The following is a 62,869-nucleotide window of genomic DNA, read 5'->3' on the forward strand; positions in this document are numbered from 1 at the left end:
AATGACGCCAGTAGCCTAGTACGGGAACCAGAACTGCAGCTTAGTAATTTTCACGCTCGCGGTTTTATTTTTGAATTATAGAATACTAGCTTTTGCCCGCGACTTCGTCCGCGTGGAATAGTAACTTTGGGAAGTATTTAATTTACTTAGGATACCTATTCTGCCAATAATAGCACATAGAAACTTCTACGGTTTACTGAAAATAACCATTTCAATACATTTCTATGAATATAAAGTATTTTTTTTTGTTCTTCCATCCATCCATGTTCTTTAAAACATAAATATTTTGCGGGAAGCCACATTTTAGCAAAACGACGTGTATTCTACCCTGCCAACACAAAAGGACTAATTCTTCATAGTGAACTCTTGACACCTTACGTCCTTTATTGTAAGTTAGGATGGTAGGATTATAATTAAAACGGCATTTTTGCTACACATAGTTCCGATATATACTTATAGTAAATTTGTTTGGAATTCCGTAAGAACTTTCATCCCCATATTTTCCAGTAAATAAATAGGTCGTTATTTGAAAAGCGCCGGAACAAATGTTATTTAGACCTCACATTGCGTAATTTTTTTTTATGAGCTTAGAAGGCTCTGCTAACACTGCATCATCCCTTCCGCTAACATCTCGCAGGTAAAGTTTTCAAATGAAGACAATTTTTATAAACTTTTTTTTTGTTATTCATCATTATCAATCATCATCACCACAATCACCATCATCATCACCAATCATCATAATCAGCACCACTATCATCACAATCACCATCAATCAGCTCCACAGCCTCCGCTCCGCTCCGCTCTACTGCCTCCGCTCCACTGCTCCCTCTCCTCAGCCTCCGCTCCGCCAGCCTCCGCTCCGCCAGCCTCCGCTCCACTGCCCCCTCTCCTCAGCCTCCGCTCCGCCAGCCTCCGCTCCGCCAGCCTCCGCTCCGCCAGCCTCCGCTCCGCTCAGCAGCGTCAGCTCCGCTCCGCTGCCTCCGCTCTACTTGACTTCCTCCGCTGCAGCCTGCATTGTCTCCGCTCCATCCGTTGCCTCCGCTTCACTCCGTTGCCTCCCTGCCTTCGCTCCGATGCCTCCGCTCCGTTGTCTCCGCTCCGTTCCACTGCCTCCGCTCTGCTCCGCCAGCCTCCGCTCCGCTAGCCTCCGCACCGCTCAGTAGTGTCAGCTCCACTCCACTGCCTCTGATCTACTTCTCTGCCTCCGCTGTAACCTGCATTGTCTCCGCTCCATGCGTTGCCTCCGCTCCACTCCGTTGCCTCCCTGCCTCCGCCCCGATTCGATCTGAACAAATATCTATGTATCTCTTATCACGTGCCCAAATGCCAAGTTTCATAAAGAACCATCGATTTATCTTCGACAATGACGATCTTCCATATAAACTTTTTATCCCTTATTTCACCTCCTCACAGGAAGAAATTTGAAAAACGCGCGAAAAAATATCTATGTATCCCTTATCGTTCAACCCCTTTAAGCCTCTTTTTCGCAATAAAAGATAGCCTATGTTCTTTCCCAAGGTCTACTCTATCTCTGTACCAAATTTCATCAAAATCGGTTCAGCGGTTTAGGCGTGAAAGCGTAACAGACAGGCAGACAGGCAGAGTTACTTTCGCATTTATAATATTATATATATAGTATGGATAATGTAAATAAACTATTTTTTGTTTCCTTATATATAACATTCATGATAATGATAGACACGACTGGGTAGATTAATTTTTTTTTTTTTAATAATATCGCTATTTAACTTCAAACATTTTAACATTAGGGAGTAAATCCAGTCCCTAATCCCTGTGAAATTTGACTTGCTTGTAGTTCAGTAAGTTAAATAAAATTAGGCAACATCGGATCTACACAAAACAAGTCCAGATGAAAGTAGGTCAAATTAATTATTGTGACGCAATTTTGTTTGCTCAATACATCGCGTCTGCAAGCGGTTTCAGTTGCGGTTTACTTTCTTGATACATTTTTGAATCGTGTTACAGATACATTTTGACCTTGTGTCAGTGTTAAAAAGCCAAACGTCAAAAACAGGTTAACTTAAAATTGCATAAGGGTTCAACTTTCTGTAGAACAACAATGTTGCGTGGCGGCACTCACCGACGTATGTGAAAATGCTCTGGTCTCCGGCAAGGTCGTAAACGCGGATCCATACACAGAGCGTAAACTCTCTCATAGGTGGAGTCTCGACGTCGTATTGTATAAACTACAATCAAACCAGTCACCATACATAAATTCAGACAAATTAAAATCAAGTAAATACAGGACCATCTTTCGCGGATCCTATCTTGTCTTTAGTGTAGGTACCTACTTATTTATGTCGACGAGTGAAAGGAAAAAGTTCTTGGCGACATGTAACCGTGGAAAGGAAAATTGTATTTTATGTACATTTAGTCGCACCTTCATAAACGGTGAAAAAACTCGCACGGACAGAGGAAAATTGTGCCAACAAAAAACACATTTTACATAAAAGTTTACATTTGGGCAGACGAACCGCGTCCATTCCATGTAAAACATAGGTACGAGTATAATTTGTTTATAAAGACTTGATTATTTCGGATACAAACGATAACACGTATCCGATATCACCTTTCGAATGCGACTAATTTCAAGTATGATATGCAAAAATGAAGTTTGTAACGCAACAATTTAACCATTTACCTGGGCATATCCTTTTTGATGGAGTACTATCTTGAGCACAGGTCGATTAATTGCATAGCTCGTTGCCAATAAACACAAAAACGTCAACGGAATCCATAACATTGTTTAAAGCAGTGTCTTATCTGGAAATTAAAAAGCAGTATCATATTTTGATAATTATGTAATTATGAATAGAATAACTCCCATTAGTAAACCAAATAAAATACCGTGTACAAAACTGTCTAAAATGTGTTACGACATTTAAGTAAATTTATATTTTGCTGCTGGCAGAAACTTAGGATCAAAAATAGGGCAAGGGGATGCTGACATCGATCAGATAGGTAGGTTACCTCAAAAACATTCTATGTATAGCAAAGAGAAATCGCGAATAAAATTGTTTTGTATTTAGTAGAGACTTACAAGCAATTGACATGTAGCGATGAAACTTTTGTTGTACGGCTGAAGCACGGAGTATTCCAATTTTATTCTATTTATATTTCTTTCGTAGTCGATAATCTTATCCTGAGGTTACTAAGTACGATAAATGTGCTTTCTTCAGAAACTCAAGACGGCAACTGGTGACTCTCCATCATTGCTTCAATAATTGTTATTGCTTTGGTTTGTGTTTATGTTTACAAACCGCAAAACAATCTCTAACAATACATTGTTGTCTTCTGACTGTTCGCAAATACAAGAAATTAACAGTTCATCGTTATGACTTCTCTCCGCATGCCGAGCTAAGCAGCTAACACAAAGTAGTTTATTTATGTGTAAAGATTTACTTATTTACTTTTTGAACAAACAAATGAAATGTCTATTAAATTAAGTGAGATCTTTTTTAATAATGTGTGATCAACTCTTATCACTTATCAGTATTTTTTCCAAATAGGTACATAATATGCAAACTTTGAATGTATGTATGTGAAATTCCTGATTGATTATTCGGAAGTTGTCTGATTTATGCAAGTTCATATGTTTGTTCACAGTATATATATTATTACCTGTGCCTTATAATAAACTACTAGACAAACTTTAATTTAATTTTACTTTTTGTTAAATAGTTGTACCTCGTTTGCAATATTTCTATCAGTTACTCACTAGTCAAATTATAATATGTACAGTAGGTACCTTGATGGTTTTATTTATAAACTTTTGTTCCAGGTGAAGGCTCCAGCCTACTACATGGGCACTCCCGCGCCGAGCACGCTGCCGCGCGGCGGGTCTTTGCTGCGCGCGTTCTCGCCGGCCGCGCCCGCGCCGCCCACGGCCGGCGACCGCACCAGCACGCTCCCGGCCGCCGGTACGTACCACACCTCTAATATTACATTTGCACTTTATCTTCGTACCTCGCCTCGTGCATCATCTCGTGTCGCGCATGGAAGCCGGTGGGAAATGAGTTTTCGTTTACAGCCATGTGGTGGAATCGCGTTCATCATTAAGCCTAATTAACTCGAGTCCGAAAAAAAAGGCAAGACGCGAGGCAAGACACGAGAAGTGTGCACGAAAGAACATCTTGTCAGTCGCTCGCGGGTATAAAGAGCTGGGCTATAATCATATGGAGTAGACAGACCAACTCGATACTGGCTAGCGTCAACAACCATAACCAACAGGAATGACATAATTAGAAGGTTTAAAATGTTAATGTTGGCGGAGCTGGAGCTAGCTCATTCATAAGCCAGGTATAGATGGCGTGTGTGCATAGGTCTGGGCACGCCCGCCAAGCCCGTGCGCACGTACTTGGCGGGCAGCGGGCCGGAGCGCGGCTGCGCGCGCGCCGCGGCCTCGCGGGGAGCCGAACAGCTCTACACCATCCCGGGTACGACGACACAGCCATGTCGATGCCATATTTTCGCTTCAATTACTTAATTTGCTTGGCGCTTATTGTCTGTATTATACATATTCGAATACTATATTCAATGTTTCAGGCATAAACAATACCTATTAATAGTTAGTAGGTAATCGGAGCTATTTTAATCATTATGGTTATGATACCTTATAAATTATAATATTAACTTAAAGCGCTTGAATAACATAATTGTTTTCAATATAATTTATGTATAATATACTAATATTATATTCTACAAGAAAAGAAACATTTTAATACAAAATCAAATTGCGATAGGTAGGCAGAGTCGAGAAAACTGATCAGGGTGTCGTATCAGCGTAGAGCCTTTTCACAATAAATTTCTTTATGATTTCTTTGGCAGATAATAACAATATATGGAATGTGAACATGATATTTGCAGAAAACAGGTTCCACTCAGATACGTAACTTTGCTTCTTTGACTGTGTAGGTACATCTGCTGCGTTCGGAATCATGCATTCTGTATACATCGTGGGCTCTAATAACCCAAACCAACGATTCTAGAGCCTAATTAGAGTAAAGTGGTATAGCATGTAGTCCAATAGCGCATAATTTTCGAGATATTCATTTATTAATAAAAAACTCAAGTTGTAAATCTCAAGTCTAACACACCCTAAGGTTGTGTGTGACGTATAGTTGGGCGATAATCTGCTTTACCGATTGAGTATGACAAATTACGTGAATCTGACAACCTGCTAAACATAAACTTATATAAAGGTGACCATAGCAACTCTACCATTTCGACCAATAGCGGACTAAGTAGATTGATGCCGATTGGCCGTGACAGCTCCATAGTGACTGTAGTTTAAACGTCGCTATAGCACCAAATTTTGTTTAATGGTGCCCATAGCAACCCTACTATTACGACCAATAGCGAACTAAATAGATCGATGTTGATTGGCCGTGATATCTCCATAGAGACTGCTGTTTTAACCAAATCCATCGCCGCACTCGCCGTACATCGTATTATGTGTCGGAGCAACTCGTGAAGTATCGTTTGCTTACTCTATTTCTCGACTTGGGATTGGATTATCTTTCTCACTCTTTTAACTAAAGATTTATTCACAAGGAAGTACAAAACTTAATTATTTATTTTGTTCAAAAATAATATTTTGTTAAGGTACATAATTTGGTCTATGTTGATATAACTTTATTTACTTGCATTATCGTCAGGAATACGCTGTTAAAATCTTTCGGGTTATTAGAGTCCACGGTGTATACTTACTATAGCAGGAGGTATCCATCGGTAGGTACAGTCGAGTAGTCACTTTGCTATTTTAAACGCAGCATTGAAGATTAGACATATTTTTCTTAATAGACTGACATGTGCTTTCTGGTTTTATGTAATCGCGAGCTTAGCAACGAAAGATGTTGCCCATTTATTTCTGTCCTCTTTCCACTATGAGGTTGACTTCTACTACGTGGAAGTTTTCATCACTGCGACTCTTGTGTTAAGCAGAAATTTGTTTTTATCCAAATATTTTAAAAACACGACATTAGACAAATTCGGCTTTAAGGTTATAGTTTTAAATAATATTGTATTGTAGCCCCCTATTCTGAGAGGAGGCCTGTGCCCAGCAGTGGGACGTATATAGGCCGGGATGATGATAATGATGATGAATATTGTATTCTCTATTCATGGTAATACCTAACAACGCTGAATAACCTACAAACCGTTTAAATATTGTACCGTTTGTTTTAATTGTTATAAGGCTATTGGCCGCTGTAATGACAATTACGAGACGTAATAACGGTGAACCGTGTGCGTGTGCATGCGCAGGGCATGCGGGTGAAGGCTACATGTCGTCGCCGGAGCGGGGGTCTGTGCGCGCCCCCTACGAAGACCCCTACTACACGCAGTTCCTGGGGCCCGCGGCAGGCCGACCCAACATCACTCCCGTCATCGACGAAGAATCCAGGTACCTATATTTAGAACAGTCATTATGCTACGCAGTTATTCTTACCATATCAATTGTATAAACTAAACCGTGTTTGTTTAAAGCGAGGGCGTCATAATAGACGAGGCGTACCAAATGTACAGCGTGGCGCCCATCGGCGGCGCGCCGCGACCCATGCCGCGCCCGCCCTACGACGCCAGGTAACGCGCGCTGTGTACACTTACCGTTGATTTGTATAAGTTTTGAAATTGTGATCTGTGTACTCTGACTTAAAATGAAGATTTTTTAATTAATCTTACTACAACCACGATATTCAGAACACAATCCATCTTACTACTATGCTGTGCGATATTGTGGCCACAATACCTAAAGTTATTTCCTTATTAAGCATAGCGATTTATAGCTGCAGCGAATTCAATTTGAATTTCGAGATTGTAAATAGAAGATATTATGCTCAAATCGTGGCTTTCCAGACTTAACCCCCAAGTGGAAGATATCCAACGACTTAGAGTTGAAAAAATGGAGCGCCAGCTGGCAAACTTAACCGGGCTAGTGCAGAAGGCACTGCAGGTGCCGGGGGCGGCGGGCGCGGGGCCCGCGTCACCCGCGCCCGCTCCCGCCGCCGCACCGCGCCAGCAGTTCCACACCTACCAGGCCAGGACTGCCACTCAAGGTATATTTTGTCATACTCTATGACTACATCAGCTTGACAACTCCTCGTCAGTGTGTCGTGCCACACAAATACAACTTCTCGATGTATAAATCGTGTTACCTGCAAAAATAGTAATTGAAAGACCAACTCTAAAGAAAAAAGCTAAAACATATTGCTACACAATAAAAAAATTCGGAGCTTAGTTGGTTAATGTGGCTTGCGTTTTCCTGCACTCAGATGCCGCGCGATTTCCCAGCAACGACAGACCTCCCAAATTAGGGAGGGACAAATTTCGTAAGTGTGACCTGTCGCGGCCCCGATCAATAAACAGAACGCTAATGTGTTGCTAATGTCAACGTTTACATTATTCTCTTTATTTTCGTGCTCTTAGTTGTATCCAGTTATTTAACAACATATTGAATAAAATTTGTATAAGATTACAACGATACACACTTCTATTTTTTTCATCTTACCTACATTGTTTTTGACGCTAATCACAATTATCGGTCCATCTCGTTTTGTAACGTAATTATTTCTCGGCGATGTAAGATGTAATAATGGTGACCACAAAGTTGTGGTTGCACATTCTATTTCCTAGCGAATGAGTAAGTTAATGAAAAACTGTCAGTGATGAGCTTCCGCGCAACGGTTCATTCGACCGGGAAGTGGCGCTTTCTCAGCTAGGTAGGAAACAAGTTAAAATATAAGAAGGGAGCAACTGTACCCATAAAAATAAATAGTATAACACAAAGTTGTGTTTAAAAGTAAAATAACACAATACACAAATTAGCCGTAGTACCACTCAAAACAACAACAACTGGCAATGTGTGACATTAGCAATTCATTTTGCATTGCAGTTTCCATTCATTATCACGCCGAACGCTTGCTTGCTCAGTCGTGTGTTTTTTCTTATTTTCAACTTACTTTCGATAAACTATTGTATTGGGTTTTTATTCATCCCTTTTTTCGATGATTGCGCACTTACATATGGTTGATATTCATCATTTTACACTCACCGAATACAATCGTTTCGTCATTATTAATAAATTATCAATTATCGTTGCGGTAAGTTCAAAAGCTTGTTTGAGCTACGTTGACGATGCCCTACCGCACAGGTCAGGGAAGCTTTCAGTAGTTAGTAATGAGATTTTCCTGGCAATCAAAATACTGTTAATACTTAAAGCTGGCTTTGGTGTCAAGACGTTTGTTTAACTTCTTGAAACTAATGCCATCGAAGAACAGACAATCAGAAAAGTCTCATTGCTGAGTCACGTCGAATATTTAAGTAGCATCTTGCAGTAACACGTTGTTAGTCGACTTGATGTTCAATTTAGTTTAATAAATTAACTGCTCTTTGGTGCTATAATGTACTTGTAGATTACCTGTAAAGACATATGGAAATACTATATAAATATTGCGTTCGTTGCTATGTCTGAAGTAAAATTTTAGCAACAAATTATTATCACAACGTACCTATACTATCAATTTTCTGCAGAGAGCGTCAAAGTTACAATGTTTTACAGTCGGCAATTATAACATGAGTAAATGTACTTATCTCAGTGACATAATAACGGCTACGGAGAAAATTAAGTGTATTTTTCTTTCATGAATACCAGGAGGATTAGGAATGCGTTGGAATTGTATGGAAAATAATTTTAAAAACTAGAATTTCAATGCCATACGTAAATATATTAAATTCAAATGACTTTTATTGTGATCCTTTTCCCTTTGATCGACAACTGTGCATAAATTATCAAAATTATACATGACCTTAGCACTAACCTCTAACAATCATATGAATTATTTTTTTTTTCTTTGAAGAAAACTCACTTAATTATTTATCATGGCACATATCTCTTTATAGCTCCAATTAATTCAACAACACTAGATGCATACGAAATAGACTTGAACATTTTGAACTACACCCAACAATTTATTTGTTTCTAAGTATGAAATATGCATAACGTCCCTGTGGCTTATTGCTCATTGATTCAAGTTTAGAAAGCGTATCGAAAAATCGCAAGTATTGAACTATATTTTATTTCTCATACTATTGAGAAATAACTGAAAAGAAAATAATTTGTGATTTCAGAAAAATCAGTGTCATTTGAGAAATCGGTATCCTTTAGCGATGACCCACCAGATATGAACTCACCCATTCAACACTCGCCCCAACATTCAGGTATGCATATAAATTATATTTTTAATGATTTGTTACCCAAGTAGTACTTATTGGGTTAATATATTTGGGTTATTTGTAGTGTTGAACATTATTGTTGAAGAATTACATAATAAAATCAGTTATACGGTGGTGGCGGTTCTAAAATCTAGCTGGAACCCTGTTATATTTGATTAGCATGCGGCAAGTGTAGACCTGTACTATATGTCGGACGTTGTAACAAATAGCTATACCTATAATAACTATTCCTAGACTAATAGCTATAACTAAACTCGAGGTATGCAGGCTACTATACGCTGTTTTACCTCTACCTTCGCAGAATTGAACGATGATTGGGGCTCTAATAAATACTTACTTCTGTGGTAAACCGCGGTTCTGTACATTATTCTCATCCTTTTTTTTATGCTGAACTAAATACCCACCATACCTACTATAAAGGTACACTTTGTTACCGTCATCGTCAGCAGCCATAATTAATATGAACTGAATTGTGTAGTTTTACGAGCCAAACTTTCTGACAAACTAATACAATCTCTTAAGAACAACCCAAAGCGATATTACTTAAATAAATTACATTAAATTATCATTGTTTCAAATTCCCCTATTGTATCATGAGTCATTGTCATATGTGTATTTCTTTTGGTATCTAGTTGTTATGTTTAGTTACCATGAAGTTATTTTTGTAATGATTATCCTGAGTAAAGTGACTTGAATACTTATAATCAGTAATCACCGTGTATAACATTTATCCACTTTACTTTTGGTTAAGGACCGAACTCCTGTGCTGTAATTCTGTCTCTCTCGTCACTCATAGATAAGATCATAACCATGTTCATAATTCTTGTATTTGATTTCTTTCCGCTTACTTCTTTGCAATAACAAGCTGATACAAAGCCAACAAAACCGGCAATCAAGTCGTCGACATTGCCGAGGACCTCGTCACAAGGTAATTTTATGAAATATGTTTTATTTACGAGAAATTATAAGCGGTTTATTATTTATTTTTTAATTAAAAGTATTTCAACTAATGATTGAGTAGGTCTGCTGAACAAATAATAAAAAATAACTGATCAGCTTTTGTTTTGTATTAAGTTTCGTATAAACTACTTTGAATAAAAGAGACGAAAAGTATTTACTATAAATTTTATTCACACGTTACTATTCGAGTAAGGTCAGTCTAGGTAAGTTTCACGACTGGGTAGGTGATATTGAAGTCATCTCAAATTACTTAAAAATGTACTTACTTAGCACTATTGTCCGTGACAATAATTATTCATATATTGAACAATATTTAGGTTGATATCAATTTTGAACGCTAGCTACGATTCGTGACAAAAATTTTAATTATTTACTTATAACTCTGTTTAGTTACCGAGAATAACTGCTCGTTTGAAGTAACTCAACCTTTAATTCGGCTTCGGCTCAAACCCTGACTGGCCTTACTGTTTGATTCGCCTAAAATGTTATATTAACATAGTGAAATGCTGTATTTTGGATTGGGTTATTAATAATATACCTATTAGTTTCTATGAACATAAGTTAATTTTAACGTTTTTTATTGTATTAAAACTTTACAGAACGCGATCGCCTCAAGCCTGCGCCGCCGCCGAAGCCGGCCGGGCTGGTCGGCCAGCAACTGACGCTGGTTAACCAGAAGATATATACAATCAACGTCACGCCCGACTTCTTCAACGACATGCGCGTCCTCCAGAAACAAAGTCGTGACTTACGAATTGAGGTCAGTCAAATATACTTTTCAAATTTTGCAAATACACATGCGTTACGATTGCTTTCTGTCCATTAAAAAACTGCTCGAGCGAACAACAAACATCATAAACTAGAATTAACTACCTATATTTTATTTTACTGTTACAATGCAACCACCTTTAGTGACCATTGCATTAGCGGCTACATATTTAATTTTCAGACGCGGAATTTGCGTCGTTCTACGCTGTCTCACGCCATCCAGATGCGGCAACTTATGGCCGACACAATCGTAAAGATTGGCGCACTTGCTGCAAGCTTTTACGAGCGAGATCCTGAATCGGTACAGAGTGCAGCTTCGTTGTGTTGCTATAAGCTTTAGGGTTTTGAATCACTTCATCGAAGCGTAGTTAGAAATATTTTAAATCAGAGTAATAAGTACAGAAAAACAAGTATTAAGTAGTTACCAATACCTACCAACCCATCCGATTATTTTCAAACTGATGCACATTTTCAGCAACTCACTCGCGAAGAAGAAATCTATCGACAAGACATGTTACTGCTGGAAAACGATTTGTATGAGCTGGAGGCTACTGTAGAGCGCCTGCGCGGTCAAGCTGCTAACAGGTAAGTGCGCGTTGACAAGTCGAATTCATTAGACTAGGCAACCTTGAGAAGAAGGGGTTACAATCTGCCATCATGTTCAGCCTGGGTGTGGATGTAAAAACTCAAGGCTGTACCTAATTCAGAAAAAAATGCTCCTCAAAAGTTGTGATGTTTTTGCAGGGAAACTCGCGTGAATATGGCTGATATTGAGCGGATCGCCATGGTGCTGTCCAAGAGCAGCAAGACTGTCGCCGACTGGAAACTAAAATTCCCGATCTTGCAGGACACCATGAAAGTTAAATTAGCCTCAGAAATGGAAAAGGTACCTATATTAGAATTCTAATGTTATCTAAAAATTGTCAGAGAGATAGGTGTATGTCCAATGACTTTAACCATCTCTCTCAATAATAGCGAAAGAAAAATCAAACTTGATAAAATTACAGGTCGTGCGAAAAGAAAAAATGCTGGAGGAAGAACCAGAACGACTTGAACTCGCTCTAAGACGTTGCAAAAAACTCACAGGCACATTAGTGACGTTAAAAAGGTACTTAACTTCCAGGTTGAATAAATATTTTGAACTGAACCTTTTCGGATGTAATGAGTCTGTGGTTATAAATGTGTATTATAACGATCTAAAAGCTAGGCTGTAAATGTTTCAGGCTGGCGTGCGTGCAGGAGCAGCGGTTGCCGGCGACAGACGGGCGCGCGTCGCCGGGCTCCTCGCAGAGCTCGTGCGCCGCCGCCTCCTCCGAGGAGGGCGCTTCCGAGGCCTGCATTACCGCACCGTCCTCCAACAAGGTATCCGCCGCAGAGCCATTCCTTACTCATATACCAACTAAACACTTTTCCATCCATGGCAAAAATAACTTTCACTCGCCATAAGCTTAAGGCAGACGTAGCGAAATGATAGGAACTTATTTCATGCCATACCTTAAGACATTAGAATAGGAACGCAATAATACTTAAGTATCATGATAATAATTATATACGATCTTGTTTACAGGCTGTTTGAGAGGGCTCCTTTATTTTAAAAATATTCATACTTTCAACCGCTATTTCGTATAGTAAAAGTACGCTTAACAATTGCAGGTTTGCCAAAAGTTAAAATTTGCATTTTTTTCCAGTGTTTAAGATTATTTGTTGAGTGTAGTTATGTTTTATTTGCTCCCCATAACACCTGTAACCACTTCTTGGGTAATATCTATCTATATGTAAGTAGAATCCGCTTTGTGATCGTAAGTTTAGTTAGTAGGTACGCATGCGCCCCTTACCTAATGCCCAAGCACACTAATCGTTGCGGCGCGCCGCGGCGTACGCGCCGGCGCAGGCGCAGTAGCCGCAAATACCTATACTAAGTACACCGCCACGTTTCTGCCTGCCTTGGCTTTATATTCATAATCTATCATTTTTAATGAAGATGAAACGCACTACGTCGCCTATGAATTCCGAAAATATATTACATACATATATATTATACGTTACTACATAATCGCGTTTTTTCAGAAGTTTATTATTAAACTATATATTTTGATGTAAATTAAAAATACTTTATAAAATCTTGTGTGTTAATTAGTACTTGGGCAAAAGCATGTTCGTATTATAATAAAAAAAAAAACAATGTGTCCAAAGTTTTACCAGGTAAAGTCAAGTGCAAAGATATTAGCAACACGGCCAAAGTTATAAAAATATGTATACACGACTTTATGCACTTAACGTTAAGAACGTGTATATTTTTGTACTTGACTGTACCTATCCATACTAATATTATAAATGCGAAAGTGTGTTTGTGTGTTTGTCCGTCTTTCACGCCGTAACGGAGCGACGGATCGACGTGATTTTTTTTTATCCAGAAAAAATGCACAATTCCCGAGGGAACAGCGCGCGATAACCGAATACCAGGCGGGCGGAGCCGCAGGCAAAAGCTAGTATTTAATAAGAATGGAAATATTCACCAAACAATATTGAATAAAGCTACGCCCCACGTGAATTCAGCGGACGAATATCACCTAGAAATGACAAATGTCTGAATGAAGGTTGAAATAGAGTTTAACATCCGATAGCTATAGAGTTTGACATCGGCTATTACGCTGCCCGACCGCCGCGCGCTGCGCCGGAGCGTGCCCACGCACGCGCTTATCTTATGCCTCTTCACAAAATGCATGTATTTTTGTCATTGTAAGTAGCTTTAATCTCTTTTCAAAGGGAACGCTTTGTGATAAAGGCACTAAGAAACAGTTGGTTTTTCAAAGATTTTATTCAAGTGATTATTATCTAAGTACCTAACTAGCAATAATGTTGATCCACAGAACAGTGGATGACTATATACGTTTGTGATATGACCATTTGTAAGATTGTTTTATTGTATGTATTCTGGGTATTATCGTGACGATTGATTATTCAAAATTTTTAGACGTATTTACGCAGTTCAATGATTTAAATGCAAATACGAGTATTAATTAAAAAAAATAATTGGCATAGCAAAATTACCTCTACCCATTGTCGTTAGAAATAAATTCACTTTACGTAACGCTCTGTCCTCAGAAGGTTTGTATTATTTAATTTTCCATTTATAGTTATTAATAGAAAGCAAATATTTAGAATAAACCAAATCATCACATCACATCAAAAGGATTAACTTTTTCGGGTACTTAATAAGGTACGAGTATTTTTTTCTGCTTATTTTTTATTATTCATACATATACATAAATGATTTTTAATCGAAGATCAAGAGTTTAAAAACATGAATCAGCCGAACTTTAATTCAATTGGTGAGATCTCGCGCAATGACCTCACTGTTTAATTTATTACAATTAACGATATTTTTAAAACCAATAACCGCTGCACCTAAGTACGTTATATTCCTACGTTCGTTATTGAAGTGAAGTAGATACCTATATGGGAAATCCCCCGTAAGTCATAGATCTTACGTCAATGTTCACAACTTTTTATGCATTTGACAGGCAAATTATAACTCAAAAGTCAAGCTTTTGAAATAGGTTGCAAGTTCATAGAGTATACTGAACTATTAGTACGATGACGATGACAATAATATCGTTATGAAAGGTATTTTCGAAATGAAAATTATCAAAGTTTCCTTTCGTCTACATTATCTGCGATTTTCACTTTACCGCTATAATGAATGAATTTGAAAAATTGGATTAAAAATCATCGTGCACAGCCTGCTATGTTTCATTCTTCTCTAAGAAACCTGGTTCTAAGATCCAAATCTCCATCTTTAGCTATTGCATGCGAAACATACCTACCTATTTTAATTAACCCAACTTGATAAAATGATAGGTCACTTAATTCATCAACAACTAAATCTATCTGCAAATGAACTATGAAACAGTATGTATAATTAAATAAAAGCAGACAATACCTACCAAAAGGACCATAAGTGGCATAGTAACTATATGGAATTTCCTTCAGGGACAGAGTGTGACGAAAACTTAAACAACAGAATACAGTTCAATTTGAGCAATTACTTTGCACTTATCCTGCAACCAATGCACATTCCGTAAACGTTACGTTCTTTGATTCTCGCTTCAGGAAAACAATGCCAATTTTAATACTATAAAACATTAGCTATATTATATAACAAACATAGCAGTAAGTAGTTGGACCTGCCACTTAATATCACTATCGCATCTAAATTTGTTTGCTACCCTATTTATTTAAAAACAAACTTCGTGGATGATTTAAGTTTCAAGTATGGCTAGTTTCATGAATAAATGCTTGACTGTAAATGTAAAATGTACTTAAAATAAAGCATTAATCTAACAATTAAACATGTCTATCTTGAAACTTTCATTTCAAACAGTGTACAGGATGCTACAGCATGCATCGACGTAGCTGCCGTCTATTGCACTACAATAATGGACCATTTTACCCAATAACATTACAAACCTGGCAGCAATGCATTAAATTATGAATAAATATTATTGATTAACTCGACACAGTCAACCTTACTCATCTCTGTGTACAAAAACAAGGTCCTTTACAATTACATTAAACCTTTCCTTAATATTCAAAGTATGGTATTATTTACTGGAAATGGAAATTGTATTTAAAAAAAAAAGGATTTATAAGTAGCTTGCAGAACTAGGTTATTATCCATCCATCTCCATCCAAACATATCATGGAATTTCGTCAATATAAGTACTACCAACCAATTTTGTACATAATTCTTATAAACTAAATACATAATACCAGTTTACTTACATTACAGTGCAATCAATATATTTAAATGTAGGTAGCTACTATAATTATACGGCATTTTAAGACATGTACTTAAGTAGATAAGTTTGCCACCTATATTGCTGTTAATTAATCAGAAACCCCCTGTCCTTACTGTAAACGTAAGCTATTAAAGTTCAATTGCCTTTATCAGCATCTGACGCTCCACCAACTAGGTACTATGACAACTTACAGCTGTTGTAATGTGATGTTATTTCGTAGTTAAACATTATATATATATATATATATATTATATGGATAACAAGATAAATTACTTGCATCACAAATGACGAAATACAACTTTTTTTACTTCATCTGTCTATTTTAATCATTGTACTATTTCTGAATACGTCTGGTTTTTGAATTTAATTATCTAATTTAAATGATTACGTGTCAATTTATCGAGTTGTTTTAACATTGGATTTCGTGGTCTTTTTTCTGTGATGGTACTCGTCAGTTCGCGTGGAAAGACAGCCGATACTTCAGAGAAGCGATAGTTATTAACGAGTAATGATTATCTTCGTAATAATTATATCCATTACTATTATTAATTTACTTACTACATTACATTTTTAATTCTTTATTTTATTCCACGTTATTATTTTCAATTTTTCATATATCTTGATTATGTAACTTATCGCTGATTTTGCTATTGTGATGTAGGCATGTTGGTGCACCTAATAACAACACTGCGCTTTAGCTAAATTTGACTTAAAATCGCTTCTCGTAAAGGAAACTGAATCTTACTTAATATTTCGCATCTTTTTACAGTTCAAAACGTTTTGAATGAAGCGGTATGCATGAAAATTTAGTAATTTGCATTAAATACATTTGTTTAACTCTAAATAATATACTTAATTAATCAAATGTCTGTTTGAAAACGATGCTATTAAAAGAAAGATTCCATTCTAGCCTCTACCGGCTTTATTCAGATCGCCAAAGTACTATAATAAGAGCACGTTTTCTTAGAGTCATTACCGGGCGCTCATTATGAAGACTTCAGCGTCACTGTCGCGCAATGGGCAGCTCATTGATTTTATATTGCTATGGTATAACATGTAGAAATGGATGATTCAATGGTGTACCTATATTAAGATAAAGCACTTTTATACGTTGTACAACGATGCATAAGTCTGTACCCTTGACTTAAAAAAATACGATAATTGTTTAATATTAATAAATTTTACAATCAAATACACAATAAATACTTCGACTTTGTCTTTGAAATACTTATATAGTGTAATTAATTGATCCTCCATCGCTGCATTTCGCATGAATATATATCTCTGGGGGAGATTTCTATGGAATAATATATTATCACTTACAATATTTTCAAGAACTTCTATGCTGAGCCCCTTTTAGCCCCAGGCGGACACAAACCGCAAAATGTTGGCGTAGACACCTATCATTTACATGTCATTATGAACTGTTTCCTTGTACATCCACGCGGAAGCCCGCTTAAGACTAAAAGATACCTTTAAAGATAGTTATGCACATCACACGATTAGCCAGTGAATTGAGATATAAAATTATTTTCAGTAAGAAGCAATAAAATTATTTTCAGTAGGTAAGAAGCAAGTTACAATGTTTTTTTTAATGTTCATGTTCATACAGTTCGTTCTATATCGTATCTAGTGCATAAATTAAAATCTATCTAGTCTGAAAAAAGGCCTCGGACGCCAACGGTCACAAACAAAAATATATTTGTATGAGCCGCGTTTTACATTACTAAATTAATAAAACTTGGCAATTTTACATTACAAATATAGCAATGTACACAAAATAAACCTCATTCATTAAGTGATCATTTGTTTCCAATCCTGCTATTTAATTTATTTGCGATCAAAGTGAAGAGGAGAGTGTATGAGTCCGTCACAAAACTTACCTACTATAGTATTTTACCCGCAACTTAACTGTCAACCATTTACTGTAACTCGGGAGGTAGTCCAACCAACGAGACTTTTGCAACCCGAATAATTCTCCCTTCTATGAAACTTGGCACATGATGAAAATAGGAATTACAGATTATTAATATACAATAATCCAACAACTTTTCTTACGAGATGTTAGGTATTTTTACCTAAACATGAAATCGTTTATAGCTCTTTGAGAAAAATTCCTCAGACTGAAATTCTTTCTGTATACATACGTACCTATTGTAGCAATCACGCTACACACTTTTGTCTACGAATGTTGACAAGGCCTTCTAGGTTGTTATTTGTAATCTGGCTGTACAATAATCTGGCTAGTTTGCGAATGTCATGTTTAAAAATCAAACTTTTAGATTCGTTCGCGAAGAAGTAGTTCTTGACAGATTATGTAATTGCTTTGTTATGACAAGAACTCGGAGTCAAAAGAGCTAATTTGCTTGAAAATAATAACGTATTTTTAAACTCAAAGACCAAACATATGATCTTTATTCGTAATTAAAAATTAAGCCGGTATTTTTCCGAACCGGGTAAGTGTCCTACATTTTAACATCTCTAGTTTTCAAATTTTTTCGGCTATGCAAATTTCTTATAAAAATTACTATTTTCAGTTTACCGTTTTACCGCAATTCTACAACTGATTTGTCCAGAATAATCGAATCCCAACTGGTTTTTCATTTGTGGACAATCACGCACACCAGCCACATTTCTATATTGTCGCCGGAAATTGGTAACGTACTACCTATTCATTTATCTTTCTTTCCTGAGGGATCATACAAGCTTCCCTTGAGCAGACCCTCCTAGTGATATCATTTATTGACTTTTACAAGTTATAACTTCTACTGAAAAATTGCTCTGCTGATTTTTATTTTTTAATATGTTTTTTTTTACGAAAATAAATAGCTTTTATAAGTTATCCAAAAGATTTTCATTTACGATATTATAATTCTTATTTTTACGTAATTACGTCGTGTGAATAATTGCTCCGGTTAATTTATTGGGTTTCTTAGTCAGAGGTCGCTCTACGGTACATGTTACACATGTCATTGCTTTTTTAAGTAATAAAAACTCTTTTATAATGTAATAATACTGGAAATTTCGAGCCATATTTAAAAATAAATCCTTTAATCCGGAATTCTGACAGTGTAAATATGGTGTAAATCAAGGTGTTAATAAAACATGTAAAAAAGCCGTCAAACTCTAAATGAAAGAGATGAGACGATCACTGACAAGTTGGTACTCTTCTCGGTGATTTTCAATATCAAAAAAGTTTGAAAAGATGATCTGAAATGACGTGTAAGGGTAATAAAAACTCGCTACTGACATGCGACTACCTTTTGTTACAATTTCAACTTTACGTGAGTGGTAATAAGAACGTATCACTGACTTTAGCCCGCGAACTACATCTCGTCTGCGTTTATTATATCCTTAAAAGTATATGAAACGTTCGAAAATTTGTTGGATAGTTGTTGTTGTTGTTTCTTTAAAAAAAGTCCATCGGAGGACAATTTTGCCAGTGTCTAGTATACGGTAAAAAATTCTAGAAAACGAAATATGATGGTGGATGAACGATGACCAGGATAGTTGATAAAGCTGTTTTAATTTATAATCAAACGACCAATAGATGTATAAGAATGGACGGAGCTATTTTTACATTACGTAATTAAGCAAAAATAAAAATAAAAATTGTTCCAAAATGAAAAACTTTTGGATAACATGGAAAAGCTAAGTATTAGAACACATAAGCATATTAATAAATAAAAATCAGCAGAGCAATTTTTCAGTATAAGTTATAGTGCAAAATGTTCAAAGTTAAATTTGCGGTATCTGTGAAATCGAAAAATAATTGAATAGTTTTACATACATATTCTAAGTAGTACATAGGTACGTATACAGAAAGAATTTCAGTCTGAGGAATTTTTCGCAGAGAGCTATAAACAATTTTCATGTTTAGGTAAAAATACCTAACTTCTCGTAAAAAAAGTTGTTGGATTATTGTATATCTATAATCTGTATTACCTATTTTCATCATGTACCAAGTTTCATAGGCGGGAGAATTATTCGAAAGTCTCCATACAACGAATCTCCTCGTAGACTATAGATCAAGGGTATAAAATAAACTCAACGGGTGTAATGGCACCTTTTACTTATGCACTCGTTATACAGTCTATTATTAACATACCTACACCTATTTAATTACTTAGCTTTTCACGCTTTATCAGTTATATCGTTTTAATAGTATTCTGATTCTACATTCTGTATTTCTGAGACCCATTATTTAGTAAAATTCAACGGAACTGTGAACTGTGAAACAGGTTCTCATTAATTAATATTTCCACTTGATGAAACCAAGTCATAAGAGTAAAACTTCACTCTGGATCAATTGGACATTTATGGTGGTTTGTAACATTGGGGAGGAAAAAATTTGTTTCATAAAGATATTATATGTCACATTATCTAAAAATAGTTATGGACGTAATTACATACCTATATCCCATTATTTTTCCAATGTTCTTGCTCATATCGTACATTGCATAATTATCTTTAGGTATGTCAGTTTTAGAAAACTCTAACAATTAAAAACCACTGTCATTTTTACGTAGTTCTCCTTTGAAAAAGTTCATTTTATTTTGATAATTTTGGAGATAGGTACCTACTTACCTAAAAATAAAATGCATTTGTTCGAAAATGGAAAACCACGCGAATGTGACGTTTTTTACTATTTCGGTTTTTGATCGGTGAGTGGCGCTGGCGAGTCGGAGTAATACGCATGTCCTTAGCCCTAGCGCTTCACGACATTTAGTGCATCCCGCTGTTTTGTTTTTGTTGCAGCGTGCACTCGATAGCAGGAGCAGCTCGCAACCTAGTTCTTCGGGATTAGAATTCTTTTAAAACCACTTTTTCGACTTAATGTGAACACCTCCTTTTACTACTAACTTAAGTTTAAGCCATAATCAGTTTGATCCTCTTTTGTTTTGCATTCTTATCACTTTTCACCTTGGTATAAAGATCTCTCAGGCACCATCACACAAGTTCCAATTGGCTATTAATTTGATTATTATATCAAAAAGTGATACTGTAATCGATCACTGGATACATCAGCACAGGTAATTTTTCTACACACTTTTATTCGCTTTTATGTAGATTTTGTTACTATAGTTCAATAAACCTTATCACGTAAATTTTGCACTTTTATTTGTAAAAATCTTATTGTATTTTTTTTACAAAGTAACTAGTTAAAGCAGTCCACTTGAGCTTAGCAAATTAGATGGTTCGTTCAGTAGCAATGTCAGTCTGACATTCGCTTCCTAAGTATTTAGACACTAAAATTGTATTTCGTAAAGCAGTAACACGACACAATTTTTTGACTAATGGCAAAATCATCACAATTGTTAAGAGTGAAACCATTTTTACATTAAAATATCACTTTTATGCATCTAATAATCACAAAATTTAACGTTTCTTTATTTTACTATATTTTGTATGTCACATTTAAAGTACTAATATACCTATTTTATCCCTCAAAAACCGTCTCCGCGTAGCTTCCCCGAGCTAACCGCCACTTTTTAGTTATTATTACCTACCTCGTTATGGTCTTTCGACTCACTTCTTGCTTTTTGTTGCGGACTAATTTTTGTAGCGATCAATACCACAATTTAACATTTACGACAACTAGATCAATAATGAGAACTATTCAAATGTTAATAACTTTTATTAATCAGCAACAGAAAGTTCTTTCATTTCTATTTTTTCTACCCGGATATGACTGTCGAAACCAATTTTTGTTTTACCATTTATGTGTATTTACTGAATATTTTCATATTTATCAATGTGAATGTTTTGATGGAATCGATGTTATAAATTACTTTAAAAGTGTGGTTGCACTGATTTCATAAAATCGTGACTTTCACGATCTAGTTACTTTTATAAAAATACGTAATGGAATGTTATTTGCAACCTCGCTTTTATAATGTCTGTTGGAGATTGCGGGACACAGCTAGAAGTGCGTGGAATGGTGCGCAGGGCACCGGCAGCGGGCGAGTCGCCGCGCCCCGGGGAGCAGCGGACGTGCGGCCAGAGAACGCCCTCGACGCGCTACTAGACGAGCTGCAGACGTTCGCCAAGCCAGGCGCGCGCGGCGCCGGCGCTGAGCCGCCGCTGCGCCGCCTGCACTCTTACCCCAGCGGCAGCGACACGGACGCTTCGCCGCCCGTGCGCGCGCGCGGCCAGCACCCGCCTAAGCCACCCGTGCCCGAGCGCCACCCCGAACTGCTGGCGCTGGCAGCGCGCCGCGCGCCGCCGCCGCCGCCGCCGCGCACCACTTCACGTTCGCCGCTCGCCTCGCCGACCTCTCCCTCCACGCCGCCGCGCGCTGACTCCTCGCCTCCCGACCCCAACCTCGGTGACGAGAAGACCGCTCTTCGGCAGTCTCTTTTAGAACAACGGCACCAAGAGTTATTAAAGAAACAGAAAGCGTTGCAAGAACAATACGCACGCTTACAAATGATCCAACGCAGCGGATCCACCCTGCCACCGACAGCGCAACCAGACTTAAAGAAAACTGGTAGTGAATCTAATCTTCTTACTAAAATGAATCTGAATTTAGCCACTGCAGCCATTTCTGGCAGCATGACACACCTGGCGTGCGAGAGTGACCACGCCGGCAGCGCCGAAGCGGCGCCGGCCGCTGAGCCGGCCGCTTGCGACGCCGTACCCACCACTAATAAAGTTTACGAGACTGACATACTGTGACCTTGCAGCCGTTGTTTTATATCTGTATAATAGCTAATTAAATATTACTATTGTAGAATAGTGCTTCCTGAATATACCTACCTAAATTAATTTATATTTGTGTTGATAAATTAAGTAATACCTACTAGAAAATAAATAAGCTTTAATGACGAACGATACTTTTTGAAGTAAGTTCCTACCTATCAAATTTATCTGTTTTGTTAAAAATTTTGAAGGCTAGCTTGCTTTATTTGTGTCGGAATGTATTGGAATTCAATCCGGCAACAACGTACCAGAAGACAGTGGCGAGTTAGAGTTGTCGTCGTTCTTATCGGTCTACAGAATGATTGGCACAACAATGTGTTACATTCCCATCGAGATTCATACATTTAGGGGCTGTTTCACCATCCTTTGATTAGTGTTAACTGACGGTTAAATGTGATGCCGTCTCCGTCTATTCGAACAAAACAAATGGAGACGGCATCACATTTAACCGTCAGTTAACACTAATCAATGGATGGTGAAACAGCTCCTTAGACTCCGTTGCACTTCAGTGTGCAATGAATTTCCATGAACGCATTCAATTAATTTTCATAACAGTTAGTTTTACAAGGAAACCTGTTCAGCAACTTTTGATATTATACGGTTTAGCTAATATTGGATTTTTAAATAATAATGTCAATATGTTTTTCCCCTGTTCATTAACTTTAGTACCTAGGTACAATAAATTAATGTGTCTAGTACCTAACATTTGCTATCTTATTCCGTTCGGCAACTTCCGTTGCACCGATCTAAATTAAGTTCAGTAGATACCCTACCCCCTACCCTGTATTGATGTATTTAGTAATTGTTGCTATATTTTTTAATTTAACTCTAGTTTGACAGTTTGCTTTCATTTTAACTGACCTTTTATTGTATTTTGATTATTATTTTCAGTTATTTTATTGGTATGCCTATACATCTGACGTTTATTTTGTATTTTTTATCACTACCTGGCCCGATGTTTTTAATGTATTTTTTCGAAACGTAATAAATATATATTTCTATCTATGTATTTCAAATCAGTACTTACTGACTCATAGGTAGTAAAAACAATAAAACACGAAAAAAATGTATGAAGTGTACAATTATTATAGCCAAAAAATCCTCGATATACCGATGAGATTTCCAAAAAAAAAACCCTGGAAATACCAGACATGACACGGAACTACTGATGTGCCAAAGGAAACTTTCCAAAATTTCGGAAACCTCTCACAATTTTGTATGGAGATTGAAACTTTCCGTTTCTTAAATTTAAATTTGCTATATTTCTTGTGAAAATTTCCTTGAAACTTGAAACTTTTTAGAAACTTTCCGCAACTTTCACATTCTTACCTACACGGCACTAATTTAGTCCTACCACTGACCCTGAAATTATTTAATGTACCTTAGCGTTGTCTCGCTAATTCAATGCAATAGTAATAAATTTCTGCCTACGTAATTGATTGTAATTGATTGATTTAGCTATTATTTTGCGGAGGACCATATCTGTGGGTGAACGAGAATATTATGTGAGTTTATTTATTTGTTGACATACGGATAATAAAATTCTACTTTATTTTGTTTGGTTATCTTTACTATTGGTTTATAGTGTCATTATATTGTAGGTGTTTTAGCGGCTGAAGCGTGAAGTTACCTTTTATCATTAAGGTAAACGTCAGAGCGCTGGTTACTGGGACATGTACCTTAATTCGAAAAATAAAATATTATTTATCGCGTTCTTAGAATGAGTTCCGTCCAATACGTAAGTATGTGTTAACTTGACTAATCAATTACTTTTTCCTTAATAATTTTATTTTTAACCGAGTTTTTAAGTGTAGCGATTTTGTGTGCTTATTATTGCATTGTACGAAATTCTTCGTACTCCGCGACCAGACTTTATCTACTTACCTATTTTGTATTACCTAAATAAAACTCAACTCTATGGAGCTGTTTTCAATTTTCATGACTAAACTTTTAAACAAACTAATATTTAACACTTCCGTACTTCATGATTGTATGTAAGCTAAATATGTTCAATATTTGACACACAAATTCTGTCTTAAAAACGATATACAAATTACGAGTAACTTATTATCATTTTTAAATGTTGGCATTTTATCGCAACCTAACTGCTCTGTGTACTTACATAATAACCTTATCTTGAAATTATTTAAACAAAACCTACATCAAAGATTCCTTAGGTAGATAGGTACATAATTATATGGATACCTACTTAGCCAAATAATATCTATCTGATGTAGAACTATAACTGTATTATTGTGTGGCAAGAGCCCGCGCCGCCCCGCGACCACTTGTTTCAGTCAAATCGCTTTAGTTACTTGGTTCAAGTCGCCTTTTCATTTACAATTTCATTAATTTTCAATGCGCAATTTGAGTTTTCATGAGCCACAAATATTCCACTGTTTTATTTAATTGTGTATCATAATTGACTATTGTAAGACACTTGACAGTGTAAATATGTGCCAATCTGTTTTATTGTAGGTATATCATGGTTGCAAAACACAAAACCTTTTAACTCTATAAGATTAAGGGGCTGTTTCACCATCCATTGATTAGCGTTAACCGACGGTTAAATGTGATGCCATCTGCGTCTATTCGAACAAAACAAATAGAGACGGCATCACACCTAACCGCCAGTTAACACTAATCAGTGGATGGTGAAACAGCCCCTAACTCTATCATTATTAACACCAATCCGTATGTACTAACGAACTAGTATTAACGTGCCTCCTAGGATAATAATATGAATAGATTTTAAATATCATGCACCAATACCGCGTGAACTTAAAGCTAATGTAAAATACATACCAATAGGTTCATATAATCATTTATATGCAACGACCTCCGTTCTCCGTTGAGGTTATTCGGGCCTAATGTTCCTCGAACGTGGGACAAGTCTCTGATTACAAATACTTTGTTATTTAAGAGGATTGTGTAGTGCCGATACGCGACGCGAGTTGGTATTCTTAAAATTTATATCTGTTTCACGGCGAGCTGCCTCACTCCTGGCGTCAACAATACAAACACAACATGCGCAAACTCTCACGCACACTGCGACAGCAGCAGCGGGGGACGCGCGGGCGAGGGGGGGGCACGATAGCTGCGCGCGGCGCACACTGACTGACCGACCGGCAGCCGCGCTTTTTTAACTATTATTTATTCGCCTACCTACTAGAGTGGAAACTCGAAATCGCAACACCACATACCTTTCTTTTAAGTCACAAGAGGCTAACGGCCAAGTACATTCCGTGAGCTCTTAAAAAAACCTTCGTATTTTAGAAGCATGCTTCGGGTAAAGACGATAACACGCGATCGTGATAAAATGCGTTTCTGTTCTGTTATCAACTTGCGAAACTTTTCTAAGTTACCGTAAAAAGTTATTATCTTTTTCAAATTTTAATACAATATGACTTTTTGTCATTATACAAATAAAACAAAATCACCATTTTCGAATTCTTCCATCGTCAATTTAAATTGAGAACACCCCGCTTCAACACACTACTTTTATTTGGAAGTATATAGAGCTGTTGTTATACTGTATCTACTTCTCTTGGGCACGTCAAATGAATTTTTTGGTTTTCTTTCGTTTTATATTTTTTTAAATGTACTTTACGAAATCCCCGTTGCTTCTATAACTTGGTCTTGCACCTTATTAAAATATTTACGACCAACTTTTTTCTTAAAACTTTCAACTTGTATACAATAGTAGATTATTGTCGTGGCCTGGAAGTAGACAATTGCTGGCTGAGTATGAGTATTAAACGGACGAGCTTGCGAGTCCGTTTAACTAATACGAAGCCAGCAATTGCTATTCCAGCCGAGACTAATATAAAGCTTTTCTCAAAAATGGTGAAAAATTCGGAAATAGAATAAACTTTTTCTCAAAATATATTATAAAATTTTATTTTATTCCAATATTTTTGTTATGCTTTCCCGCCTTTTTTCATTAAAAATAAACTGCAGGTGTACTTTTCCACTGAAAACACCACAAGCTATTTCAGACCCAATAGAAAAAGTCCGGAGTTCCAACAAAATTTCTGATACCGGCCATTAGACTTGTGCCAACATTTCCATGGCCTTTTTAACTTTAAAAAAAATGTGACTGATTACAGGCGCGCTAATTCATTATTGTCGAGCTAGCGCGCCTGCAATCTTTTTAACTTTTTAATTTTTCGCTGACCGTAAACTATGCACTTCACCTTCTGATATGTAAAGAATAATGTCAACTTTTACGGACATTTTTGAGAAAAATATTTTTAAATACATTGTAAACAATTTCCAGTGATTGGCTATTTACAGAAATACCCTGCTTAAATTGACTCACCATGGACATCAATTTCCGAAAAATAACAAACTACCTAAATAAATATATGTAAGTGGTGGTTTTAACTGCTCTATATAAATCAATGAAAACACAACGAGTGCACTCTACGCGTGATGGATTGCTACTGAGTCAAAAAGACAATTGTCATTTTTTACTAATGAATCCTTCCGATTTCCCCCGAATCCCGAAGGGTTTTCTAAAAGCTCACGTATTGTAATTGTATGTAAGTGTGTAGCAAAATAGTCGCCTATTGGCTTGGGTCCTCGGCTTATTAGAAGGCAAAAAATAAACGCTGTACCGTATAGCTCGTAGATCTTCTTTCTCTTAAATTTCACGCGCGTAACTTATACGGCACTCAAATACGATTCCAGTTTTATCGACCGTGCCAGTTGTATTATAATTTTGGCTCAAACAAAATAAAGGCTAGTCAATTTCGCTACCAAAGGTACTCGACCAAAATACAAGAGATATAAAACACTGAAGACTCTAAAATAAAACAATAAAATAATCAATAAACTTATTCGGAGGCACTTTTCACGATAGTGTTTTATTTCCTGATAAACCTGTCGGTATCGATCGATATATCGATATTACTTTCTCCACCCTAGGCTATAATAATATCGATATCACCTCTGACATCACTACAATACCCCTGCCCCCGACCCGCATCGTGCGATAGAGAGAGTTGCCAGTCCTGGAGGCGATTGCCTACTATTTCCTTGTGAAACATTGTTTCGGGCGATAACGTTTCCCCCCCCTTAAACTTTCACGAAATGAGACGATTTTGATGTCATTCGAATCAGTACATCTTAATCTAGGGCTGTACGTTTTTCTTTTTTATTATATCAGTTTGGTTAAAATTAAAAAAATTAAAACGTCCGAGGTAATTTTCTAGCCAAAAATATAGATATTTAGATGCTTGTAACTTTTGTTTTAAACAATATTTCTTTAAAATGAAAACGTACGGCCTTAGTTTTTTATTATATCTACAACATGTACAAAAATTATTAAAATTGGACAACATTTAAGGGGCGAAAAACGTTATCGCTTTTTGTATGAAAATTTATAGCTACACAATCCTCTTAAGCTTTGAAATATAGCCGCAGTTTTTATATTAGTTAGTCTAGATATTCAGAGCAGTATAATAAGTTGGGGCCTTTTGGTCCCGGTCATTGACCACCTATGAAAAAGGCAAAACTTAGTTGACCATCTGTGAAAATTGTAACGGCATGCATGAATCAGTCAATCATGTTAAATTAATTACAAATATAAAAAATATATTATAACTAACAAGAGTACCTACCTACCTACTTGCCATCAGTCAGAAGAGCAGTGAGCAAAAAGCGGGAACACGGTGCGTGTGCCTACCCCCAGTTAGAAAATACGTTTGTAGGTTTATTCAAAATCTTGCACTTAACCAACAAAAAGGAGCAAAATAAAACAACCTTCTGTATTTTATAGTGACCTCATATTTTTTCTCATTAGTAGATATCATTAAAATAGTTTCTACCCAACTCTTCTCGCAACGAAATCATAAAGTAGTAGGTAGGTACGTCATAAATTTTAATGGTGAAAAATTGTTTTAGAAATTATTTTAATTTTTAGTTATTTATCAGTAATAATGAGTGAATGAATGATTTATTTTGTAAAACATCACAACAATATTACAGTATTTACAAAGCCTGTCTAAGAAAAGAAGATATAGTGAATTTATTGTTGAGGTGATTCCAAAAAAGGATTTCACTCAATATTTGTCGATACATGAAATGCAGACGCTGATTTTCATTGAATTCGTTAAGACAATCGCAAGACATAAAGGTATCGTAACGTAAAGCATCGCAAAGCAAAACAACAGAAGCGCAGTGTGCAGCTGTACCCAAATATAATACATGTGAGAGAGTTGTGGAGGTCAAGAGGGGAGGCTTTTGCCCAGCAGTGGGACACTATACAGGCTGCTTAAAAATATATATAATAAATAAAAACAAAGAAATAAATAGATCTACGGCATAAAATCTACAAATCGTTTAGGCAGAAGACACTTGTTTCCGGAAAAGATGAAGTTTTAATTTGGCTTTACATAAAGCTTAAATCCCTCCAATTCAAAAGTTAGATGCTGCGGGAATTAGGAAGGTGGTGGAGGAAGGTAAAGACGATTAATGATAATCGAGTTCCTCAACAAATTAAGATACCGATCGTAAAGTATGTCACCCAATAAAAAACTCAAGTACCCTCTTTAAGAGACATTTCTGGGCCGACAGTGAAGATCAGAAGACGTTTGAATATGTTTGATTAGTAGTCGGAGCACCAAGCAGGACGCTGGTTCAGCTCTACTCTCGAAGCAAGACTTCAGCTTCCCAATCCACATGTAAATCATATTGGATATTAAAACAATTAACACTTAGGTGTGCAAATGAGCCGATGATAGTGCCTAAAGACTACTCAAATTAATGTTTAACTACTATCTGTTAAAACTTTAAAACTATATCGTTTAGCTAAGTTGATTATATTAATAACTTTTTCGTTTATTCGCAGTCTGCTGAAAACTCAAAATTTGAAGAATTATTACCAGTAATGATAAAAAAATCAATTTGGATTCTTAACAAGTGAACCCTCATCTGCTTATTCCGAAGATACATACCTACCAACATTTGTTTACTTGTGCACTTCATGGTGTGTGCCACGTTCTTTTCTAAATCAGCATAGTCAAATAAAGAATGTCAAATTCGTTATGAAAGAATTAAATACGTGATATAGTTATAAATAAAAAATATGAATTCAAATATCCTTATTTTTAGACTCGAAATATATCTGCATTAGAAAAATATAGAGTCTAGATGTCTAGATACTAATGTTAGCAGTAAGTTACTAGGTATAAAAATGCTTGTCATAAATTTTTTGCAACTCAAAATATATGAATTTTATTATACGTACTCGTATGCACAAAATATTTGCGCACGCCACTTATTTTATGAGCACGTTACGCGTTATGACTTAAGTATTAATTAAATACTAAACCGTCACCCTATACTTCTTTTAGGTACCTTGGTACTGCATATACTCGGAAGTGGTAAGACGACTTACTTTTACGCGAAACAAGGTGGCTCAAGATTCAAAGAAATCATTAAAAGTAGGTACCTAAATAGTTAAAAGGTTTAAAACCATAATAACTAAATAGGGTTTTGAATATTCCATCTCGGTGAATAAATTGTCTGTATAATTAATTACCTTTTGCAATCATCACGAGTCACGACTTACATTCAAAAACCTATATTTATATCATTGGTGTTAACACTAGGTTTGCACGCACACTAGTTCTTGTCTTAAAATACCTACTGTTTAAAGGAATTGTGCTTATAAATATAACTTTATGGATATATCATTGGTTCCCATTTTTGGTTCCATAAAATAAAGTACCGACATTAATACAGATACATAAGAGAGCGATCAAAGTGTTCATAAATAAGTATGTACCTATGTACCCACCAAGTATTTACTTTTCCGACACGTATACATTTTATATATGTTGTGCTAACTGCTGTTCTGCAATTCGATCAAATCCAATGTGATAGCTATTAAAATTATAAACGAACTTTTGTGGTATACCTAATTTCTAAGAAACTTGTGCATAGTATCTGCGATTCATATGAGTGAGATACAACATCGAAAGCAATATTGTTAAACATGATTTACTTATGATGTATTGTATAAAATATAAGAAATACGACGCCCTTTAAAATATGCAAAAAATGGTCAATGTAATGGTTCCCATCTCATTTTTTAGGGTTCCGGAGCCAAAATGACAAAAACGGAACCCTTATAGGTTCGCCATGTCTGTCTGTCTGTCTGTCCGTCCAAGGCATTTCTCAGGGTCTATCAATGCTAGAAAGCTGTAATTTTGCACTGATATATATGTAAACTATGCCGACAAAATAGTACAATAAAAAAGATAGACGTAAAGTGGGGGTGATTTTTTTCTTATCCAACCCTATAGTGGGGGTATCGTTGAATTGGTCTTTTAAAACCATTAGGGGTTTGCTAAAACGATTTTTCGATTCAGTGATTTGTTTGCGAAATATTCAACTTTAAAGCGCAAATTTTCATTACCCCTTCTAAAATCTAAACCGGTGGGTGGAAAAATTTGAAAAAATTCAGGATGGTAGTAAGTATATCAAACTTTCAAGGAAAACTATAACGGCTAAGTTTGCTTGAGAATTATTAGTAGTTTATGAGTAAATAGCAGCCTAAGGTATAAAATATACCTAAACTTGGAAGATTCCGTATAAAATACGAAATCCTTAAAAAAGCATGACTTAATTTTTTCATAATGGCTACGGAACCCTATTTTGGGCGTGTCTGACACGCTCTTGGCCGGTTTTTAGTAACTTGGGTCGTATCGTCAAGGTACGCTACTTTATGTAAGTATCTCGAACCTATTTCAATTAAATAATGTACCTAAATATATGTAACTAGGCACAGGTAGGTGTGAATAGTTAATATTCTATCATCAAGTCCGACCACATCGCCACTCCGAACAGACCTTCGCTTCATCGCCTATTAATGGGTCTTCAATATAAGTAAGCTCTTCACTACGCTACTTCTACATCATTATTATTTTTAATCGTTTTTGGAAATTGTAAGCCGCAGTTAATTTTTAATACGTACATACGTGCACAAGTTTAATAGTACTACTCATTCATTTTAATTCAACTTAAAATGTAGGCACTTTTGCGATCTACAAAGGTATACATACTCATTACAAAATAGAATAATAACAACTGAACTTAAAAAATATTGTCAAATTTATCTAAACCCAATTTTGACCATAGCCTTTATGTAATAAACTTTGTGCCAAAACACTTTTATTGTCATTCTTTGTATTCTTTCATAATTTTGATAAATTTATACTAAGATTAAGTAAGTATGTTACGACAAAATTATTATGAAATAATAATTTTATGTAAGTATCGTACGATCTTCGCCTGTAATTATTTTGGGCTTAAAGCTTGCTAATTATTATGTGTTGTTTTTATATTGTTTAATATTAATGTACTTTCTTTATTAGTTATATTGTTATGTACCTACCAATTGTATGTTTTGTTTAGATAGGTATGTATATGAGTTAACTTAAAAAAGCATAGCACGAATTTTTTTACTGTGGTATGAATAAATAATATACATGTCAAGTTAAAATGTTCTTTCAATTAATCCTCAATCATCGTTCGTTAACCATTTACCTCTCATATTTCGTTTTCTCTATTTTTTTACCGTACAGCGGCAAAACCTACTAGACACTGGCTAAATTGTCCTCTAATCTCTGAAGAGCCATATTTTTTATATTAAAAAAACAACAATAAATCCCCATAAAGCACTTACCGAACGCAGCATTAGCTCTAAGTCGAGGAAGCCTTGAATTAAAAGGTACCTGCTACATACGTCTAGAAAATCTGTCATGTTCTTAGAAACTCATATCAAAACTAAACTGCCACGCAAATGAGAACAACACTCATTCACAATATTTCTCGCTACCAATATGGTAACTGCCCGACATATTTTTGAAAGAATAGAACAGAATAGAATCCGGTCAGGATTTACGAAGTGATTTGTGGTGACGTATACTATACCTTACTAAACATAGCCTACTAAAATGTTTTAACACTCCCAGTCAAATGTAAGGCGCAGTGCTATAAATGTAGCATTCTAACTTCGACTTTTATGTTAAACGTGCTTGTGAAAGTACTTCGTAGGTATATGGGCACTTTCCATTTATTTAAGTTATGATAATAACGAGTAATAAAACAACGGCTCTTAAAATATCTTTATTTTAAAATAGAGTATTATTTTGCTTAGGTACATCATTGATTCATTACATTACACAGATACCTACTTAAAACCTTTCAATTGTAACTAATGCCACAAATTAAAGAAATCATATGATTCTGCTGCGGTAATGCATTATCAACGATCATTATTCGTTCTAGTTTACTAAATTAACGTGGTTTATTCTTTACTTTTAAGACTTTGGTTTGTTATTCGTAACTCACGCTTCCGCCGTGTACACCTGTAATAATGAATAGTGTTTTAAAAGTCAGTTTGTTCATCGTATCGTGGCGATAAATTCACTAACAGGTCAAAACAGTACAACAATATTTAGTTATACCAACGTTGCTTTTTAACTGACTTCAAAAAAGGGGGAGGTTATCAATTCGGTTGTATTTTTTTTAATGTTTGTTATCTCAAAACTCCGTCATTTATGAACCGATTTGAAATTATTTCTTTTTGCGTTCGTTTGGGAATATCTTCAATTAGGTCCCATAAGCACCAAATCAGGATTTGATGATTGGATCGAACTCTTCAAATGTTGCAGGGACACCCATAGTAAATTGGATATATTTAGTAGTAACTCATGCATTTGCTCTTGAAAATAATCATTTGGTGAAGTGGAGCTAATGATGAAGACCACAGTTGACCATCGGAGTTACTACTCGATAACAAGTATTTCACGGGTTGAATTTTAATTACTTTGACACAGTTCCTAAGCAATTTATGCTCCTCGTAATAGATATGGTCAAACGGGTGGTGAAGCACCAGGACTCCTCAATAATGAACGTCTCTGCATCGGAAAAAGCAGTCTTTCGTAAAAGGTGACGGGCAGTTGATATAAAACTATTATATCTTAGATTATTAACACTAAAAAGCGTGAAAAAAAAATGTAACAAAAAATTGAACCGACTACAAAAAACCATGAAAATAATTTTCTACCACTCTGAAGTCGGTCGGTGCCTCAGCACGAGCCAGCAGGAGTGATTAAAGCCCAATATTAAGTGCGTAGGTGAGGTAGATGACTATAGGTCCACTCCTGCTGGCTTGTGCTGAGGCACCGAAAGCAGTTCTTAGTAATTTTTGAAGGTAAAATTAATTGTGTTTAATTAAAATAAGTAGGCAGTACCTTCCGTTTTAACTGTATTTTGTTGGCTTCCATGTAGGTTTGTAGGGCAAGGTATATAAACTTATATTGCGTCCTATTCTGCACCATGCCGCTTCTCTGCGCCCTCACAAGTTTTACCGTATTGTGTACATCTATAGTGCAACTATACCCTGCAATTGGATTTGTATTTACTAATGTTTATTTATTATATATGCATACTTATCGATCTGGATGGAATAAATTATTTAATATCATTACCTGAGAGCTTAATTTTATCTAGCAGTATGTCCAAAGCAATGAAAGTACCGGTGCGCCCGACTCCCGCCGAACAATGGACACATAGGATATTCTGCGTCAAATTCAATAAATTTATGACTTATTTTATCACAAATAAGGTTAGTATTCAGTACAATATATTTATTTCTTTAACAATTAAAATTGTGTACGACAAAATATTTCTATAAACATGACACTGTACGTTACAGCATACTATACTCAGCACAAAATTTGGCCCACTCTACATACAAAATTACCTATTACTGCATACATTTGAATGCCAGATATTTTGCCGCTCGGTATATGGACACAACAGTTAATTCTAGCACACATTTTCTATTAACACAAAACAGTTAATTGTAGCAGTTAATAAAAGATACTGTAGGTATAGTTAGTTAATCAAACGTAAACGTTCCATACCATACCCTGAACAGCAATAGGTACGCTTGAAACGTTGGGAATTAATAAACATGGTTTATCATAATCACCTGCTCCGGGGGATTTTTGTCTTCCATGATTAGGACCATTCGTCTGTTAATTTCTTCTATATATGCGAGTACTCGATCGGGCTCGGTTGGAGTACTGTGATCTGGCCACGTCTTAAATGATAAATGAAATTTCATTTCAGTTCAATCTTAATTCAACTAAATTAACTACTGTACAGCCAAAGCTAAATGTTCCTCAGAAACACTCTGTACCTTGTCGTTTTACTGATGGTAACGTAACTTTATAAAAGATACAATGTCAATGCAAGAAAATAAAAAGTGATCATAATATACTTTTGAAGTTAAATAAACTTGTACACTATTTGACAAACATGTCGTACCGTGAACTGATATTGATAGATTTTTTTACAGTTATCCTTCTCATCGCTGACATCGAACTCCCTCAAGACATAATTTTCATGGCATGACTCGGAGATAGCCTTGACAAGAAGATCCCCATAGTATTCTCTTTGCGCAGATAAAGGCCAGTAACGCTCACACTTTTTCTAAAAAAAAACATATTATTATATAAATATATATCTTCTCACTTCGAAACCTGAACGAAAAGTATCATCACCACCTTTACCTTTATTTAGGCTGCGTTTTCACCAGAGAACTAGAGACTATACTATGTGAAGCTGGCCTTATACTATGAAGTGCAAAACTCGAACTTCGTATATTGCTGTCGCGCTGACTCTTCTTGCATTTAATACGCGAGTGAAAGGGACAGTGCGATACGAACTTCGATTTTCGAGTTTCGTAGTAAGTCTGGTTACTAACATTTCTAGCCTAGCGGCTAGAAACGGTTTATTTGGCTTATTACCATTACTAGCGATAACTAGCGGCTGGAAACGGCTGCTTAGAATTCTGCTTAGAATGCTGTATTTCTTCTGATTTATTTACTATAGAATACATTTAACATAAATATACATAAACAATGACTTTTGCATCTGTATTAAGTGTTAAAAGCTTTAAATTAGGTATCTTACAAAACGTAACACAGCAGTGGAATAAATAGGACTATTCCTATTAATAAGTGCTACTGTATAACAAAAATAAAAGTTTAACAGTAAAAAATGTGATAAAAATCGTTTTTTTTTTCGATGCTCAAGTCGGGTACCGAGCGGCTGGTTATTCGTTTCTAGCCGCTCGTTTCGGTAACTACCGGCTTAGAAGCCGCTGGTTTACAATTATACTCATGACAAACACGAACCTCGCATCACATCCTCGCACATCTCTGGTGAAAACCCAGCCGCAGATTAACCCATTCAGTGCCGTTGATGCCCATGGCGTTTTGGTGGACCCTCTTGTAATGCCGCTGACGCAGATGGGCGTCTGTTCTGCAGAAGTGTCGGCATCGCGGCAAAGTATGTAATCTGGCGATCGGCTACGAATGGGTTAGTTAGTAGTAACCACTAACCTTTCCTTTTTCAACTTCGCTAGTGATCATAGCTATAATTCTTACATCTTCTTGCCAGATCATTTCCCAGAAATCGTCTTTAGTACTCGACAGGCAACCTTGGGTGGCAATGTAAAACTTATCTTTGACTGAAACATAGAAAATACGGAAATGTTAGAAGATAATACAGTTATCTAGGTACAAAAGATATCCTCCACGACTTGTCCACGACCTATACGTCGATGAAATACCCTTTTGCACTTAATACTCCTGTGAGTATGCCTATTTATCATTATAATAATGTAGAAATCGGTAGCAAAATCATTAAATTATTATTTACTTAATTAAAATTTGTTGTTGTTTATTTATTTTAATTTTAATTTATTGGATTAAATAGAAATATGCACCGATTCGTTAAAGAAGCGGTGCAAATTACTATTTCATCAACTTTACCTGCATCTTGAGATAAATTGCCATTGATTAGGTCCAATTTGATGCTGCATTTGTTCTCAGTAAGCGCTTCAGCGGATGGCGACTTCAACATTACAGATGTTTTTGTCAGTTCATCCGCAAGTATTAAAGCTATAATGACAAATGACAAAAATAAATAAAACAGTTGGCAAAACATGAAATTACACTGAAAAAAAAAATTGTAACAGTAACAAAAAAATTGTTGCTTAACATAACTTGAGTGACTACAAAACTTAAGCCTAGAAGCTGAAAGTTAGGTGATGTCTTACAAAACCAGTTTTGCAATATTAGCATAATTTTGGTTCTCAATTAGTAAATTTTGGCTGAACGTCAAGTAGCCAAACTAGTTCTGCTATCCCTTTTTATCAGTATCTAATTACTAACAAGGCAAGCAAAATTTATTAGTTTGCCTAAAGCCGCTTTTGTACCTACAGCCGTGCACGAATTCTGTTATCAAACGATGAGGCTCATGATGTGGAACCTTTTCACAGATATGTCATAGCTATCTTCTACGGTGGATCAGGAATCGAAATGCTCCGAGTGTTTTCCATTGGCAGACACATTTTTTCCGTGAATTTACAAGAAATATTTGCGACTAAGGACTGGAGGCCTGTGTTCTCATGGTTATTATTGGGTCTATATCGAATGGTCTTCAGTTTCAACTAGCAAAAAAACTAAAAGATAAAGTAAACACCGTGTTTATGGACTTACACTGGACGCTGTTTAGACTTTCGATGGAGGACTGCACAGAGCTGTTCGAGTCGGTAAGGCGTATGGCACGCACGTAGTTGGCGTTGATGTAGCCTCCGCCGCTGCGCCGGCGCAGCACCACTCGAGTTTGATCGTCTGCGTGATAAATTTGTTCTTAGTCGATTAGATATTATCTGTTTATAACTAAGAAAGAACCTCAGAAAGTCAAAGGTATAGATGTAGCGAAAAAAGATTTTACACATGCTAAGTAAAACCAGTCTTATTTCAATATCATAAAGACTGACATGGAAAACTTTCATCCCAGCCTATATACGTCCCACTGCTGGGCACAGGCCTCCTCTCAGAACAAGAGGGCTTAGGCCATAGTTCCCACGCGGGCCCAGTGCGGATTGGGAACCTCGGACGCACCATTGAATCGCTTCGCAGGTTTGTGCAGGTTTCCTCACGATGTTTTCCTTCACCGCAAAGCTCGTGGTAAATTTCAAATGTGATTCCGCACATGAATTCCGAAAAACTCAGAAGTGCGAGCCGGGGTTCGAACCCACGACCCTCTGCTTGAGAGGCGATAGGTCAAACCACTAGGCCACCACGGCTTCATGAAAAACTTTAGGCTATTTAATATAAAGTTACATTTTGACTTACATGGGACTATATTTCTGTATCGGTTCTTGGTGACGTTTTCCGGGCGGTTTCCTTCGATTGTGGTAAATACATGTCTGTCTTCGAGCATTTTGATAGACTGAAATTCCTTATCACATTCATATTTCAATTCAGGCTTTGGTGAGTCTTCGCTGTCCTGAAAAGTATTACGTAACCGGTAAAGGTTTCATTAAATTGCTGACATCTAATCAAGGCAATGAAATGAAATATTCTTCTTAATGTATGATTTCCTTTGTATATGAAAGCATCTAAAAAAAACCGGCCAAGAACGTGTCGGACACGCCCGAAATAGGGTTCCGTACCTATTACCAAACAATTAAGTAATAGTTTTCTAAGGATTTCGTATTTTGTACGGAATCTTCCAAGTTTAGATATTATATTTTGTACCTTAGGCTGCTATTTACCCTTAAACTGCTAACAATAAAATTCTCAAGCAAACTAAGTCGTTATAGTTTTCCTAAAAAGTTTGATATACTACCATTCTGATTTTTTTTTAATTTTTCCACCCACCGGTTTAAATTTTAAAGGAGGGGGGGGGCGCTAGATTTTAATGAAAATTTGCAATTTAAAGTTCAATATTCCGCAAACAAAGCACTGTATCGAAAAATCGTCTTAGCAAACCCGAAATGGTTTTAAAAGACCTATCTAACGATATTCCACACTATAGGGTTGGATGAGAAAAAAAAATCACCCCCACTTTACGTCTATTGGAGGTTCCCTAAAAAAAATGTATTTTTATTTTTTGTTGTACCATTTTGTCGGCATAGTTTACGTATATATCCGGGCAAGATTACAGCTTTCTAGCATTGATAGTCCCTGAGCAAAGCCGCGGACGGACGGACAGACAGACAGACAGACAGACAGACATGGCGAAACTACAAGGGTTCCGTACCATTATGTATACATCATTAGACATTAGCAGAAAAAACGTCAAAAAAATTAAGTTTGATGTATGGGAGCCCCTCTAAAAATTTATTTTATTATAATCTAATTATTTGTATTTTTAGTGATTATACAACAAAAGATTCTGTGATTATTTCAATCGTCTACCTGTTGCCGTTATTAATGTCAAGCAAAAAATGCAAAACAATTACGTTTGCTGTATGGGGGGGGGGCCTAAAATAGTTATTTTATTGTATTTTTAGTATTTGTTGTTATAGCGGCCACAGTATTACATAATCTGTGAAAATTTCAAGTGTCTAACTAATATGACTCAAGAGATAGAGCCCTGTGACAGATGGATGGACAGACAGACTGACAGCGGAGTCTCAGTAATAGGGTACCCTTTGGGTACGGAACCCTAAAAACTATAATAAAAATAACCAGCAGAGAAATCAGGTTTATAGGTGACCTCATTAATGAAATAAAAGCCATATAAAAATGATCTAGTACCTGGGCGATCGAGCTTTGCTCAGGCTAAAACTCGATTATAAGCGTTTTCCCAGAGATAAGACCAAACGAGATCGAATTGTCATCCCCGAAAACACCCACATACCAAATTTCATCGAAATCGTTGGAGCCGTTTCCGAGATTCTGATTATATGTATGTATGTATATATTAAAGTTATCTGTATTTGTATTTGTAAGATAGAATCTCAAACCCGAACTACAATAGTTTAAATACTAATTAAAAATCAGATTAACCTCAGCGGAAGAAACTATCAGACCACCATTTGTATTAATTCACTGCAAAAAAATCATTAGGTACATGTATAGGTTTCCTCACCAAAACTGAAATTAAATCCCTAACCGCCAAAAGTTTGAACACGTCTTAGGCATGCTTCAAATTACGGTTTATTAACTGACATTTGTTATACATGTTCAATGGTACCATCAGCCAAATATGTAGTCTACCACCCTAAAGTTGATATTCGTTTGCATGTCATAAAATAATAATGCCAATAGACGTATGTGTGGTATGTGTCAACTTGAAAGTTCGACTTTAGTGACATATACATATGATAGGAACTTGTTTATAAATTGATATACAACTTATTTGGCTGATGGCCCCTAGTCTAAATTTTGTAGTAAATTCCATGGAACAGCAAATTTGCGCACGTTGAGCACAGATGGAGTAAAAAAGTGACATTCGTTCTTGAAGGAAATACATGCGATGAGCTTATATTCCTCTTTATAAATTGTATGGATTGAACACTAGACTGACCCGCATCTCGGTGAGCTTGCGCGGTATGTGGCGCGCGCGCAGCCCGCCGGCGACCGGCTGCAGCAGCCGCAGCACGTCGCCCGAGCTCGCCGTCAGCGGGAACGCGCGCAGGTGCTCGATCAGCCCCGCCAGCTCCTCAAACTGCTCGCCGCTGCCGATGTCGTACTTGTTGTGCTGTAATGAAACGTATACAACTTCAAAGTTTATTTATTCCGACAATTGTAATGATCCATCATTGACGGCAACGTACTTTAACTTGCACGATATTTCTCGCATCGTCTAAATGAGGCTTCCAAATGCGACTCGATGTGAATAACTTTTCTAACACCATTTAAACGAGCTGGTATGGAAGAATCTCCCTGGTCATAAAAGAACCTGTTCATAGAGGTTTTCACGTCATTAAAAAAACATTGACGTAAATTAATTTACATAAATAAAACGACTTAGCCTGGGTGCTTTATACTTCTGGGTACCTAAATAGAAAAAAAATATATAAGCAAATGGTTACCTAAATACTCAAGTTGTTGCCGTTATAAGCATTATTTCAAGCTTGTTTGCTGTAATTTTGAGTTAACGACATCGTCCTGAGTCCAGTAATTTTCCTAATATAATAAATGGAGCTGATTATCTGAATAACATAAGGGGTTACGTGTCCAAGGTCAACGCTATCATGACAATAGTCACGTACGTACTAAATTTCAAGAGTCCTTTTTGACGTTATTTCCTTAATAGTTTCATCGTATTCTTTTGTCAACATTATCAGCCTAGATCTAAATTCTCATCACGTAACAAAATAACGACAGGTTTAGTTTTTCTTATAGGACAACATTGTGTAAGTATGCAATTGTAAATCGATCATAAATATGTATAATGTTTATAAACAACATAAGCTGAAGATAATAATATGTTTACTTAATAACAATTTAGAATCCATAACGACATTTATACATAACTTCTAATGTAAATGAACGATTTCTGAGCATCAATGAAGGCAACATACGAGAATTCCGAAGCCAGCTCTACGGTTTGAAACAGACGAGCTCTGTCACGCAAACGCGAATCATTTACATTTTCCCAGAGACTAGTCGTCATCAATTGTCTTAGTTCATCTTATCCTAGGTAGGTTTTAACATGCCTTAGGGTACCTACCTTAACAAGTGTACTAAATAAATCTACCTACGTAATTTAAAACAATTTCTTAACTTAAGTTTAAAAAAATAATTGTACGTGTCAGACTAACGGGTTATTAATGGATATATATACCATATATACCATATATGTATATATATATAGTGATTACTTGGTTAATCTCAAGCGCCTAAGTTAGTCTTATATTTAATATCTCTAGGTCGTCTCATGGTGGGCGGCTATTTTAGAGGACATGTGGTCCTTGGTGGGCGGTATGTTTAAGACGCAATTTAATTAGTTTTGCATAAACGCCCCTAGATGGCGCTGTACCGTCCAAGTTTCATGCAAGCGTTTGTTTTCTTTAGAAATTAGTTGTCGATCTAATCTTTTTGCATTTTTCTGAGAATATGTGAGGATATCAGCCAGATTAAATATTTCGTCCCATGCGACGAATAAAGTCACTTCTGCAAAATTGTTACTTTTCACTAGGGGCATTTGAATTTTCGCTTAGTTTAATTTGATTATAGCTTTGTAAGTAATAGGAATTCGTCAATGCAATTAAGTATAGTTTTTACTAGAGTTGTCAGGATTACTTTTTAGTAGCAATCTTTTTTAAATGTTAAGGCTTTCAAGGAATTCTGGGTCTTAAAGTAATATGTAATTGTTTTCGTGGGAACGCACAGCCAAAAATTCGGTGTTAAGAGAATATAGAACTATCTTTGTCGGAGTTTGACTTTGTGAACCGAGGTCTATAGGCATATGAAACTTTATTCCTCGGATATTTTGATAATTTTTTCAACAACATGTGACTATCTATCTATCTATCTTCTACGCCGTTAGCAATAGAGTCATGTTCAGATTTTTTTATCAAATTTTTGCTCACATGTTTATGACCTCGACTGTACGTGATTATTCGCAATGACGAAATAAATAATAATTAATGCTTATTACAAACGACATTGCCCATTAGGTACTCACAATATGACACTTGTTCCTTGTGCTTGTTTGTTATGATCGCACATGAAAATTATATAAAAAGTTTTAAAAGTAATGTATTTCATCATCATCGTGATCATCACATCCGCAGGATGTCCACTCTTGGACATAGGCCTCCCCCATAGCCCTCTAGTTGCATCCACCGCGAACCCGCCGCTTTAACTAGGTCATCCTTCCATCTCGTTGGAACTTTTCGGCCCCAACAGCCATACGTTCTCCATCCTATATGGCCTGCCTATTGCCACGACTTCAACGAGCTAATTTGTTTGGCCATGTCGATAATGGTGACCCTTGTTCTTCTACATAATATCTCCTCATTTCTAATTCGATCTCGTAGAGAAATCCCGAGCATAGCTCTCTCCATAGCTCGCTGAGCAACTCTGAGCCTATTTATAAGGGCTACAGTGAAGCACCACGTCTCCGATCCATATGTATTATCATCACACCAATGTGTGTTTGGTTTAAAAAGACTTTCGTCTTAAGGCACTGAGGAATTTTGAACGAAAAGACATTGCTGAGTTTTCCAAACGGTGCCCATCTGAGTTGGATTCGACGATTGGTCAATCTTCCCGAAGTTGAACTTACCTAATTTGACGGTTTTTCCTATATATACATATGCGTCAACAACTTCAAGAACCGAATTCTCAACCAAAATAGGAGTAGACACCTCTTCTTGACACTCGATTGAGGCCTTCGAGTAGCGTACTGAGTTCTTCCATCGACTTTGCCATAACCACGATATCGTCGGCAAACCGAAGGTGAGTGATGTATTCGCCGATGAGATGCTTAGTCCTTTCCATTCCAGAAGCTTGAAGGCGTCTTCGAAAGCGGCAGTAAACAGTTTCAGAGATATGACATCTACGTATCTTACGCCTGTTTTCAAAGGAATCGCATTCGAATTCTGTTCGTGTACTCGGACCGACATAGTGGCGTTGTTATACAAACACTTTAACACTTCGATATACCAATAGTCAACGGTATCGCTGGAGAAACTCAAGCACCGCTCACGTTTCGACCGAATTAAAGGCTTTCTCGTAATCCACAAACGCTAGACATAGTGGCAAGTTATACTCTGCGGTATTCTGTATGACTTGCCGCAGTGTATGTATGCGGTCTACGGTACTATAAGCCTTTTTGGATCCCGGCTTGTTCAGGTGGCTGGAAGTCATCGAGCCTGCGTTCGAGACGATACTTGCGACATAATTAGAGTTAGAGTAACCGTTTCGGTATCAGAAATTTCATTTATAGGCGTCAGTTTCTTTGTAGGCGATGGTTTCCAATATTGGCGATGTGTCTACAGAAAGTGACGGGTTGAACGGCGACACTACTTTCTTTACCTAGATTTTACATCGCATCACGCTCTAGATCAATAGCTCGCCTTTTTTCTGCTCTCTGTGTATTTGTATTTTTATTTTTATGTGCAATAAAGAGTTTACATACATACAAACATGATTCCGTACTGTGTGATGTTTCTACATTTGCAGAAGATATGACTGGGGCATTAGTTTATTATATTATACTCGTAAAACTTACACCGACCAGATCGGCGGCATATTGAAGAGAGGCTATATAGGTTAGAAGTACCCGAAAGCGTCGAGCATGTATGAGGAGTGATGAATGTGGATGAAGCGAGAGAACTATGTCAGAATAGAAGCGTATGGCGCTCTATTGTCTCTGCCTACCATACAGGGAATAAAGCGTCACGTATATGTATGTATGTATGATATTTTATTCCATAAAAATAAATAGAAAATAAAATTTGAGACGTAAACGGTGTTAACTTAAATGAGTTCCGTAGAAGAAGGTGACATATGCACAAGTGAACTCGACAACGCGTGTCTGTTCCGGCGTAAATAGTTACAAGTGCTCTTACAACTCTGAAATTCTATCTAGTTTCCATCGATTAATGGTACATAACTATATACATCGTGCTTATTAAAACTTTTTCTGATCGTGAAATCTATATAAAACTTTTATTGCTAAGATCATAATACGTTACGAATATTTTTTTCCGGTTTATATTGATTTACTATAAATAAAGTTCTAAGAGGTAATATGCTACCTTTTACTCCGGAATCTAACGGCAAAAGCACTTAAACCGTAAAAACATAAAAACACACTCACTATTATTTTGTAAATAGAAGAAATAGCTAATTACGTCTCTCTGAACCATGATGACTATCCTCTGTTGGACCATTTGTAATTAAATCATTAATTTCACTTGTACTTCGTTGATTCGTTGGTCTAGTTCCAAGTTTATAAGTCGTCTCGAGCGACGATTCGTTTAATTAGGAGTTAAATTCATGCCCCACAAAATTAACATAAAATTATAAAGAAACCCACACCAAAGAAAACGTGCCAAAATAACATAAAGTAATAAAGCGTGTCATCTCCCGCAAAGACCGGTGACGACTGACGATAGAACCCCGCACGTGCCACTCCGCGGGGCGAGGCGACCGGCGTGTAAAATTCTATCGAGATGTATAACTTTCTACGTCGAGCTCATATCACATGGAACTTTTTTAGGGGTTGAAATCTCAAAAAGTACTTGGATTTAAGAAATAATTTATATACAGAAATGAAGCTGGAGAATAGCTTAATAAAACAAAACAATAAAATCAATTTAGTCATATATTATCATACAACCTTTTTCGTCGCATGGGACGATTTGTTTGATTATTATTGATCTCAGTGTTTGATTAGTATCCTTTCGAAATTTGAGTCCAGTTATTATACACATATTAAAAAATCCGCAAATAACCAAAAAACCTCGGGTTGGCATTTCGCGTTTGTGGTGTTATGCGTCTAAAGGAAAACTCGCTAAATTATTATTAGTTTCGAGAAACATTTTCATTTCTACCTTGTAGAAAAACCAACTTGTCAACCAAGAAACAATCAATTATTCCTGGATTTTCCTCAAACAATTTTTTTCATCGGCCTTCGGAAACCTTACATTTATTCGAGAGTGGGAACGTTATGCATTAGGTAATTTTTAATTCACTTCAAAAAAGGAGAGGGTTTTCGATTGGGTTGAATTTTTTTTTGTTGTATCAAATCTCCGTCATTTCTGAACTGATTAGAAGAAGAGATAAGAAAGAAAATGCTTGCAATTACGTCTCATTGTCACCAAGTAGGATCCGTGCATAGGTAAATATTACAGGGACACCTATGTTGATTTGGGTATAACTAGTTTAGTAGCAGCTCGGGCATTTGGTCTTGCAAATGACCATTTGGTGAAGTGGATTGGTTAAGATCCACAAGGTCTACTTAAAATGACTCATCCAGCATCCAGGCATCATAATATATCAACTACTAACTAATCGGTCAGTTTATAGGAGAGATTCTAAATTACTACTTAGCTGATCGATCCTACTTACCTACTTTGTATTCAATTCACTCACACTTAGAAATTGATGCCACAATTTACATTGCAAGTTAGTTACCTGCACTAGAACTTGGTATATGCCTAGGTTCGGCGCATGCCCTATGCTGTCGTCTGCCGCTCCCGACTCCTGCAGCCCTGGCCGCGGTGCAGGGAGCCCGCCACTATTATAACACTCTTATGTTTATGAATGAAACAAAAATCAATAGTGCGAGTGACCAAGGAATGCATTTCCCTGTTTACCTCTCGTCTGCCATTTACGTGCAATAGTGCATTCTAGTATAAACAGTAACTAAAAAAATAGTTACTGTTTTTACTATATTATTTTTGCCGGCATTTCTACCGGTCATTGGGCTTCCATTGAAGTCCACTATATAAATTTAGGTAAACACGATGTCATATTCATATATTATTTGTGTGAGAAAAGATGGTTTTGATGCTCATTGCACTCAACTTTAAAATTAGCCTACTTAGCATCTGTTTATTGATTTTATATTTAACTTCACCAACAGATATAAAAAAATATATAAAAATAGTTAAAATTTCAAAGTTTAATGTAAGTTTTTTGTATTTAAGTACTGTACTTTTTGTTGACTGTACTTGCGTTGTCATTTATACCAAAATTTAATTCAATCGACTGTAAGTACGGTCAAGGGCATAAGTATATTATTATACGTTACAAAGACGTCAAAAATATCTATACACCTTTATGCCACTAAACATACGGTTGATGTATACATATTTTGACGCTATGCCTATATATATTTTTGCATTAGACTGTACATAGGTGAAATTTGACTTCCCATAAACTAACACGGCAAGTAAGATAAAATGACATAAGTATAATAAAACCTACATACTACTATATACATGACCACAAAATAAGACCAACATTTAAATTTAAAAATCATCAACAAAATAAGTAATTAGCAAAGTCGACTGAATTCTTTGATAGACCTTGCCGCGACAGTAACATACGAGTAGGTGACCAAATCTATCAAATCAAAATAGGATCCCAACGCGATGCTCTCTAAAATTTGGTGTCATTTAATAAAATCGGTAGGTTGTACATTTTGAATAATTTTCTCTTAAATATATTTAAATAGCTTGTTTTCTTGTAGTTAGGTATATAGGTACTTAGCTAATTGAATGTAATATATATTTTGGTGCTAGTTAAAAAAAATCGTTTCCTGTAAGAATCCATTTTAAAAATTTGTAAATAGATACCATGAAAAATTAAGTTATATTCTACCTATCGTATCGTATAGAATTTTTTCATGTGCTGCAAAATCCTTGAAAACATTTTTTCTACGCATCTTTTTGAATCCAATGAGCAGTGCACATATTTTTAGGAGCTTTATCAAGAATTTCTACGAATTTGAAATTCTGACCCAAGCTACGATCGAATATTGCCAAAAAAGGTAATACTAATAAGGCATTATGATTCACGACGAAGCTAATTCGTAGAAAAGTCTGAGTCTCTCGCTGACCGACTAAAATGACTAAAATGAATTTTTGTTATAAAGCTATTTGAGATTAAAACTTTTTTTGCTGATTGTACTTTTCGTTAACCATACTTGCATTGACATCCAAACAATGTTTCCGTACCAAAATCCAAGCCGATGCCATTAATTGTTAAGGAGTTCCGTCCTCCGGAGACGATCTTGGCCGAACCACCAGAACTTCACTACTAGATTATTTTACTGTCATCGGACTTACATATAAGCCAAACCTATGCCAAATTCCATGTCAATCTGACTACTGCACGTGGTTCAAATTCGGCATCTAAGATTGATTGATGAAGACAACAGGCAGAACAGGTGAAACTAGAAACAAAAGTTTGTTTATATAAAGAAAAAAAAACGTATAGGCTAAATTTAGTTTCAAGTAGGTATGTAAATTCAAATATTTATAGAACACTATAATTTATTATTTATATATCCTATATATGCGTTTTTTTTTCTTTATATTTAAGTACCTATTTATTTAAATTAACCACGAATTAGGTCACCAAACTAAACGTATTAATTTAAAAAGTTCTGTTTAATATATCATTCGTCATGTTTGTTCATATTTTAATAAGTTATTGACCAACGCGAGCAAGGCTTTGTTAACGATTTCGACCTTTCCGGAGGCAGATTCCGACCTTCGGCGGGAACCAAGACGATTGAATGCTAAATGATCGACAACAGGTTAACGTTCACCCATGAAGAACCTGATTATTTTTAATTAATTATTGAAACAAAACTAATTTATCATCATTATAATTATTATAATAAAAAAGCATCGTTAATGTGGCAACCTAAGTAAGTAAATGTCGAAATGCCGCTATAGTGCTATTGCTGAACTCACGTGTCGTTATCGATAAATAATATTTAGAGCCTTGAGTGCTAAGTGCAGTGTCGTGTCTACGGCAAGTGATAAGTTGTGACCAAATTACAGTTAAGTAAATTATGTGAATTACCCACCCATATACATAAAAGACATAGGTACGATTTATGAAGTATTGCCCGCGACTTCAGTCAGCTACCAATAATTCGTAAATGGCTATCCCGCGGGACGTATCCATTTTCGATATTATTGCCAAATATATACGTTCAACGATTTTAGGTAGGAACTACATTTATTTCACGCTTTGAGACGCTGAGCGGCAAAACACAAATCAGGCGAGTTTTAATGAATTAAACAGATTATATTTAAATGTGCTTACTTACTAACTTACTTGACAATTCCTAATTTTGCGTCAACTCGTCTACGAAAATAGCATTTAGTTGATTTATAAATAAGTTAGAATGATCTAACAAACGGCACGACAAAAATAATGCGTAGTAGGTGATAATGTTCTGTCAGCGGTGCCCATACCGTAGATTGTAAACAGCGGACGACGATTTACGCCCGTCAGTCGTTATATTTATTTGGAGCAACTCAGTTTGAAATCAAAATCCATTTATATAACATAATTTGCAGAAGTTATCCTACCTAATATCATAAACAAGCGACCCGCCCCGGCTTCGCATGGGTGCAATTTAAAAAAAAGTCTAATTGAAGATACTTCACATTTTTCAACTTCGTTTTCCAAAAACTAAAACCGCGCGAAGTCGTTCGTATATGTGTCACATAATGTAAACCCTCCGTGAAGAATTATCGAACTAATGGCGAACACCGTATTTAAATCCGTCGCTTAAAAGATCTAAGCGTACAGACGGCGGGAAGTGATTTTATTTTATACTAGGTAAGTAGAAATTTAAACAAGTCCTACATCCTTAACATTGACTGCGTGCGAAATTAAACGGCAATAAATTAACTGCCGCACCAATGTGCGCACAGTGCCATCTTTTGGGGAACTTTGGGTCTTCCTTTCTTCCTTCGCGCTGTCATCGTTCATCCACTATTACCTCTCATATTCGTTTTCTACTGTATAGATTTTTTTACCGTACAACGGCAAATCCTTACTAGACACTAGCAAAATTGTCCTCCAATGGACAGAGCCATATTAAAAAAAAACACACACACACACTTAACAACACGCGTATTTTACTGCATAGATAATTATTTAATATAGGTACTACGAAATAATAGAAAGTTATTAATTTACTCGGTCATAAATTATCCCTAATCGTAATTATAGCGCATTAATATTCATACGTATCACCCCCTTTCAACACTTAATATAATGGCCACGAAAGTGCTATGAAAAAAAAAACATTTTTTCTTTGTAAATGTAAGTGTCAAACGATTTGGGGCTCACATTGGCTCGCATTTTATACGCATAACCATGCCTTCCTAAAATTACCTATGTAAAATCTTATTCTTTGAGCATGATACATAGATGGGAAACTTAGTGATCAGGTTTTTCAGCTGATATTTATCCGCAGTTTGAAAGGAGTTTTCAAATAATCCCAAGGAATCGTATCCGATTATCATATGGGAAATTTAATTTCGTGTAAGAAAATGGGTCAGTCTCGAAAAACTCACTTTCACAAAACATACACTTTCTCTAAAAGTGCACTATTCGCTAAATGTACACTCACAAAAGGTACACTTTCCAAATTGGGGCAATTTTTCAATAGGTGCCTGATTCAAAAAGTGAACTTTTCTAAAATGCTCACTTTCCCAAAAAGTAAACTTTCGCAATTGGGGCACTTTTTCGAAAGGTGCACTCATTCAAAAAGTGAACTTTTCCAAAGCGAACACATTTGGTATGAGTATGTGTATTATTCACGCCGACAAAATGGTAAAAAATTACAAATATATATTTTTTTGTTTACCTGTCACACAAAGTGGGGTGTTTTTTTTTTAGTTCAACCCCGCTGTGTGGGGTGTCGTTAAGTAGGTCTTAGAAAAATGGTCGTGGTTTTCAAATAGGTACTATTTTTCGACAAGATCAACAGGGATGTTTAATCGCTCGGAGATTTCAAACACCACCTATTGTGACGTTTGAACAACTACGGAACCCGGTTCTATTAAATTTAGAGATTTATTAATAGTAAAAATTGTTGAAAACATATCTTCTAAGAATATGCTCTATGTATCTGAAAAATTGTTTTTTAAAAAAAATGCACTTTTTGAGAAAGTGTACCTATTGGGATGTGCACTTTTAGTGACAGTGTACGTTTTGAGAATGTGATCCTTCTAAAAAAGTGCACTTTTAGAGAAAGTGTACGTTTCGAGAAAGAAAGCTTTCAACCCTGCTCTGAGAAAAAATCTCATTAGGTACTATGGAGTATTGTGTAAATATCGAAATCTACGCAGACGAAGTAAAAGATAGTTATGAATAATGACCAAAATGATATAGCAATTTGATAAAAACTTTTCAATTAATTTCATTAACTGGGCAATGTCTATCCCCTATTGGGCAAAGTAATAAAAAAAAATCCCATAACATTTTTTTTATTTTTACGTAAAATTTAATGATTCTTTAAAATATCTTTACTTAAACATCTCTCAAAATCTGTAAAGTAAAATCGATATCGAAATTAACAAACTGAACCATAGATGCACAGAAAAACCAGAAAAAGATACCAGCCCTGTCAATCGAACCCAGGTCCTTAGCATTCCGTGCTGCGTGCCATACTTCTACACTACCACTGGACACCACTGTATGGATTTTACGCGATAACCGTAAAAGTAACGAAATTTTGAGTTTAAATAAAAAGTACTAAAAGACTCCAAAAACCAATCTTAATCCGTAAAGTAAGTGATCTTAATAGTAGAATTTTATTCTGGCACTCGCCGGCCCCTGCTGCGGCACGCTCGCTTTGCTCGCTCGGCTCGTGCTTGTTTTGGTCACAGTTGAACCTAATACGCTCCTCTCGCTGCGCTCGTCGTCGCACCTAACTTTCCGATAGAATAAATCAGACTTCAGCTAGCCAATAATCAGTTGTAATCAAATTGCCCAACGATCATGTAGCCCGGACAATGTGATTAATGAAGTTTAGATAATTATAATCACTTTGCCCGGTATAGCGGGGTATTATACATAATGCCCTTCTTAATCACTTTGTCTATAACATATATATTTTTTCTATACTATCCTTAATATACTCATACTATATAGTGTTAGAAGTTTAGATGCTGTGTTTAAATGTAGTTATGATTGTACTTACAGGTATATGAATGTTATTTCGTTACGTATGAGTACCTACCTAAATAATATGACAATCTACATAATAAAAAAGCCCAATTCAATGACCCTGATTCAGAAAAAACGCTGCCTAAAGCAACTGATGAGGCAGTTTTGAATAATACCAATTGAGCGTAGGAGGACCTCGCCATCTCATAAAATGAGAAGATTATATGTCATGTAGGTAACAAACGCAAAGCAGTCCGAGTGCGGGTCGGACTTGCGCGGAAAGGGTTTTGTACACGCATTATTTTGAGAAATTTACTTTCAAAAGAGCACCCTTAAATCCAAATTTAATTTATTTCAAGTAAACGTATGTACAGTCAACGTCATAAATAAGTGATCACTTTTGTACCTTGTCACTTTAACGTCATGTTTGAAAAGCCATACGAAATTGTGTAACGACTGAAAGGGACAAGGTCCATAAATGATCACTTATTTATGACGTTGACTGTACTTGTCCTCAACGCCATCCCAATAATTTAATTGCCATCTTTAATTATTTTGTTATTAGCAATAGAGGAGACAGCAGGGTGTCATCTATTCAGCACTACCGCGACGATGTAAACATCCGAGTGTTTATTTATCCGCGTTAAGAGTATTAGTGTACCTTTCCACGAAATCCGTCACAGATGAAGGTTTTCTTTTATATGGAACCCTAAAAACTCTTTAGAAGCAGAGGCTGTTAGTAACCTCGTTGTTTTTAATTATAAGTCCAAGTTTTTGTTCATTATTAACAATTGTGTACAAAGCACAGCACAAGACGATTAAGTTGTGTCCGAATAAGGCGTGACTCTCGCATCCTACTAAAACAATGTGTCATCAAGTCCACGATCAAGTAATAATACGTATGAAGGTAGGTCCATACGGTGTACCATCAGCCAAATATGTGGTCTACCACCCTAAAGTTGATATTCGTTTGCATGTCATAAAACAATAATTCCAATAGACGTGTCTGTCAACTTGAAAGCTCGACTTTAGCGACGTATTCATTTGATAGGAACTTGTTTAAAAATTGATAGACCACTTATTTGGCTGATGGAACAATGTTTAATACTTTAATGAAAAGGCTACTTATGATACCTACTGGTACATACGCTAGTTACTAGCACGAAAGCATGCTATTATTGAGCAAATGCTACCTACCTGCATGTGTGTATGTATAGGGACGTGCTACTAAATATTAAGCATGCTTTCTTAGTGTCATACAGGTACTGCAGGTACTACCTAGTAACGAGCATGTGTAACAGTAGCCTTTTTATTATAAACAGAGATCAGTGGCAACTAATTTTTTATTTATTATTATTATGCCTTGTTTGCCTGTATCAGAAATTTTCAGTTAAATGTGTACAAATATTCTACCTATGTAACTATCGAAGAAGATGGTTAAAATACTATAAGTTTAATAACCTTTCATTAGATTGAACTAATCTATCTAATGGACTGCTTCGAAAACCATTTCGATAATGATGATGATGTAGGCACCCTATTGGAAAATCTATTTTCAAAAGTGATCTGTTGATTGTCTTTCGTAAATAATTAAGACAGGTAACCAAAAAACTAAACTTATGTATTGAAGTCATAGTCTTTTCACTTCTCATGCTCTTAAAATGTTACTTTAGTCTCTGTATATCGGGACTAAAGCTCCTTATTAATCTCTAGGGATTAAAGTTTTTTTTTTTATATATTATGGCGTTTGTGAACGGAGGATTATCGCCATTTGCATTGATAGTGTTTTGTAGATAGCTAATTTTTAGGGCGTGAAGATAACCTCAAAATAACAACTGTGCAAAATTATGAAAAACTAGCTTTTGCCCGCGGCTTCGCTCGCGTTATATTTGGGGTAACATACATTTACTTTCTGCGATCCTTTTTTCGTGTTTTGATTAATTTTTCGGAGGATTATATGGAAATACAAATATAGACAGATTTTCTTTTAGACAGATGGTGCCAATTTTGTAATACGAAAATCGACCTACATACGTAATTAATTATGATTCTTACCAACTTTGAAACCCTGCTTCGCTGATTCAGGGTTGGAATTTTAGAAAACGTTAAAGTACATACTACGCGTTTCTTTTGCCCGCGACTTCATACACGATATAGGATTATATCCCGAGAAATCGTAAAGTTCCCGCGGGTCATGATTTACTCTTATGCTCTTTTTTAATATTCTTAATTGTCGATTAGAGACACATTGTAGCTTTCTATTATTTAAATAACTTATTTATATTACTTTAGGTCCATCTATGCCAAATTTCACACCGTAGCATGCTGAACGGTTGTGTTGCTCTGAAGATGAGCTCTGGTTGAGTTCGAAATGCGTCAGTGTAGAGTGGTGGTGGTGATAGATGGATTTGTGTGATTTGTGTGTTCTTACTGTGTGGAGGTGGAGGAACTGCATGAACACACATTGCATGGGCACAAAAGTAGCTATCATAAAGGTCGCGGGTGGGAGTTCCGTCATCAGCAGACGACCCTGGCTGCAGCATCAGGCGTTTGTTTATCATATAAACGCATTGTCATTGAAATTTAACAATCATGTAAAGTCTTTTGCGTGTGCCATCAACTTTTTGAGGAGTTCCCTTCTACGGAGACGATCCTCACCAGGATGAGCAGGATGTCACTGCTATAATTGTTACAAGATTTACATCAGTTTGCCAAATCTCCAGTCACCAGTTTTATTCGTTTAGCTTATGCGTTTTCTAATTCAGTTGGTAAGTATATAAAATCCTCTTTATTCGTTTTATCCCGTGGGATATTCGGAAAATCTTTGAAACAGTTATTATCTACCTGCATGCCAAATTTGAAGTTTCTAATAATTATAGTTACGCAAATAGGGCCATTTTGAAGTGAAAACATAATTTTCATTCTATTCCCTATCCCATGGGAATGTTGATAAATCCTGAAAATAGTTTTTAGCTGTTAGTATTACCTACTTGTTTACCAAATTTGAAGTCTCTAATAATTATAGCTACGGAAATAGGGTCATTAATTAAAAGTGAAAATACAAATCCCATTAATTCACTATCCCGTGGGAATTTCGTAAAATCCTGAAAAGTGTTTTTAGCTGTTAGTATTACCTACTTGTATGCCAAATTTAAAGTTTCTAATAATTATAATTACTGAAATAGGGCTATTTCGAAGTGAAAATATAAATCCCATTTATTCCCTATCCCGTGAGAATTTCGAAAAATCCTTTCTTAGTGCGCGTACATCTATTAAGGAACATTCCTAGACCCAACGGTTCGGGCTGTGCGTTGATCTATAAGTCAGTCCGTCAGTCAGCCAGTTTATTATTTTATATATATAGAAGAAGAAGAAGATACAACGATTTAATTTCGTGAAACTCGATTTACCTAATGATAACAAAAATGAATGTATTATATTAAGGATGAATTCATTTTATTATACATATGCAACTAATGTTTTAAAATAATATTCATGTTTGAATCTGTTGGCTAAATATGCAAGCATTATAAGGAAAAGAAAAAAACCGTGGAACAAATTTTTTGCTGTTTGAATTTTTAACAGGATGTCTATTCTGCCCTCCTAATCCAAAAGGCGATAGGTAGTATCTAAAAAAACACTTTTGAGTTATTCGCACCATTGTGGTGCAGAATGTTTTAAGATGCACAATAGTATTAATAATTCGTGTTTTTTTTTGAGATAGCGCCTTTTGGCTTAGGAGGGCAGTATTAGGTACTCGTATTGAACGTAGGTACGTTGTAAAAAAAGTAATTTTGTATAGAACGTCGTTTTTTTCCTCGCATTCAACGTGAAAAGTAGTGTTTAACGCGAGACTAAACAACCTTAATGACACTCGAACTATTATATACACCCTCGGTGTGCTCGGGTGGCTAATCATCTCGTGTCATTATGGGTTGTTTTAGTCCCTTGATGAACAATCTACTATTATTGTTGTAGAGTGGCACTGTGGTGAACTAGGGAGAAAAACTTCACGTTTTGGATTCTGGTATTATATCGTTGCATTGCATAATTATTAATAATACTATTTAGATACCTAAGCGAAAAACAAAAATCAACATTAAGTTGTTAACGCTTGGATTTCATCTGCCCTATAAAAAATCCTATCAAAAATGCTTAACTTTTTGATCAAAACTATATGCACAGTTCGTTTACTTTGCCGGGGTGCATTTTGGTTACGTGAGTTATTTCTCTGACTCATGGGATTTTTAACTTCAATTATCTGCAATAACCTCTTGAAAGCCAGTTACAAAATCTCGTTTCGAATTATTACTGGAGCTGGGAATCCCAACCATTGGATATTCTGCTTAAATACATACCTGTGGACCTAGAGTATGTTACCGGTTTGCGGGATTCTTCGTCGTAAAAGTTAAGTAAGTAATTTCATCCGTGTGTTATGAATGTTACTTATTGCTTCATAAAACGATACAGTGTAGAAAAGAACAACATCATTTACTTATTATGCCTAGTGCCATCTACCAAGACGCGTGTTTTTGAAAAAAATTACACATTAATGACATTGCCATAAGAACCACGGCACGCGTCATCGTGAATGGCTCTACCTATAGTATTGAATTGATACCACAAATCTATTGGCAGACTATTCGGTTTGTACATACGAGTAAAACAGATTTGCTTACGTTGAAAGCGTTTTATTGTTCTACTGAACGTAGATAGTTTATTTTATTTTTTTCTTTTCAAAAAGTTACTTTCTATCAAGCTTCTCTCTGAGCATTCTTTTTTGTAATGGTGGTATTTCTGAATAAACTGATCGTGTCACAAAATTGGCCAAGGGAGTCAGACCTGTGCACTGAGAGTTCCCTGCAGATTTGTTGGTACCTATGTTAAAATAATAATATACTTTGTAAACAGCCGTATCTATAAAAATACAGTATTAGCAGAAGCCTACTTTTAAGCAAAATTTACGCTTCGTGATGTCATTTTATAATGGATTAATTGGGACCCTCTTAATTTTTATTATTTGTTGTAGTGGTCATAAAACTACACATTATGTATCTTAACTTAAGTATAAATTTTATCTTTCTATTTAACCTCCTAAGGCTTAACGTCCTAAATTTAGGACATACGTCCAAGCTAATGCCAACTTTTACTTATTGACAGTAAGTTTCAAAAGGGTATTACGGTCCTTTAGATCTAGCTCTGTGACGAACTGCCGAATGGACGGACGGTCAGACAGTGCTAATAGAGATTCTAACCCTAAAAATACATTTAAAAAATCTCTTACTACCTACTCACAAATTACTATTTATTTTAGATTCTTGGTGATTTTACATACCTACATAGTAGTCTCAATTATTTTATTAATAAAAGATAGCTAGATCTTTGAAATACTGTCATTTATGCAAAACCGGTCTGAAATGTAGAAAATACACGAATGGAGTGATAGTAGGCATACCTGTCTTCGTATCAAGACATGCGATACGCGGTCGCGCACGCGCACGGACAGCACAAACTCGCCGGGGTGCGTCTGTGACTCGCGCACCATGTACGAGCCGTTCTTGCCCTTTTCCATCAACAGTAGCTCTGCTGCCTTAGCCGACATCACGCCATGAAACCATCTACAATAAAAACTTGAATTACGACAACATAATTTACGTAATTCTCCGTCTGTACATTTTGAAAAATTACATGTAACATTCCATATCAGTCCCGTAATTTTACAAGTAGGTACACGTAAGAAGAGCCTTTCTCAAAATATTTTCATTTATACTACAGAGTTTTACCCAATTATTTACGAAATATATTTGTACTAGCTTTTGCCCGCGGCTTCGCCCGCGTGGAATTCGGTTATCGCGCGTTATTCCCTCGGGAATTATGCATTTTTCCGGGAAAAAAAGTAGCCTATGTCACTGTCTGACCCATAAACTATCTCTATGCCAAAAATCACGTCGATCCGTCGCTCTGTTTCGATTCGACGTAAAAGACGGACAAACATACAAACATACAACACACACAAACATACAAACACACACACTCTCTCATTTATAATATTAGTATGGATATATACATCGTGGCAAGGCAAATATAAATACTGAACTATGCTGTTTCATTTAAGTTTTCAAGAAGTATGTATGGTAGATCGCACAGGGTTTCGTCAGTAAACAGTAGATCTTGGGTCGAATCAAGTTGGCCACCCCTATATATATATAAACATATCAACTCAAAGCATTGTCCATCATGACGTGAGCTCGTTAAAACCGGACTCACGACTTGTTTTAAAGCCTTTCAGACTCTGGTATTCCAGCCTACCGACTACCGGACACTCCTGACACATGGCAGGTTACTAACAACCCGCATAAGTTAAAATCTTTAAAATGCATATCAAATTACAATCTTATTACGAATTATTTATTATTTACTTACATAATTAATGTGTGTTTGTTGTTAAAACCGTTTCATGATTTTATAACATGGAAAGCAAGGACCATGTACGAGTATACTGGTTCTCGATGGAAAGTTAAATTGCACTAATATGTAGAACACTGCCCAGAATTGTAGTTTTGACCGGTTATAGTAATTTTTAGGTCTGTAGTATATTTCATTTACTTCGCTGTGTCGCTTGTAGATATAGTCAACAGCAGAAGTATAATAAGCGGTTGTGTGCTGGTGCAATTCGATTTTTTTTAAAACACGTCTATTTTTAGCGCATTTTTTGCTATTCTAATTTCATTTGACTTATTTTTTATTGATTTGTAAGTAGTAACGTAAAAAACTTCAGTGACTACCTCAACGGCTACTTCCTAATAGGGCGGAGGTGGGCAGCGCCGAAAACATCTCAAACATTGAGACCGAGGCCGCCGCAGTCACGGTCACGGCGTCTCCGACTTCCACCATCTGAGCTCGGTTATTGATACGTACTAGTTAAAAAACCATTTATTTATTTAACAATATCCTACAATATGCCTTGCATTTTGAGTGGTGGTGATATTTTTCTAAAATAATATACCTGCACGCTAACTAAGACATCCGACCTTAAAAGTTATCATTATTGGGCGATATTGTTATTCTGTACCATACAGTTCATTTTTAAAATAAATTGTTTGTTATAATTTTTAATCCGGCGGACCTTTACAATATACCTACACGTTACCTCAATGCTATGCAGAATGAACAAAATGCATTTATAAATAATTTCCTTACTTTCAAAAAGATTTAAAGCTTATAATTTAAAAGCACATTTTGCCGTATTGTTTTGGTTCCGTACCTACCCAAAGGGTTCGATGGGAATAATATTTTGCTAAAATAGACGTACCTATTGATAGAAGGAAAATATTCGAATGTTAAAGAGTATATTATTGTTTAAATGCATATTCACCGGGCAGTATTGTTTAATGTCTAATGCTAAACAGGCTATGCTACGCAAGAATACTGTTTTTATTTTTATTGCATCATTGTTTTGTTAGAGACTCAAAGATGTAAATTAATAACAAATTTGTCCGATGTCTCTAATTTGCAGTGTTATGGCTCATTGTTGTCGACGGAAGTCTGATTTATTTGGTATGTCAACTCATTACGCTTTAAAATACAAATGTATAAGTCACCTGCAAAAATGAATACAAAGTTAGTACCTATGAATACACAATACCAGTCTAACGCCACATCGTATAGTAATCGTTTTGTAATTTTTATTTTGTCTTCACACGCAATGAGATAACTAAACTTGGTTTAATGCACCGCAACACATGTGCTTTTCTTTTGACTTAGGATGATTTCGAAAAAAAAATTCAATGTAGTCAGAGTCAACTTCAGCAATAATTTTATTCTACTCGTAAGTCAGTTCAGAAGTCAGTCAACTGCTAAGGAGGGTAAATACCTCTTATGTTAACATAACTTACTATGCTAGCTAACGTTTCAAGAACCTAATACAAACTAGATGTTTTGAAATATATCTTAAACATTTATCTTAAACATGTTTTTCTGTGAACAGTGTACCTACCTACTTAAACTTAAATTATCATTCGCAGGGCAGTACAGAAAACGCATTAAAATAAAAGTGGACTATATCAAAAAAGATATGTGAAACCAAAATCGTTCCAATTGTACCTATATGTTGGATTATCATAAATTTGCTCTGTTAGACTTTTAGTTTTCTAGAGCTCACAAAATAAATGTAACTTATGAAAGAAATTAGCAATTGTTTATTTGTGTGATAGGACTTACTTTTTAAGCATGAAGGCCTTGCTAAGTTCCTTGAGGAGAGTCGAGACGATGGCTCCAGCCGCCGGCACGGCCAGCACAGACGCGCCCATGGTCGCCGACAGCGCCGCCGGTGCCAGCACGCCCAGCCTGCTCAACCTCGTCGTATTCTTTGACATTATTTTACTCTAGATCTAAAATCTACTAGCTGAATAAGATCGCGTTGACTTTGGTAATGCGCGCGACCGTAACCACAGAGCGGTCCGCTTCGCACGCAGAGTGGAACTTGAATGCTGCGCGCACGCAATGCCCGAACGGTGCTCAGCCGACAACGCTGTTGACGTGATATTGATTTATATTCATTTTTGAGTGCATATATATTCTTTTTTTTCTATAATATTCTTTTCTACTAGGTACCTACTATAACTCTTCGGCAATTGATACGTGCACTCTTTGCTTTATAACAATACTATCTTTTACTCGCGTCACGACTTCTTCTGCCAAGAATTCATCGAGCGCTATACCGCGGAAACTAAGCAATTTCTCGGGATAAAAACTATATCCTATGTCCTTCTCAGAATCTAAAACTATCTCCGCACCAAAATTTATCTAATACGGTTCAGCGGTTTAAGCGTGAAGAAGTAACCAACAGACAGACAGAGGCAGACAAAAAGCGTTACTTTCGCATTTGTAATATTAGTAAAGATACTTGCATTTCAAAGGGAGTATAACCTACATGATCATGATCTTTGATTTGGAACCCGCTCAAGATCGAAATCTGTAATTTTGTATAACAATGCAAACATTTTTTTACAAAATGGATCACAAATTAAGGATCGCGTACGTACTTACTACGCTTTATCTATTAAAAGACGTACTAAAACCAAAAGTTTCCCTTAAAAAAACGATACTACAAGTAGTGGTACCTACTCTGTTCACTAAATTTTTACATGTAATTAATAACACTTGTGTGATAAAAATGTTGTACTTACATCTACCTCACCAAGCCGTGTTGGTTTAGACTCGTACCTTTAGCTAACTTAAAAGTGTACCTACATACATTAAGGTAGGTATCACTAAATATATAATGGGTGCCCCTTATTTTAAATTATGTTTAATTCATTAGTTTAAATACATATGTATGTATGTAACTCCTTATTGTACAAAATAAAAATAAACAATTACAATTGACAGACTTTGAGATACTTGTACAAAGGCGAAATAACACTACCTACTACTTTTGGGAACGCCAAAGTTCGCCTACTCCTCGCTAGCAATACCGTAATGTTTGTCCGACTGATCGTTTGTCATAATTTTTTTCCCGCTGAAAACTTAAATTTTTCTGAATATTTTAAATGGTTATTCAATGGTACCTTTTTAATTTAAAATTATATATTAGAGAAAACTATAGGTTAGGTTTGTTTTATAACAATTCTGAACAATTATTGCATTTAGAGAAAAAACAGTTATGACAAAAGATCATTAATTCTGTCAAACATTACTTTCGGACTTTCAATAATTATGCGAGCCGATATGGACCCACTACTTTGACTTTTTTTATACGTAATATAATAAAATGTGATATTAGTCCCTAGGATTTAATTTAGTACGTAAATACAATGAGCAGCATAGGAAATCCACGCAGTTAAGTACCTACTATAACTTTTCTTTGCAACTGACTGTGCCAAATAAATTAGTTTTAGGCTATGTAAAATGTTGCAAAATACACTAGATATTTATCAAAAGCAGTAATGATGCCTACATACATATACTCGGTGCAGCAAGCAGCAAGTGTTTATTACGCATAGCATCGAACTAGCATAGAATCTAAAACGTACTTTTATTGTTTTGTTGTGGGTGTATTTTAATTTAATGTATGTATCTAGCTACCTAAGTACTAATAAAACTTATTTAGACACCTCTATTTATGTAATTATCATTTGCCATTAAATAAATCATAGAGGGTCAAATCGGCATGCATTTTGCACAATAAAAGTGTGAAAGATACACGTTACGAGTAGGGTAGAAGAGAAGCGGCAAAGTATTTTCATTTTTCTATATCAAATAAATAATAGGTACCAACACGGTAATTATATTATGAGCGGGCTGCTGAGTCTTATTCTTTGAGTAGGTATAAACGATAATATACTAACTCAGTAATGCGGTTCAGTGGATAAGTCATTCGCTCTGCTGTTTCGGACATGACGTGACGCCTCGGCAGTGTGACGGGAATAAATAATGGCTCTATCTTGTTCCAACAAAGGACGGGCGCTGTATAAGGCGGTGCGGAGTCATCTTCCTAAAGGAAGGTCAATAAACAAGCACAACAGGCACGTATGCATTGCTGGACTGTTTGAAGAACTTAAGCAGAGACGCATGTACACTATACATACAGGCTGCTTGCCACGAGTTTTGTTGGTAATTTTTATTTTACCATTGCAGAAATTATAAGTACCTACCTAACTAGTGTAAAAAACTATGAAAGGTTTAGTAGTTACTTTTTACACCGAGATTTCCATGGGATCGGGATAAAATCTCAGAATTCTCTAGGACAAGGACATAAAATTTCCACGACTTAATTGTTGGGTAATATTGGGTATGCCCGGGATTTATTGCGAAATCGCGGAATTTCAATTCAACTCAAGGTTTAAGCGTGCAAAGCCGCGGATAAAGACTAGTGTAGGTACATACCAAGACATATATTTCAATAGACAAATGAGTGATTGAGTGTGAATTATTTCCTATTTTCTCTCGTAATTTGTATATTTATCTCAACGGCGCCTCGAAGTACTTTTTAACGTTTGCAATATGTTCAGAGTGCCCAAAAGCTTGTCGCATTAGCGTTTTTAGCATGTGTTAGACTGTATCTAATACCTAATGGAAAAGTTTAAGTTGTATGTTATAGTATTTTTTATTTCAAAAGTCATAATTCCCTGGGGCGCTTGCGTCAATTTTCTAACGGAGCTAAGTAAATGATATAGAATTTATCTTTCGTAGTTTTATTGCTTATTTTTTCTCACATTTGAAGTAAAATGTATGTTTTTTACATCAATATTAAGTCATAGACGACCAGATGGCCTAGTGGTTAGCGAACCTGACTACGAAGCTTGAGTTCCCGGGTTCGATTCCCGTGTCGGGGCAGATATTTGTATGAAAAATACGAATGTTTGTTCTCGGGTCTTGGGTGTTTAATATGTATTTAAGTATGTATCTATCTAAATAATTATATTTATCCGTTGCTTAGTACCCATAACACAAGCTTTGCTATAAGCTTACTTTGGGACTAGGTTAATTGGTGTTAATTGTCCCGTTATATTTATTTATTTATAAACACCCACAGACTTCCTTAGCCGCCCTAGTTCTATCGAAAGAACGACCTCGGGTTTATTATGGCTCTTTTTAGTCCCTCGGCATAAAATCTACTATCATCATCACAATCATCCCAGCCTATATACGTCCCACTGCTGGGCACAGGCCTCCTCTCAGAACAAGAGGGCTTGGGCCATAGTTCCCACGCGGGCCCAGTGCGGATTGGGAACTTCACACGCACCATTGAATTGCTTCGCAGGTTTGTGCAGGTTTCCTCACGATGTTTTCCTTCACCGCAAAGCTCGTGGTAAATTTCAAATGTAATTCCGCACATGAATTTCGAAAAACTCAGAGGTGCGAGCCGGGGTTTGAACCCACGACCCTCTGTTT

At 36.1% G+C, this 62,869-nt stretch overlaps 3 protein-coding genes across 21 annotated transcripts in view; 1 reads left to right on the top strand and 2 right to left on the bottom strand.

Annotated features, from left to right (window-relative positions):
- LOC141432997 (uncharacterized) overlaps positions 1-3,190 on the bottom strand; it is a 7,150-nt gene extending 3,960 nt beyond the window's left edge. The window contains exons 1-3 of the mRNA XM_074094838.1: positions 3,062-3,190; positions 2,663-2,784; positions 2,102-2,207 (exon numbers count right to left, since the gene is read on the bottom strand). Of these exons, the coding sequence (XP_073950939.1) occupies positions 2,102-2,207; positions 2,663-2,764 (208 nt within the window). The 5' untranslated portion in view covers positions 2,765-2,784; positions 3,062-3,190. The remainder of the gene's footprint in view (positions 1-2,101; positions 2,208-2,662; positions 2,785-3,061) is intronic.
- LOC141432893 (coiled-coil domain-containing protein AGAP005037) overlaps positions 1-23,485 on the top strand; it is a 185,049-nt gene extending 161,564 nt beyond the window's left edge. For 11 of the 19 annotated variants that reach the window (XM_074094724.1, XM_074094717.1, XM_074094740.1 and 8 more), the window contains 15 exons: positions 3,803-3,941; positions 4,344-4,457; positions 6,286-6,424; positions 6,508-6,603; positions 6,877-7,076; positions 7,293-7,349; positions 9,148-9,237; positions 10,118-10,180; positions 10,812-10,972; positions 11,162-11,281; positions 11,456-11,565; positions 11,725-11,866; positions 11,988-12,088; positions 12,204-12,342; positions 21,732-23,485. In XM_074094724.1, coding sequence (XP_073950825.1) covers positions 3,803-3,941; positions 4,344-4,457; positions 6,286-6,424; positions 6,508-6,603; positions 6,877-7,076; positions 7,293-7,349; positions 9,148-9,237; positions 10,118-10,180; positions 10,812-10,972; positions 11,162-11,281; positions 11,456-11,565; positions 11,725-11,866; positions 11,988-12,088; positions 12,204-12,342; positions 21,732-22,460 — 2,400 coding nt within the window. In that variant the 3' untranslated portion in view covers positions 22,461-23,485. The other 8 variants (XM_074094745.1, XM_074094750.1, XR_012451883.1 and 5 more) reach the window with 7 other exon arrangements.
- A 9,123-nt stretch (positions 23,486-32,608) lies between these two features.
- On the bottom strand, positions 32,609-59,475 carry LOC141433031 (tyrosine-protein phosphatase non-receptor type 11-like). The gene is made up of 12 exons (XM_074094864.1): positions 59,195-59,475; positions 56,430-56,592; positions 39,897-40,070; positions 37,715-37,868; positions 37,073-37,207; positions 36,344-36,472; positions 35,912-36,039; positions 34,833-34,997; positions 34,495-34,605; positions 33,989-34,079; positions 33,752-33,900; positions 32,609-32,863 (listed from the first exon to the last, which is right to left on the bottom strand). Exons 1-12 carry the CDS (start codon positions 59,347-59,349, stop codon positions 32,843-32,845), a joined length of 1,575 nt encoding a protein of 524 aa, XP_073950965.1. The 5' UTR covers positions 59,350-59,475; the 3' UTR covers positions 32,609-32,842.
- Between the last annotated feature and the right edge of the window lie 3,394 nt (positions 59,476-62,869).

This window comes from Choristoneura fumiferana, chromosome Z (assembly GCF_025370935.1).
Source record: "Choristoneura fumiferana chromosome Z, NRCan_CFum_1, whole genome shotgun sequence".
Classification (NCBI taxonomy): Eukaryota; Metazoa; Arthropoda; class Insecta; order Lepidoptera; family Tortricidae; genus Choristoneura; species Choristoneura fumiferana.

Excerpts from the sequence above, each read along its gene's own strand:
- LOC141433031 (XM_074094864.1), bottom strand. The coding sequence starts at position 59,349 with ATGTCAAAGAATACGACGAGGTTGAGCAGGCTGGGCGTGCTGGCACCG. Across the intron at positions 37,208-37,714 it reads ATACAGAAATATAGTCCCAT|ACGATCAAACTCGAGTGGTG; the intron begins GTAAGTCAAAAT and ends TTTATCACGCAG. Across the intron at positions 33,901-33,988 it reads AGATAAAATTAAGCTCTCAG|GGTATAGTTGCACTATAGAT; the intron begins GTAATGATATTA and ends ATCCAATTGCAG.